The sequence below is a fragment of the Camellia sinensis genome, chromosome 13 (assembly GCF_055761805.1).
Source record: "Camellia sinensis isolate YWXY chromosome 13, ASM5576180v1, whole genome shotgun sequence".
NCBI lineage: Eukaryota > Viridiplantae > Streptophyta > Magnoliopsida > Ericales > Theaceae > Camellia > Camellia sinensis.
The window spans coordinates 104,196,989-104,269,077 of NC_138973.1; the positions used below are offsets into that span (position 1 = coordinate 104,196,989).

At 43.2% G+C, this 72,089-nt stretch overlaps 1 pseudogene; it reads left to right on the top strand.

Moving 5' to 3' along the window:
- Positions 1-10,368: 10,368 nt before the first annotated feature.
- On the top strand, positions 10,369-59,921 carry LOC145805600 (protein NRT1/ PTR FAMILY 1.1-like; annotated as a pseudogene).
- The last annotated feature ends 12,168 nt before the right edge of the window (positions 59,922-72,089 follow it).

The window sequence follows — 72,089 nt, forward strand, 5'->3', positions numbered from 1 at the left end:
TGTGGGAAACAAGGGCACATAGCCCGAGAGTGCAATCAGAACGGTGGGAAACTGGAAGCTAGTTCAACTGCATCGGTTCCAAAGCCGGGAAATGCTGTGAGATCCACTGTTACCAGGGACATAGTGAGACAGGGGAGAGTTTTTGCGCTTGTTCCGGGTGACACCCGGAACGCCAATGCCGTTGTCTCAGGTACTATCTCAATATGTAATCAGGATGCTTTTGTGTTAATTGATTCTGGATCAACGAACTCATTTGTGACATATGCATTTGCATCTAGACTGAAAAGACCCCTAGAATTGTTGCCGTATTTGTTATGTGTGTCTGCTCCATCGGGGGAATCTGTGCTATGTGACTATATATATCGGTTTTGTGACATGCATATTGAGGATGCTACCCTATATGTAGATTTGTTGCCCTTAAACTTTAGACACTTCGATGTAATTTTGGGCATGGATTGGTTGACCAAATATTGTGCCACTATAGATTGTGTGACAAAGAGGGTTGTGTTTAAACCACCAGAACAGAAAGAGATTGTGTTTGTGGGTAATGGGGCAGTGCCTCCACCATATTTGATATCTGCAATGAAAGCATGTAAATTGATCAGGAAGGGATGCCAGGGTTATTTGTGCTATGTGTTGTCTGAACAATCTGAGAATGTTGAATTGAATAATATTCCTATTGTTAGAGAATTTCCAGATGTGTTTCCGAATGAATTACCAGGGGAATTGGTAGACAGTGAGATCGAGTTTACCATTGAAACTGTGCCAGGCACCCAACCTATTTCTAAAACTCCCTACAGAATGGCTACCGCCGAAATGAAAGAACTAAAGGAACAGTTGCAGGACCTTCTTGATAAAGGGTTTATCCGGCCTAGCACTTCACCTTGGGGTGCACCAGTGTTGTTTGTAAAGAAGAAAGATGGTACTTTGTGCCTGTGCATCGATTATCGGGACTTGAACAAGGTAACAGTGAAGAACAAATACCCCCTACCCCGTATTGATGACTTATTTGACCAGTTGCAGGGATCACAGGTGTTTTCTAAGATTGATTTGAGATCCGGGTATCATCAGCTGAAGGTTAAAGCAGAGGATGTTGAGAAAACCGCATTCAGAACGAGGTATGGTCATTTTGAGTTTCTTGTTATGCCATTTGGAGTGACTAATGCTCCGGCAGCATTTATGGACCTAATGAATAGAATTTTTAAAACCTACCTTGATGAGTTTGTTGTATTCTTCATCGATGATATTTTGATTTACTCTAAAGATAGACTTGAACATGAACATCATTTGAGGACTGTTTTACAAATACTTCGGGAAAGAAAACTATTTGCTAAGTTAAAGAAATGTGAGTTTTGGTTGGATGAGGTTATTTTCTTAGGGCAAACAAGAAAGGAATTTCAGTGGACCCGCAGAAAATAGAAGCAATTGTGAATTGGCCTACACCAACTAATGTGACAGAAGTTCGCAGTTTCATGGGCTTGGCTGGGTACTACAGGAGGTTTGTAAAGGACTTTTCGAAATTAGCTGTCCCTCTTACCCAATTGACACGTAAGGGACAACCATTTGAGTGGAATAGTGAAAGAGAATCAGCCTTTCATGAATTGAAGACAAGATTGACCACTGCACCAATTTTGACATTACCTTAAGGTACGGAAAATTTTGTGATTTTCAGTGACGCATCTTATAAGGGTTTGGGTTGTGTGTTAATGCAGAACGGAAGGGTTATTGCTTACGCCTCCCGACAGTTGAGGCCACATGAGAAGAATTATCCAACACATGACCTAGAATTGGCCGCAGTTGTTTTTGCTTTGAAAATCTGGCGGCATTACTTGTATGGGGCAAAGTGTGAAGTCTACACGGATCATAAGAGCCTGAAATACTTCTTCACGCAGAAAGAGTTGAATATGCGTCAGAGAAGATGGCTAGAACTGATAAAAGACTACGACCTAGAGATTCAGTACCATCCCGGGAAAGCTAATACAGTGGCTGATGCCTTGAGCAGAAAATCAACAGGGAGTATGGCTTGTTTGCTTACTGAACAAAGGGAGATTTTGCGAGACTTTGAAAAGTCTGAAGTTGAAGTGGTGGTATGTGAACAGGACGGACTGATAGCCGCCATTACAGCCGAACCGGCAATTGTTGATGAAATCAAGCAGAAACAGAAAGAAGATGAGTTCCTCAGAAAGGTAATTGATGAATTTGAAGTAAGCCCAAAAGCGGAGTTCCGTGTCGAGAATGGAATGTTGAAATTTCGAAACCGAATATGTGTCCCAGATATTCCGGAGCTAAGGAAGAGGGTTTTAGATGAAGCCCACAGATCTGTATTTGCTATGCATCCGGGTAACAATAAAATGTATCGGGATTTGAAACAAACCTATTGGTGGCCTAAAATGAAGAAAGAGATTGCAGAATATGTGTCCAAGTGCCTTCAGTGTCAGCAAGTTAAGGCTGAACATCAGAAACCAGGCGGTCTACTTCAACCTCTCCCTATTCCTGAATGGAAGTGGGAACATGTGACTATAGATTTCGTTGTTGGCCTACCTCGGACTTCCCGAGGTATGAATTCTGTTTGGGTTGTAGTTGATAGACTGACTAAATCTGCACATTTTCTGCCTGTCAAAACTACATTTACTGCTTACAGGTTGGCTACTATTTACGTTGATGAAATTGTCCGTTTACACAGAGTTCTGGTGTCCATTGTGTCGGATAGGGATCCGAAATTTGTATCTAGATTGTGGAAGAGTTTGCAGGAAGCTATGGGAACAGAACTAAGGTTCAGTATTGCATTCCACCCACAGACAGATGGCCAGTCAGAACGAACGATACAAACTTTGGAAGATATGTTTCGCATGTGTGCTTTGGATTTTCAGGGGAGTTGGGAAGACTATTTGCCGCTTGCAGAGTTTGCTTATAATAACAGCTTCCACTCCAGCATCGGTATGGCACCATACGAGGCTTTGTATGGTAGGAGGTGTAGATCACCTATTTGTTGGACGGAGGTCGGGGACAGAGCTTTGCTTGGGCCTGAAATTGTACAAGACACCTCTGAAAAGATCAAAACTATTCGGCAAAGGCTCAAAACAGCTCAAGACCGACAGAAGAGTTATGCAGACGTCCGGAGAAGACCTCTTGAGTATGAGGTCGACGACCATGTGTTCATCCGTGTTTCTCCAATGAAAGGCCAAGTCAGGTTTGGGAAAAAGGGCAAGTTGTCGCCCCGCTACATTGGGCCGTTCCAGATTTTGGAAAGGCTTGGTCCAGTTGCCTATAGGGTCGCTTTGCCACCGGGATTTGAGCAAATCCACAATGTGTTTCATGTGTCAATGTTGAGGGGTTACCTCCGAGACCCGTTGCATGTGATTGATTATCACCGGGTTACTATTGATGAAAATATGCAATATACTGAATGGCCGGAAAGAATTGTTGACCGACAAGTGAAAGAGTTGAGAAACAAATCCATTCCAATGGTGAAAGTGGAATGGAAGGAACACTATGGGACAGATGCTACATGGGAAAAAGAGGAGGAAATGCGTCTACGCTATCCACATTTGTTTCCCGACGAAGGTAACCTAAGTTTGGAGGACCAAACTTCCTAAAGGGGGGAAGACTGTGATACCCCTGTTCTGTGTTATGCTAATTGGCCATTAATTTGTTTATAGGATTATGTGTTTATCATGATTTTATGTGCCATTATGTGAATATATGTGATTTTGAAGTTTTATCTGTTCACCGTAGGAATACCTGTTTGACTAATCAACTTTGGAAATTTAACCGAGGGCCTTATCGGCCACAGAACCCGAAATTGATTACGCCATTGTGATTGGCATAATTTTTAGAGCCTACGGTGAAATTTAATTGAAAAATTGATCTGGACCAGATTAAGTTGGTAAAATGGGTGCCCAATTACTCTCTACTATTATATTGTGACTTAGTGGGGCTTGTTGTATATGAGCACTACTCAATTAAACTCCCTCTCTAATTCTCACTTGGCTGATATACACTCTAAGGAGAGGAGAGGGCCGGCCATTAGAGAGAGAGAGAAGAGAGAAAAATCTGTGTTTGATCTTGAGGGCTTGGAATCTTGAAGTCCAACTCAAATCGGACCATAGATTGAAGAATTGGACTTCTAGCTAAGCCATTGACTCTTGAAATTATGAATTGAACTTGTAATCTTGTGAGTTCAAGAGTTGTTTGTGATCAAGAGCATGTAATAAGTTGATTCTTGTTGAGTTTGAAGTCTTAGAACTCATGCATGTGAGAAATTACTTTGAATTTGCATGTTTGAGCTTGAAACACATGATTCATGTAGAGTTTTAGTTGAAATTCATGTTTTGATCACCATTTGTGGTATCTAAGTTGAGAATGTGGCTAATTCATCACATGCATGTGCAAATTGAGAAGATATGAGCTTGAATGCATGAATTTGTTATATTGATGTTGAGTTTGACATATTTTGGGACATGCATACGGATAAATCAAGAAATTGAGCTTCATAATGTTATAATCTTGCATTGGTGCCATGTTAGTATGATTATATTGAGATTTGAGCCATTGCATGCAAGTAATGTAGCTGGAAAACCGATTTGGAGCTCAAGAACACATTCTGGGAAACCCAGAATTTTGATGTCCACTCGAGCGGGGTAACGGCCGCTCGAGCGGGAAAATCGTGCTCCCAGCACTTTTGCAGAGTTGGATGTCCGCTAGAGCAGGATACCTCACGCTCGAGCGTGGAGTTTTGTAGACGGGCCTTCAGCTCGAGCGCTCTATTCCACGCTCGTGCGCATTTTTCATGCAACCAGTACTTTTGCAGGCCTTAAGTTGACGCTCGAGCGGCTAAGTTGACGCTCGAGCGGGGACCCTGTTTTCTGGAATTTTGTTCATGCGTTCTGTGTTTCGTTTTCCGTTCTCTTTCACTTGTAAGCACTCTTAGGCATATGTTAAGCATTGTCAATGAGTTAATGAGATAGGAATAAGGCCTAAAGAGGAATATGTGAATTAAAGAACGGATTGAATTATTAATGACCCTTCCGTGTTCGTGGAATGTGTAGGGTCAAGCTCCAGGGCGAATCCACAAACCGTTCACTGTGAGTAATCTCAATATCTGTAAGCTTGTCAATGCCCAATTGTTTATTCCCTTATAAACTTTACGAGCTGTTAATTGGGATTGTGGACAAAAGCCTGACAGGAATAAATGAATGAATGGACCAAAGGTCGTTTTGATATAAATGAGTAGGCCGAAGGTCGTTTTGACATGAACGAGTAGGCCAAAGGTCGTTTTGACATGAATGAGTAGGCCGAAGGTCGTTTTGACATGAACGAGTAGGCCAAAGGCCGTTTTGACATGAATGAGTAGGCCGAAGGTCGTTTTGACATGAACGAGTAGACCAAAGGCCGTTTTGACGTGAATGAGTAGACCGAAGGTCGTTTTGACATGAATGAGTAGACCGAAGGTCGTTTTGACATGAATGAGTAGGCCGAAGGTCGTTTTGACATGAACGAGTAGGCCAAAGGCCGTTTTGACATGAATGAGTAGGCCGAAGGTCGTTTTGACATGAACGAGTGGGCCAAAGGCCGTTTTGACATAAATGAATGGGCCGAAGGCCATTTTGACATAAATGAATGGGCCGAAGGCCGTTTCGACATAAGTGAATGGGCCGAAGGCCGTTTGGCCATGAATAGAAGTATGAATTGGGCCCAAGGCCGTTTGGAACATGTTGTTCTACATTGTTGTGTAATTTCTGCATTTGATATTATTCACTGGGCTATCGCTCACGCTCATTCATGTGTTTGTAGGTGAGCCAAGGGAAGTCCAAACCCAGCCCCAGTGAAGTCCGCTAGGAAAAATCCGAGTTTTGAGGAAGTCAGCCTTGCGTCTCACTCTTGAGACCTACCCTTGCCTTTTTGCTATGTAATTATGTTTTGTCTTGCCGGCAAGGACTTTATGTATATCTGTAAATAGTCTGTCATAGGTTGACTCGTTTTGGTTGATCCGGTCTGTAATGAATTTTGTGAAACCGTACTTTTGATGTGGGTTATTAACGTAACTGAATATGGTCTGTTGTTGTGCATGTAAGCACGGCTCTATGGACAAAGTTTTTATTTATTGCTTCCGTTTGGCCCCTTTACTCTGACAAGTTATGTCTGTTTTGGTCTGAGGCCGTAGGTAATCTCAAGATTGCCGGCCGGTTATGTCCTTAACCCATAGGGGCGGGTTCGGGTCATGACATGTGAGTAAAGGTTTTTGTTAGTGATCCTAATGGTCACTAGAAGTGGTGTGAAGTGTCTAATTCTCATATAGGAATAAAGGTTATTAGGAGTTGATTGGGAGGGGAGGTTGGGTGGTATAATCTCAAGAAAGAAATAAACAGAGAGGGTAGTCATGTTGTATGTCGGTGTTGAACCCCATGTAGGGGTAATCCGTGTTGGGAACTCATTGGTGTTTGAGTGCTAAGTGTCGAGGGTTAATAGTTTCAGTTGTCTTGTATTGGAAAGAGGTTGACAAGTTGTCACCTTGTAAGTTGTTTTCGTTTTGAGCAAGAAATTGTATAGTTAAGAAATGTTTGGGAACACACTTAAAGTGTCAAAACTTGATTGTATGGATGCGGTATTTAGTATGTGTATGTGTGAAAATCCTTTTATTCAGATAGGAGATGAGATTTTGGGAATGTGAAGTGTGACGTGATAACTTGTGATTGTTAATTGGTGAAAATGAATGTTATGAGAGGAAATTACAAACTTGTGCATTATTGTCTTGTAATATTTTTTTGCTTGTATGAACTGTTGTTTTGATTGATATTAAGATTAATTGTTGAAATCACATGAGTTGTGATTGGTGGTCTTGGGTGACGGTTGGGAATCACTAGTAGTGATGTTAGAAAGGGGAATGGAAATGAACTTTTCCAATATTATGGCTTCGGTTGGCATTGGAATTGAGAACATGGTTGTGGTAATTTCACTTTTGGTTCTTAAAAAATGTTTAATAAAATAGTAAACTTTATAAAACTGGATATGAAAAACTTTTTATTTTTATTTTTATGAATTACTGTGTGGATTGAAAAATTTTGTTTTATTTATTTATTTTTATTTATTAACCTACTTAATTTAAATGCACTATGTAGTGCTCAAGGAAGTGTTTTCAAAACAAAGGTATAGCTTTATTATGAGGTGTAATTAAATTCTTTAATCATGTAGATTTGGCTTGAGTAATGAATTGAGCACAGATTGATACTGGGTGATTGAACGTATTGTTTTGATGGGCTAGTATTGTTTAAACATGTGTTGTGGTACAGTTTGTGGGTCAAGTTTCCAGGGCAAATTTCTTTCCATTGGAAGAATTGAATAAGAGTTTTGTTGTGACTATAAATCTAGCTTTGAGTTTTAAAGTGTCAATTATCTAGAATGTTTTGTGCTTTGTTTTGAGTGGGTTAACATTGTTAAATCTGTTGAACCGGGTTTTCCTTAATGAACTCTATTTTTTTTTTTGGGAGAGCTTCTAAGTTATAGTGCATTATTGTTCTTGAACTCCGGGGTGTTATTTGTCCAGTGATTATTAGATATGGAGTATGTTGTTGAAGTGGGGGTGACGTGTCTTACGGGTATGGACATTCTTCTGTTAGGTTTTAGTTCTATGAATCTTGGTAAGCTATCTGGTTTGTGGAGGTGGTCATAACCTTTGTTAGATTTGAGATTCCTAAAGTTGTGTATTGTGGGGGATTCTGTTTTTGTTTGACCAATTGCTTATTTCTCATAGTCGGTGAGTCGAGAATGACTCATTTTCCTTAATTTCTAATCTATTCACTCTGGGTTAAGAGGGTACCGTGGTGTTGGTTTGGGAATCCGGGAAGGCGGTTCGAGAATGGATTTACACCTTGATTATAGGTGTGTAGACACCCTATTTTCACCAGCCATAAGACTTGGGTGCTTTCTTTTGATTACCCGATAATGAAAACAAGAATGTGTTTCTTACAAAATCCTCAATAAGAAATTTGGAATTTGTACTTCATTCCCAACCCTAAGCCTGTTTTGGCAAAGTGTTTTTTAAGTCTTGGTCAAAACTCTATTTCAAAGCCTTCTTGCCGCACTTTGACCTGAATATTTTTGTAGTGTTTCGAGACACACTTTTAAACTTCAAAATGAAAACTTTTTTGAGGAAATCGGGCAAAGAACAATGTGGAAACAAGAGAAAAAGTTGATAATTTTGTCGAAACATCCTATTTCATGCAAAATAGCCAGCCACGACCAACTTTTTTGGCCGGCTAGCCAATTAGTTGGTCGGCCAGCCAATGGTTAGTTGTTAATTAAAGAGTATGATGTATGATCATTAGTAATACATGGTTAATAGACCTAAGATTCTTATAAAATGTTAAAATGGGATTTTTAAGAAAATTGGTTGAAATTATACAAGAAGGGTAATAAGATAAAAGAATGAGTTTTCTTTGAAAAATCAGTGAAATTCTCATAAGGAAGGTATTACTTATGTGCACTTTATTTTGAGTATAAAAGGCATATTATTTATTTATGTATCACCCGTTTAACATTCATGAGCACATATATCTATTGATCTTATTGTCATGAATCATTTTAGATCCCTATTGGACCTATGTTCATCCCATATTGTTTAACCATTTTACAGGAACAAGGTCAGGTGCAACAGTTGAATATCAAGAATTTATTTGTTTGTTAGGAGTCCATGTGGTATATAGCGTGAATGAGGGATTGAAAGACTAAAATGAGAGGTGTTTCTTTTTATGTAACTGTGTATAATTGAAACTCTCAATGTAAGCCCTTGGGGCATGTATTATTAATTGTGTTTAGTATTTCACCTCTTTTGTTCAATTTAGCTTGTGGTGTTACTATAACTATTATTGGAAAATAGATTATTTATAAGGAATTTGGTAATGTAAGCAAGTAACAAAATCTAGGGCGTGATACATGCTATAGATTCCGTCATTAGGAGTCATTAATGTGTAATGCATGTGATTACTTTTGTAAGTCTATAATAATGAAATGAAATATATGGATAGAGATTCATTTTAATGGTGATGATTGTAGGAAATCGGGATACTTTGGGCTTCCACAAGCTTCACTATATTGATTCAGAATAAGAAAGGTGAATATAGGTTTATTTTATGCTAATCGGATCCTATAAAAATTGGGGCATTACAGAGTTGGGAGGGGTGACTGCCACCTAGAGTTTTATAAAAGCCCCTTAAATATAGTAGTACAAATTAGTAGTATGTTTTAATTATATAGGTTCACTTAGGATATTTTTGAGAAATTTAATACTTCTATCTCTAAGATATTCTCATAGTTGTAGGCAAAACCATGATTAGCTTTGTAAGTGTATTTTTTGTCTTTTTACAAAAAGATGTGCAGAAAAGTAGAGAAGTGATGTGATGAAAAAAAAATAAAAAGATAAAAAGATGAATTATTTTGTAGTAGCCAAACTTAGCCTAAGATACGTGTGCCACTAGAAAGATTTATCATTACATGGTTTCAAATGGTTTTTTTTTTTGGTAGATTGTGATCATTGAGATAAATCTAAACACGGAATATTAGTAAAAGACAACAGTGTGTTTGGTTTGAGTTTTCTGAATTAAATTTTTTGAAAACTGAGTTTTTTGATTTTCGTGTTTTTTTGTTTTTAGTGAATATTTTTAAATTTTTAAACATTTTTAGATGCATCTTACTTAGATGCATCTAAAAAGTAAAAAAATTGTGAAAAAATATTTTAAAAAGTTAATAAATACATAGAAATACAAAAAATATACTGAATTTTTGTATTTTTTTTATTTTTGGTATTTAGTGAATTTTTAAAAGTTTTTTTTTTTACAATTTTTTTACTTTTTAGGTGTATTTATGTTAGGTGTGTCTAAAAAGTAAAAAAAATTATTTAAAATATTAAAAAAATTCAGTAAAAATAAAAAAAAATGAAAAATAAGAAAGTAGAATTTTCTGAAAAGTGTTTTTGAAAAAATAGAACCAAGCAAATAGGATTCTGATTTTTGTCACTCCAAGCCAAAACTTTAGTTGAGGTTATGTGGTGGTGTTGTGAGAAAATCATAATCTTGAGAAGTAACACATTTGATGATATAATCGAAGCGTTACTGATAACTGACAGATGCGTAGCTCATGGCATGAGAGCAGCCTGGGCTTGTTGTTTTGTCAAGTATCTATCACAAAGAGTATAAATGAGCCATTTAGCAATGTGAAAACCAACGTGATATAGGACGAGGAAATCTCACACTCTCCTCGTTTTCTCCATTTATGTCTTGAATCACTAAGCCCTCTCTCTTTCTATATTTCTCTCTATCTCTGTCTCTCTTGAACCTCATAGTCTGAGAAACATTGTTGTGATCAAAAGGAAGGATGGAGGAAAGGTATGCAGATCCAGTGAAGACGACCAGTCAACCGGTCTTGCGAAGGAAAGGAGGCCTGACGACTATGCCTTTTGTCATAGGTGATATATTGTTCGAAAAACAGAGTTTTTTAGTTTAGACACACCAAATATTCTAACAAGTTCATTGTAAATTTTGTATTTGAATTGAACACAACATGGATAGATAGAATTAAACACAAATAGGTACGGTATTTTTTATGGAGGTTATGTCTTTTTTTTTGGTTCATTATGTTTTTTAGACACAATAAATTGTTTTTCGACAACATTTTTTTACCCTTTTATAGTACAATTTACACTGCCAAATATTCTAAAAAGTGTTTCGTAAATCATGATTTTGTATGAGAATTGAATGCAATGTGGAAGGATAGAATTGAACCCAACTAGGTAGGTATTTTTTATGGAGGTCATCTCATATGTTTTTTGTCCATACTGATTTTTAGACACACCAAGTTGTTTTTCTGCAACACTTTTTTACCTTTTATATAGTACAATTTAGGCTGACAAATATTCTAACAATTATTTCGTAAATTATGATTTCGTATTTGAATTGAACACAACATGGAAGGACAGAATTATCTCATTTTTTTTTTTTTTTTGTTTCATACTGATCTTTTGTGCAGCAAATGAGGCACTTGAGAAGGTAGCAAGTGTGGGGCTTCATGCAAATATGATTTTGTACCTGAAAAATGAGTATCACTTGTCTATTGTGACCGGAACTAGCATTTTGTTCCTGTGGAATGCAGTATCAAATTCTTGCCTACCTTTGGGGCCTTTCTTTCGGATTCTTACTTGGGTCGGTTCTGCGTGGCTGGACTCGGATCAATTGTTACTATACTTGTACGAACATATTTCCATGAAATTTCTCTGTTATATATTTTTTATTTGTGAATTGCATGCACATATATATGCACAAAAAAGACTACTAGTCTGTTTGTTTCGTTTTCATTTTTGATATCTTCGTTTTTCATCCTTTTGGAAACAAAAACAATCAAAAGTTTTAAAACCACCCATTGTTTTTATTATTTCATGTCATTTTTCTTTATTTCTTTGCAAAAATAAATTTGAAAATTCACTAGAAGAAAAAAACACTTAAGGGTGTGTTTGGTAACGTTTACGTTTTCAGTTTATATTTACAAAAATTTTATAAACTGGTTTTTGTTTATTTTTAGAAAAACATAAACTACAAACGTGTTTGGTAATTGACAAAATGTTTAAAAAAAATTTAAAATATAAAAAAGAGTGAGAAATGGCGAGTGGTGGCAAGTGGCGGTGGAAGACGGTGGTGGAAAGTGGTGACGGTGGGTGGTGGGTGGTGGTGGTGGTGGTGGGTGGGTGGGTGGGTGATGGTGACGGGTAGTAGCGAGTGGGTGATGGTAGTGGTGGTGGCGGGTGGTGGTAGCGGGTAGGTGGCGGGTGGTGGTGGTGAGTGGATGGGTAACGGTGGCGGGTGGTGGGTGGTAGCAAGTGGGTGGTGGTGGCAGGTGGGCGGCGGATGGCAGGTGGTGGTAGGTGGTGGCGAGTGGTGATGGTGGGTGGATGGGTGGGTGACGGCGGCGGGTGGTGGGTGGTAACGAGTGGGTGGTGGTGGTGATGGTGGCGGGTGGTGATGGTGGGTGTGTGGGTAACGGTGGTGGGTGGTGGTGGCGGCGGGTGGTGGGTGGTGGTGGCAGGTGGGTGGCGGGTGGTGGTGGTGGTGGTGGTGGTGGTGGTGGGTGGGTGGGTGGGTGGGTGGGTGGCGGTGGCGGGTGATAGGTAGTAACGAGTGGGTGGTGGTGGTAGGTGGGTGGCAGGTGAGTGATGGATGATGGTGGTGGTGGGTGGTGGTGGTGGCAGGTGAGTGGCAGGTGGTGGTGGTGGGTGGCTAGTGGTGGCAGGTGGTGGATGGTGGTGGTGGTAAGTGGTGGTGGCGGGCGGTGGATGGTAATGGCAAGTGGTGGGTGGTGGCGGTTGGATGGCAGGTGGGTGGTGGGTGGTGGGTGGTGGGTAGTGGTAGTGGTGGTGGCGGTGGAGGCGGGTGGCGGAGGCGGAGGCAGAAGACGGTGGTAGAAAATGGTGGCGGGTGGTGGCTAGTGTTGGGTGGTAAAAAAAAAAAAAACTGAAAACTCAAAATGGAAACACATTTTTTGTGTTTTCATTTTTTGGCCAAATTTATAAACTGAGACCACTGATTTATAAATCAAAAATTTTACCAAACAAGTTTTTATTTGAGTTTTTTAAATTTTTGTAAATATAAACAGAAAACTGAAAACGTAAGTGTTACCAAACAGCACCTAAGTGTTCTTAAAAAAAGGGTCGTTTTCAAAAAATTTCCTGCAAAACACGGTTTTCTGAACTATTTTTTTTTTGTATCAATTTTTGAGAATAGATAACTGAATTTCAAACATGATACAAAACAGTCTACATATTTGGAGTTCATTTTGAAATTCAAAGGCTTTATTTTGTGATTGGAATCAACTACAAGAAAAGATCCCTAGCCTGCAATTCTACAAGCCCAAGTAACGTAACCTCTATAACCGGGTTTTAGTATATCCGCCTGTGGGGATATATTTCTGAGTACCAACACGTGGCAAGGTGACGCCGATGTGTCAGCCGAGGTGCCACGTGTCCTGGTCATTATGCCGAGGTTATCCCGACGTTGCCGAGGTTATCCCCGAAGATATCGGAATCCAAGATAAACGGATAAGGGACAAGAGTCCTAGAATAAAGAGGAGATTTAGCCAAGATAAGGATAAATCTCTTGGAGAGTTTATCTTTATCTCTTTAAGAGTCCAAGGTAAGTACTGAATTGGAGTCCACAGGAGTCAAGCTTCTAGTGGGACTAGGATTAAGGTAACTATAAAAGAGAGGCACCCCGTGGGTCTAAGGTACGCAATTTATGCTTTGAGTTTAACACTTGATTATCTTTGAGAGATATACTGACTTGATCGTCGGAGTGGCCCCGGGTGGAAGAGCCACCGCCGGAGCCTTTTCTTTATGTTACAGGTTAACTGAAGCCATCTATTCTGCTGGTGCTCTCTAGCTAATTAATAAACGGGCAGTGTGGTCAAGAAAATTACTCACACAATTTGGCGCCGTATGTCAGAAATTAGAAGAATAGATGGCCAATAACGGACAGAAGGAAAAGATTGGGGACGACACTCCTGCTGGGAGTGGCAGACCTATCGACCTTGATATTGAAGGAGACAACAACAATCCAGAAACTCGTGACCAGGGCCACGAAGAGAAAGACGTCGGCCAGGAGGGCGACACTTCAAAGAAGACAGACCAAAACAAGTACTATACCGAAGATAACCTCCAGGTATGGACGGATAGGTGCATGCGGAGGGATGAAGAAGTAAAAGAATTGGCAAATAAGTCGGCAGACCTGCAGTCGGTCGTCAACTTCATGATGCAAAACAATGTCATGCAGTCACCGTACCCGCTGCACGACATGCCGATTCCAGCAACTAATACCCAGAAGGGAAGAAGGAAAACAATGCCTGTAACAAGTCCGCGGGGGACCTCGCTACAGTTCGGACTCGATTTGTGTTACGGTTCTAAGTCTGAACCAAAGAGTCCAAATCCGGCAAATCGTTTTGAGAAAACAGATTTTTGAAAGAAGTGCCAAACATGGACTGCTTTGCCAGATACAGAGTCGCCACCTAAATATTTTGTTTTGGGAAATTTAGGAAACCCTGACTCGGTGCCAAAGGCCACGTGTCCGTCATCACCAAAGTTGTCTCGGCTCGGGAACTTGGGTACGATTGGGGAAGGTCACTTCGTGAGCACCCCCGCTCGCCCGATCAAAGATCGGCCTCTACTAACCATGATATCTATTTTTGAAAAATTTGTGTGTTCTTATTCCGGTTATTAGCCTAGGTTACTATGTGATGTACACAGCATATAAGTATAGACTGGGTCGCCCGAATTGGAACAAAACATTTCATGTTTAATTTTGAAAGATGGTTTGCTACTCGTAAGTAGGCTTAAAATGCAGATTTTGCCACCCTCAGGTGGGCTTAGAAGAGATGGTTTTGAAACTATCTAGTGGGCTTAAAACAAACAGTTGATGATTTATTCCAATCCAAGTAACCCAACCTTCACCCACAGGCACTCAGGCAGATATATCACATAAGCATTTAGCCTCATGGTAAGCATGCTATTCATGGCAGTCACTCGCATGCATGCAAGGATGTTAAAGCATAAAACTTACCGAGTACTCCAAGCCAAAACAGAAGTTTACATTAGAAATCATGCATGATCCTAAGTATACAGAAATGCCCAATGCAACACATGCAAAATGCAACTATAGCAGGCTCGGCTATTCTAAACATGGCGTATGGAATGCTACAACTAACATGTATTCAATTTGGAATTGAAAGTACAATGCAGTTAGTATGATGCGCCGAGCCCGGTGCATGCAATACAGATGAATGATGCAAACATGCTGTCATACTGTATGCTAATTTAAACATGCCCTAATCTAAACATCATAAGCGGATAAATAAAAGGGAGAAAGACATGGGGTTGGAAGACATACAACACACACACGCACACTTATTACAGTTGTGCCCTCGCGCAGAGGGTCCGAATAAATAATACAGTCCCAAATGAAAGAATAGTACAGTCCAAATATTACAGTCCGAATAATATACAAATTCCTAATTAATTAACAAATTAAATAAGAAAACTGTAAAACTGGCGTGCAAGCCAGGGACTGCCTTGCTCCTGATGAATGATGCATGTCTGGGCTGCCTTCGCGGAAATCCACTGGGATGCCCCAATTAGCCTCTGTTTTGTGATTTTTCTTGGAAAGCGCGCCAAACTCCGGAAGTTTGCTGATTCTTCATTTTGCTGCAACAGAGAGCAGGAAAGGGGCATAGCAATGTATTTTCACAAATATATGCATGCCTCGATCCTCGTGCCACCAATCACGCATACCGAGGCATGATGGCCGAAGAGTCGAATTGCACAACTCAATATAGAATGAATGCACATGAAAACACAACAAGACCTAACTCCATCATGGATGATCCGGAGTGTCGGTGACTGGGGAATTGAGACACATTCCGTCACTCGGAGTACGAAATGCACCTCGTTTCCCGTGCCCGGGCTAACTCCTATTCTGAACACGATGCAATATGCATGATATGCATGAAATGCAACTAAGATACAACCTAGCATGCACTATGCTGTAAAAAGAGATGTCTCGAAATGCGTGCACGCAGACACGCAAACCGAGGAAATGCATGAATGCGATCTAAGATACAGCCTAGCATGCACTATGCTGTAAAAAGGAGATGCCTCGAAATACGTGCACACGGGCACGCAAACTGAGGAAATGACATACACAATGCAAATGACATGGAAATATGATATAGGCTTATACTAACATGAGAGAGCCTCAACCATGCTCACAAAAGAGGCCAGTAGATGAAAATGAAGTGCCTCGAAATGCGTGCACACGGGCACGCAAACCGAGGCAATGGCATACGCAATGCAAATGCATGGAATGGCATATAGAATGCAACATGGACTTATACTAACATGAGAGAGCCTCAGCCACACTCACATAAGAGGCCGATAGATGAAAATGAAGTGCCTCGAAATGCGTGCACACGGGCACGCAAACCGAGGCAATGACATACGCAATGCAAATGCATGAAAATGGCATATAGAATGCAACATGGACTTATACTAACATGAGAGAGCCTTAGCCACACTCACATAAGAGGCCGATGGATGAAAATGAAGTGCCTCGAAATGCGTGCACACGGGCACGCAAACCGAGGCAATGGCATACGCAATGCAATGGCATGAAAATGGCATATAGAATGCAACATGGAATCTAAGCATTGAAATGTGGGGGAAAACAGCCCCGAAACGAGGCGAAAACACACCCGATGGATGGAATAGTCCCGAAATATGAATTTTGGCACCCGAAATGGCCTATAGCTATACCAAACATGCACAATATGGACATGCAATGAAAATACAGAAGCAAGACAATCCCAAGATAAGCATTTTTCCAGTTCAAAACATGGCCAAACAGCAAGCAAAGATAGGGCAACAATGGCATGCAAAAATGGCCCTAAACATGAGATTATGAAGCAACTCATAGCTTCTAACTCCAAATAGGTTAGGGCCCTTCAACAAAATTGAAGAGGGGCCCAAAATATGATGTTTTCCAGAACTGTAAAAACCCCAAAAACAAACACAGGTATGGCTGCACTCCCATGCAAGAAAAAGGGCCAAAAGGTGGCCAAAGAGGCAAGTGGTATATGAAAAGCCCAAAATGAAAAATTCCCTTCTACAAAATTGAAGAGGGACAAAAAATATGACTATTTACAGAACTGTAAAAACTCCAAAACAGTATACAAACATGCTAGAAATGCAATGCAAAATGAGGCTCAAAAGTGGCTATAACACAAAGTATGCAAAATATTCATCAAACAGCCAAAGATCCTTAATTAAACATGAAGAATAGGCCAAAATAATACTATTTATAGGCCTGTAAAAAGACCAAAAACAGAAGCATGATAGGCTGCCAAAGCATGCAAAAATGGGGATTAAAAGAGAGATATAACATGAAGTGTATAAAATATGCCTCAAACCATGAAAGGCCCTTAATGAAACATGAAGAATGGGCTAAAATAAGAGCTTTTATAGCTCTGTAAAATGACCAAAAATGGAACCAAGATAGGCTGCCAAGTCATACAAGAATAGGGGACCAAAGAAGGATACAAAGACAAGTGGTACATGGAGGTCCCAAACAAAGATGAGCCCTTCTTCAATGTTGAAGAGGGGCTCAAAATAAGCCTACTTATAGTTCATGAGAAACTCCAAAATAGATCACACGTAGGTTAGAAAAAGCATGCAAAATATTGACATTCAAAGAGGGTATTGAAGCAAGTGCAAGATGGAGGGCTCAAACAGGATTGAGCCCTTAATGAGACATGAAAATGAGCTCAAAAAAATGACCTTTTCAGTTTTGGTCGGAGCTCAAAACAATAAGCATGTATGGCTTGCAAAAGATACAAGAAATGGGCCAAAAAGGGGAAATTGCAACTCACCCTTGAAGACCAATTCTTTTGTTGCTTCTTGGGCCAAATTTGTTGCCTCTTAGCTGCTGGAATTCCTCCCCTTGCTGTTGGATTGGAGTGGTGGTGGTAGAGCTTGGTGGTGTAGAAGAAATGGTAGTGTAGAACTTGAAGGTTTTCAAGGAAATGAGGGAGATGGAGAGGGAGTTATGTCTCAAGGCTTGAAGACAATTTTTTCTAACCCTTGTATGCAATGTTGCCAGCTGATTATATGGACAAGAAAGGGGGAGTAAAGGAGGGGCAAAAGGTGGGGGGAAATAGGCAAGTTTTCCCCCACAAAATATCCCCCGGATTGGGATATTTTATGGGGGATAAAGCTATATAGCTGTAAAGTGAACAGTGTGAGGATCATGGCCGGCCAGGTATTTTTGTTTCAGGTGGCCGGCCGGCCACACCCCCTAGCCGGCCGGCTAGGGGTCAAAAGGGTCAAGTTGGTTTAGTGGCCGGCCACCACATAATGGTGTCCTCCCATGTGCCCTCAACACAACCCTGTGGTTAAAAGTCCAAGAAAGTGGCTCAAGGGTGTTCAACATTGGCTCGGAAGGAGGGGTTCAAAAGGGTCAAGCAACATTAGTGGCCGGCCACCAACTTTTAGGGTCCTCCCAAGTGTGTACATCACAAGTATGTGGTTCAAAGTTCAAGAAAGTGGCCCCAAGGTGTTCAACATTAGCCCGGAAGGAGGGGTTCAAAAGGGTCAAGTAACATTAGTGGCCGGCCACCAACTTTTAGGGTCCTCCCAAGTGTGTACATCACAAGTATGTGGTTCAAAGTTCAAGAAAGTGGGCCCAAGGTGTTCAACATTAGCCCGGAAGTGTGAAAAACGAGCATCGGAGGGCGTCGGGGGATATATAACTGGTTGCTGCAACAATTACTGGCCTCCCATCCTTCTACGGCCTTCCCAGTGATAAAACAGAGGTACCTGCCAAAAATGAACGAAAATCGTTGCAAAACGAAAGTTCCGGGGCCAAAACGCGCAGTTCGGGGTCCCGAAAATGGGTTGTTAAGCACCAAAAGTGGTGTTCGACCACGAAGTGGGTCTCTCAGGCCCCAGTGTCCCTCAAAAGGGAGTAGAAAGGAAGTATGCCAAAAATCAGAACAAACGGAGATGGTTAGGCGGTCCCGAATCGAGGCACACGGCCTGACGGCTCCGAAAACCGGGAACCGGGCCCCGAAATGGGCAAAATGGCCTACGGCCACCAAATGTAGCCCATGGCCACTAAGAGATGGTCTACAGGACCTCTCCCTCCCCTCAGGAAAAGAAACAGAGAAAACCGAGTCTGGTTCGCAAACCGAGGCAAGGCACAAAAGAGTCCGGAAGTCCGGAGGCAGGGCTCACGGCCAAGACTCTGAAACTTCTGAACGAGCACATTATGCAATATCACCGAGCGCTCAATCGGTGATGTCTGAGTCTTAAGGTCGGTCAAAAATGGGGTGTCTACAGTTGCCCCTCTTTGACAGAACTCAAAAGTCACAAGTGACGGGAGTGAATGTCAAAGCCCAGAGACGACCCATTTTTGACAAGGCCGAAGACTTAGACAAACGTACAAAGTAAACAGAGATGTGCCCGCAGGCAGGGGGGGCAAAATGCAAAGCGATATGCAAGAAGCCGAACATAACTCAATGATCATGCAAATGCAGCAAGCTGTAATGAAGCAAGTATTCGCAAATAGATGCAACAGTTTTAAGCAAGAATGCAAAGCAACAACTACATTTCATGCAGTTAAGAATGCGGAGAATTATTCAATCCTCGCCACGTCTCACACGGAGAAGATACGATACCTGCGCGATCCGTCTGGTCGCACCAGCCTCAAATGAACCGTACATACAATATCGTGGCTGCAAAAGAGAGAAATTGCAACAAGTATAATATGCTACCAACATATATTCAATGTGACTCTGGAAGTTTGACACACGCAGTGCCGGTGAGTGAATGCATCGTGATGCGAGAGTGGGACATGCGTGACAACGCATGCTCAAGCATAGAGGTATGCCAATATCAAGAAATGTGCATAAAAATGTAGGTATGCTCATGAGAATGTAAGTTATGTGCATGATAGTGCAAAACGAGCATAAATCAGGGTGCCCGTTTGTCATGAAATAACGAGCACGGAAATGCGTGTTTCGGCGAAGGCAACTCGATCACGGCCTCCGATCCGCTTCCCGGAAAGGCTACAATTCATTCAAAAAGGATACACTTTGATTTTGATGAATGATGATGAGACACATGCCATATCTTGAAGCTGAAGTTCCGGCGGAGCAATTTCGCGACCGGAAGTGTACTTTTCTTGAACTTTTTTCAGGTCCCGGGAACTCCAATCTTCCTCAAAATTTGCAGAGAGCTAGGTGGGCATGTGGGGGACACCACCAGCCGTTTATCTTCCCAAGGGGATGCCACCGGCCACTTTTGCAAAAAGGAATTGGCTGGCCGGCTGGAAAAGGTGGCCGGCCGGCCATTTTCCAAAATCCGGGGCATTTTGGTCTTTTTCACCTCCTTTCTTCATGCTCCTTCATCCCAAGACCTTGAGCCTATAAATGCAGCCGAGAAATGCTCTCTTCTTGTCTCCTACACCATTTTCTTCTTCAGATCTGAGTTCCATACGCGTTTTCCAACGCCCCTCGCAAGTTGTTTTCGCGAAAATAGTCAGTTTCAAGCACTTTGAACTGATTAAATTTTGGTTTCGGAGCTTCTTTTCTCATTTTCGCCACTTGAGGTGAGTTTGTCTCAACATTTGGAAGATTTTCTCGGGGGTTGACTTTTGTTGACTTTTTCATTTCCCGAGAGTTGACTTTTGTTGACTTTCTCCAATCTTGGCTCATTTTCGCTCATTTTTGCTCCTTTTGCAGATCTTCTGAAAATGGCGGGTAATTCTCCTCATGGTGGAGGCTTTCCGGGTGCCGGAGACGATTTTGATCCCATGACTCTACCCCTGAGGGTCCGGCCTTTTATTCCCGGGAGGTACGCTCCGCCGGCACATGTCCTTCTTCGTGCCATTTTTCGTCATTTCACTGACTTTGACGAGCGAGCACCTGGGGATCTGCTTCTCCGAGAGCCAGAGCATCACCTCTCTCATGAGGCCCGAGAGGTATTTACTTAATTTTCTGCATTTTGCGTACATTTCGCACCTTTGCCATGCTTGAACACGCAGTTTAGCTTATGACATAGTACTTTGCTTGCATCCTGAACATGTAGTTTAAACACTCGAATTTCTGAACACTCGGCTCATTAATTAATTGCGAACGCACAGTACACATTAGTTAAGAGGTGAACACACGGCTCAAACACTGATTTGTCGAACACACAGCCCGAATTCAAAAGTGAACACACAGCCCACACTTTAAATTTTCTGAACACACAGCCTAGATTAGAATAGTGAACACGCAGCCCACACTGATTGAAAGTTGAACACGCAGCCCAAACTTCAAATTTTCTGAACACACAGCCCAGACTAAAATAGTGAACACGCAGCCCACACTGATTGAAAGTTGAACACGCAGCCCAAACTTCAAATTTTCTGAACACGCAGCCCAGATTAGAATAGTGAACACGCAGCCCACACTGATTGAAAGTTGAACACGCAGCCCAAACTTCAAATTTTCTGAACACGCAGCCCAGATTAAAATAGTGAACACGCAGCCCACACTGATTGAAAGTTGAACACGCAGCCCAAACTTCAAATTTCTGAACACGCAGTCCAGATTAAAATAGTGAACACGCAGCCCACACTGATTGAAAGTTGAACACGCAGCCCAAACTTCAAATTTTCTGAACACGCAGCCCAGATTAAAATAGTGAACACGCAGCCCAAACTTCAAATTTTCTGAACACGCAGCCCAGATTGATAGTGAACACGCAGCCCACACTGATTGAAAGTTGAACACGCAGCCCAAACTTCAATTTTCTGAACACGCAGCCCAGATTAGAATAGTGAACACGCAGCCCACACTAGTTGAAAGTTGAACACGCAGCCCAAGCTTAAATTTTCTGAACACGCAGCCCAGATTAAAATAGTGAACACGCAACCCACACTGATTGAAAGTTGAACACGCAGCCCAAGCTTAAATTTTCTGAACACGCAGTCCAGATTAGAATAGTGAACACGCAGCCCACACTGATTGAAAGTTGAACACGCAGCCCAAGCTTAAATTTTCTGAACACGCAGCCCAGATTAGAATAGTGAACACGTAGCCCACACTGATTGAAAGTTGAACACGCAGCCCAAGCTTAAATTTTCTGAACACGCAGCCCAGATTAGAATAGTGAACACACAGCCCACACTGATTGAAAGTTGAGCACGCAGCCCAAGCTTAAATTTTCTGAACACGCAGCCCAGATTAGAATAGTGAACACGCAACCCACACTGATTGAAAGTTGAACACGCAGCCCAAGCTTAAATTTTCTGAACACGCAGCCCAGATTAGAATAGTGAACACGCAGCCCACACTGATTGAAAGTTGAACACGCAGCCCAGATTAGAATAGTGAACACGCAGCCCACACTGATTGAAAGTAGCTTATACTGAACACACAGTTCGTACACTTCACTTCTGAACACACGGCTCATTCATTTTATTTGCATGCAGCTTATTTCTCTTCATCGGTACACAGCCCATTTCATTTCATCGGCACACAGCCTAAACTCTCAATTATTAACACATGTATTCATTCTGAATGCAGGTTGGTTCTCGCAGTGTACGGGGGTATGGTTCCACCGCCGCGCGGGACTGGTACGCTGAGCTCCCAGATGGTGTCCGAGATTTAGTAGACTTGGCAGGGTTCGGTTCCTTCTGCATTGGGCTGTCACGTTGTTCTGCCAGGAGGACACTGATGGCGGCCTTGGTAGAGAGATGGTGGGACACCACCAACTCCTTTCATTTCTCTACCACCGGGGACATGACTATGACCCCTCTAGACTTCACTGTGTTGACCGGCCTAGACATAGGAGGTTGGTCCATCCCCTATGACGAGGACATGGGCGAGTGGGAGGCTGCTTGGACATTTCTGCTGGGGGCTCGCCCGCCTGTTGACAGGGTTTCTGGGAGAGTCCGATATACTTGGTTCTCTTCCCACTTCCGGCGGGCGGAGATGGTGCCTGAGAATCCTGAGGAGACGGAGCAGTACGCCCGTGGTTTCCTTATGTTCCTCTTCGGGACTACCCTGTTCGCCGATAGAGGGAACACAGTCGGGTTATATCTACTGACCGCTCTGGTTGACCTATCAAAGGTCAGTCGGTACGACTGGGGTGGCGCCGGCCTAGCTACCCTTTACTTTTATATGAGCGCCACCTCCCGCGGGCGGGGAGACTTACTTGGCGGTTATTGGAGAGCCTGGGAGGTACTTTTCTGTCCCCTTGATTTACATTTCTGCTCTTCATTACTTGTACATTGCACACACAGCGCACTTTACAGTCTGTATTTTGCTCTCAGCACTTTGTACTTACATTCTGCACTGCTTTTCTCAGCTATGGGTCTACGTATACTTCCCAGCATTAGCCCCAGAGTTGGAGGTGTCAGGGCCCCCTGTGACCCCATATTCACTGGTATTCGAGGGCCCGCACCGGCCGAGACCCCGAGAGACTCTTATTTATCTGCGACAGTATTTTGACACTGTGCGCCCATCGGAGGTACTTCAGAACTTTCAGTTCTCTTCATTTTCATCTTTGATTTGCTCTGTGTATTCCCGATTTCTGATTGGCTTATGTATTTGTTATCCGCAGATCACATGGCAGCCTTGGGCACCCTTGGGCGATGGTCTCCGATTTCAGTATCCCGGAGGATCGGGCACCTCCCAGTACAGGTTCCTGCTCGAAGGACCTGTTGGCAGGGCATGGTTTCTAGGGGAACGCTTTCCGCGTCAGGTATGGGGGTATCTTTCTCAGGATCCTCCCGCAGTACCCCCAGTCAGTATGCGGACTGCTGACAGACTCTCTTTCTCGGAGGTAGTCGGCGCCATGCTGGGTAGTGATGCTTTACTATATCTTGAGGAGGGGGACTACGCCACTTACCGTCACACATATTTGATGCCTCCATTGACGGGAGCTCGCACCCCGATGATGAGGTCTGCCGGTATGTCATCCTCGGGCCGGGCCCGGGCTCGGGCTGCTGACGCCCCTTCTACTAGTAGGGCTGGTACATCGAGAGGTGGGGGTAGATCGGTTCCTCCGACTCCTCCGACTTATCCTCATCCTGGATGGCTGGACATGCCGTCCGAGTTGACGGGATGGCGTTTTGGGACTCCTTACCAGGTTCCGCTAGAGCCTCCACTTCCTGACCATAGATATGTCAGGGATCCTGATTCACCACCGGTATGATTTATAGCTTTGATTTATCAGTCGAGTACTTAGACATTCATTCCTTTACTGATAGTTTTGCCTTTGCATCTGCAGCCTCCGGCTGAGTATGTGGACGAGATTCTCGGGGTGATGGCCGCACTTGAGGGCATGGTCCTTCGGAGAGAGACACACTTATCCGTTATGGGTGTGCAGGTACCGTTCATTTTCCTTGCATTTATCACACTCCTGATGACACACTGGTTTTGAGTGTTCTTCTGTATTGTAGAGCACATCCGACACACACCCCACTCACATACTGTACTCGTATCTGATTTTCATATTTGAACTGATGTACTGAACTTTTCATTTTCAGATGCCTCCTGTATATGCTCCGCCGCGGGCCGGGCCACCTGGGCCTCATTGGGGAGCTGGGCCATCTGGGCCTTCTTACGGAGCTGGGCCATCTGGGCCTTCTCAGGGAGCTGGGCCATCTAGGCCTTTCCGAGGAGCTGGGCCATCCAGGCCTTTTCGAGGAGCTCGAGGAGGGTCCTCCCGCAGACGTAGGGCACGCGTTGTGGAGGCGGAGCCCGAGGAGGAGGAGGAGGAGGTTACCGACCGCCAGTCAGAGACATCTGCCGAGGAGGGGGGCTCCGGTCTTGGTTCAGGGAACAGAGGCGAGGCTGAGGGGGATTCTGAGGATGACGGCTCCGACCCGGATGATGATGATGGTGCAGAGGTTGTCCCGCAGAAGAGGTTGAGGAGTGCTTCTCGTTCCCGCTCCCGAGGACATTGATGTTGCTATTTCCTGCTTTATTTCTCTTTTTGCTAGTAGTTTGTAGCACTTTGCACATTGTTAGGTAGTTTTATTTTTTGTAAAACTTGTACCTTTGTTCGTTGTAAAACATGATGGAATAAAACAGCTTTCGAAAAGGTGTTTGTACTTTAACTTTTAGCATCGTATCGCATCATTTTATTTCGCATAAAAATGAAATTGAATGGGAATGCGCATTGTGTAATCACCAAGTCAGGTAGTGAACCGACGCAACAAACTAAGCAACTCAACTTACTAAGATATAACAGAACCTTAGGAAGTTTACAACTCAATAAGCAAAATACAACAGTGTTGACAACGTAAATAAACAAGACTTAGACAAAGATTGTTTAATCAGAGAGCAATGACTCGAAAACGCGAAACACGTCCGCTCGACAAACAACTCGATAAGCAAAACAACAACAACTCGATAATCAAAACAACAACTCGATAAACAAAACTCAGCAATAACAGAGCGTACTTCGGACGATCTGGACACCGGAACGCATCCGAAACAGAGGGAAATGAAGGCCTTTGACTCTCCCGTTGCATGGAAATGCTTGAAACTTTTCCTCGAAGGGTAAAACAGGGCCAAGGAGGTACACTGGAGCATTGCCGGCCACCTTTGGGAGCCGGCCGACCAATTTTGTGGAGAGTGGGAGCCGGCCGGCCAGATTTTGAAAAAGAGAATGGCCGGCCAGCCAGAAAAGGTGGCCGGCCGGCCACTTATTCCTGCAGCCACCTGGTTTTTGACACGTGTCTCCGTGAATAGTGTTTTTCCCTCTATAAAAGCCTCAACTTCGGGAACATTCATTTCATCTTAGTTTTACACAAAGATGGAGGCGTTTCTCGTGGAAAATCTCGCATCTTGGATTTCTTCTCTAGATGGCTCGGAAAAGCTGAACTTCCGGGGTTTCGGCTTGAATGCACTATTCACGCTGAGCCGTACTCCGCTACAGCTCCCTTTTCTCCATGTTGCGGCAAGGTTCTGGAACCCAGTGACGCACGTTTTTAGCTTTGGCGGCGAAGAGATGTGTGCCACTTTCGAAGATTTTCAGGTTTTGATGGAGTCTGAATGCTCTGAAGTGATCTTGCCCCAGCTCCGTTTTGGCCATGCTCAGGCTTTAGGGCGGATGTGTGGGCTCACGGCGCATGACGCTCGATCTCTGATCTGCAGTGGGGAACTGGACATCCTCGGCTTGATCCATCGTTTTTCCGATGCCGGTGACCGCAGCAACCATTATTGGCAGGGTTTCCGGCAGCACGCCCTCTGCTTATGTTTGTTGTCTCACTTTCTGCTTTCCTCGGGCTTCGGCGGAGCTAGCATTTGCCTGATTGAAGTTGCCCAAGGCTTGAGAGAGGGAAAGAGCTGCGTCGCTATGACCTTGGCCGAGACGCTGATGGGTTTAGATTCTGTCTATCGCCGGGAGGCGACTAGGTTTGCTGGGAGTCCACTGCTGCTGCAGGTAATGTTTCCTACCCAACCTTACAGATATATTTTGCTCACATCACTCGACCCTCAGGCTCAGTTTTTCTCACAAAACCCTTGTCTTACTTTTCTCTCATCGTACATCTCTCTTTTCTTTATTCTCTCATTTTCCATCCCTCCTCCAGGTATGGTTAATGGACAAGTTGCAGGTTGTGGACTCTTGCCCGGCCTATTCAGCTCGAGGCTACTTCTTTCGGCAGCGCCTAGTCAATGCTCTTGACGAAAGGTGGTGGTTTGACTGGATGTGCAATTTGTCTGCAGATCGCATTGCTTGGCGTTGTCCTTGGCTCGACCTCCCGGCAATGAGCTATAGTATGTCCCGGCTGATTGGGATCCAATTGATTGGTCTAACCCACTGCGTATTCTATTTTCCGTTCCAGTTCCTGCGTCAGTTTGGTCATGATCAAACCTGCCCACCGGAGGGGATTGAGTACCCAGCTGCTTTCCCGGTCCGGGGTGCACAGCTTGCCCGATATGCCACAGCATGGAGGACTAGAGAGCTCCTGGCCCCTGCTTCTACTTTCAGTTGCACTTTGTCCGATGAATGCTTAGATTGGCTTAACGAGGAGGCACAGGTTGGGCCTAGCTTGGCATCAGATGCTCCGTCCAGCTCTGGGAGGGGACGCAGAGATACTTGATTCAACTATGCCCCAAATTTATTGCTTATTTAGCATTTTCAAGTTTTCTTTATGAATGTACTAAAAAGCAACCTCGATTGTAATGCAAGAGCAGGAGAACTCTGTTTTGAAATCAATGAAATTGAAGGTTGTGGGACTGAAAATTTTTCGCTTTCGGTCCAAAAATGGTCTTAGTCGTAAAAAGATTAATTTGAACAAAGTCGACTTTTATTAAAACTTTTCAAAACTATTTTCGATGTGGATCAGAACTGGACACGCCGAAGATCTGTCACTGAGATGCACAACCCCAGATCCCTGCAACTGGAAAGTTGCCCCTAGTCTGAAGAACAATGCGGCACTGCATGGCAACGGAAAGTTGCCCCTAGTCTGAGTAACTTTGCACCGTCGCGGCAACGGAAAGTTGCCCCTAGTCTGAACAGCACTGTACCGGAGATCGCGATAAATGCTGATGGATAAAGATGACTGAGATGATCAAAATGGACAGAGTTGATCGGGGAAAAGTTTATGGCTGAACTTCAACGTGAAGTTGCCTACGTATCCCAAAGATGGGAATCAAGCCTTACGTAGTTCAGTCCGAGGTTCACTCGAGTATTTTCACTCTCCTTTTGCACTCTAACTTTTGCCAAGGCCGCCCTTTGCGGGTTTTCAACCTTGCGAGCTCAGTTTTTATATTTTCTAATTTTTTGTGCTCTGACTTTTGCCTAGGTCGCCCTTTCGGGTTTTCGGCCTAGCGAGCCTCTCAAGGGTAATATTTCTTCAACTTGTCCATATTGATCGGTTGTGAGAACTCCAAGCCATCTAGATCCATCAGAACCACAGCTTCACCTGACCAGATAGCTTTGATGATGTAAGGACCAGTCCAATTGGGTTTGAACTTGCCTCTTGGGTCGTGGATGGGAGCTCGGTTGTCTTTGAGCACCAAATCTCCTTCTTTCAGATTCCTGGACTTAACCTTCTTGTTGAAAGCCCGGGCAATTCTGCGTTGATAGCCTTGGATGTGGTACAGTGCTTTCAGTCTTCTTTCATCAAAGAGCATGAGTTCTTCGAATCTGCTTTGCTGCCAATCTGCTTCGGCTATTTGGCATTCAGCCAATACTCGTAATGACGGAACCTCAATCTCGATGGGTAGAACAGCCTCCATTCCATAGACCAATGAATATGGAGTTGCTCCAGTAGAAGTTCTGATTGAAGTCCTGTAGCCCCACAGAGCAAATGGCAGCTTGTCTGGCCAATCCCGGTAGGTTCCCACCATCTTCTACAGTATATGCTTGATATTCTTGTTGGCGGCTTCAACCGCTCCGTTGGTTTGCGGCCAGTATGTAGATGACTTATGGAAAGCCACATTGTATTTTTCCAACAAGTCTATCACTTCTTTCTTGAAGTGGGAACCATTATCTGAAATTATCTCGTTTGGCACCCCGTAGCGACAGATGATGTTGTTTCTGATGAACTTTGCGACGTGCGACGCCTTCAACACCGCGTATGATTGGGCCTCGACCCACTTTGTGAAATAATCTATCGCTACTAGGATAAACTCATGCCATTTTGACCCCTTCGGGGTAACAGCTCCGATCACATCAATTCCCCAAACTGAAAAAGGCCATGGTGAAGTCATGTTGTACAGCTTTGACGGCGGGATGTTCATGCGGTTTGCATGAATTTGACACTTGTGGCATCGCCGAACAAAACTAATACAATCCTCCTCCATGGTTGACCAGTAGTAGCCCTGTCTGAGGATCTTTCTGGCCAGCATTACTCCATTCATGTGTGCACCGCACTCCCCCCCATGGATGGCCTCCATCAGGCGTTTCGACTCTTCAGCTTCTACACAGAGCTTATGCATTCCCAGATGACCCCTTTTGTACAGCTTACCCCCGCAGATAATGAACTGAGCAGCCATTCTTCTGATGGCCCTCTTATCCTTGGCATTTGCCCCTAGTGGATATGTCTCCTTTTCCAAGAAGTTCCAGATGTCGTAATACCAGGGGTTGCCGTCTTGAACCTCATCTATGGCGGAAATCGACTCGTATGCTGGCGCAAACTTTTGATCAATAATGACTGGACGCATCCGGACTCCGGACGGGATGTCTATCATAGAAGATAGAGTTGCTAGTGAATCTGCGAACCTGTTGTTCTCCCTTACGAGGTGGGTGAAATTTAGCTTCTCAAACCGAGGAATTAACAAATCCAAGGTTTGGTGGTAAATTATCATCCTTTCCTCCTTGACTTTCCAATCTCCTTTTCCTTGAGATACAACTAGGTTTGAGTCCCCAATGATGTCCAACCGTCTTGCCCCTAGTTCTAGGGCTGCTTCCAGGCCAGCAATACATGCCTCATACTCTGCTTCATTGTTCGAGACTTTGAACCGGAGCTTGAATGCTAAAGGGATACGGGAATCGTCAGGCGCTATCAGCAACACCCCTATCCCATACCCATACTGGTTTGACGCTCCGTCAAAGTACATCGTCCAAGTTTCATTTTCGATGTGCAGAATGGCTTCATTTGGGAATAGGTACTCAACCGCTTCATCCCCCTCAACCGGGTGGTCGGCAAGGAACTCTGCTACCGCTCTTCCTTTTACTGACTTGCGCGTTACATACTTCAAATCAAATTCGGAGAGCAACACCAGCCAACGAGCTAGCCTACCCGTAAGTGCTGGTTTCTCGAAAAGATATTTGATGGGATCCAATCGTGAAACCAACATTACAGAGTGAGCTAATAGGTAGTGCCGCAGCTTCCTGGTTGCCCATACCAAGGCCAAACAAGCCTTCTCCAGCGGTGTATAGCGGGTCTCGTAATCCAGCATCTTTTTGCTCAGATAGTAGATGGCCCTTTCCACTTTGTCTTCTGATTCCTGCGCAAGCATGCAGCCCATGGCAGTCTCAGTTACCGAAAGGTACAATATCAACGGTCTCCCCGGCTCTGGTGGTGACAACACGGGCGGGTTCTGTAGATATCCTTTGATCTGCTCAAAAGCTGCTTGACATCGGCCGTCCCATTGGAATTTCTTTCCTTTTTTCAGGAGACCAAAAAGTGGTTCACAAGTCAAGGTTAATTTAGAAATAAACCGTCTTATGAATTGCACTTTACCCAGAAAGCCTCGCACCTCCTTTTCAGTCCTTGGTGGTGGCATTTCTAAGATGGCCTTGATTTTGGAAGGGTCGACCTCGATGCCCCTTTGTGTAATCAGAAACCCTAGCATCTTCCCTGCTGTAACACCAAACGTGCACTTCTAGGGATTCAATCACAGCTGAAACTCTCTGATCCTTTGAAAGAATTTTTGTAAGGCGGTGTAGTGGCCTTCTCTTTCTTTGGACTTGACAATCATGTCATCCACATACACCTCGACCTCTTTATGGATCATATCATGCAATATTGTAGTTGCTGCCCGTTGATAAGTAGCTCCAACATTCTTCAACCCAAATGGCATTACTCTATAACAATATGTACCCCACGGGGTAGTGAACGCAGTCTTCTCCCGGTCTTCGGGTGCCATTACTATCTGATTATAGCCTGAGAAACCATCCATAAACGAAAGCAAGGCGTGTCCTGCCGTGAAATCCACCAATTCATCAATGTGTGGCAAGGGAAAGTCGTCCTTCGGACTGGCCCTGTTCAAATCTCTAAAGTCTACACAGACCCAAATTCTGCCATCCTTCTTTGGCACCGGAACAATGTTGGCCAACCAAGTTGGGTATTCGGACACCAGCAGGAACCCTGCGTCAATTTGCTTGGTGACCTCTTCCTTAATCTTGAGGGCCCAGTCCGGGCGGATCCTTCTGAGTTTCTATTTGACAGGGCGGGCCTCGGGATCAAGAGGGATCCGGTGCTGTACAATCTCAGGATCGATTCCAGGCATGTCTTCGTAGGACCACGCGAAAACATCTTTGAAATCTTTTAATAAAGCGACTAAGCGCTCGCGCTCCTCCGAAGACAACGTGGACCCGATCTGGACCAGCCGCGGGTCCTTCTCAGTACCAACATTCACAGTAGTGATTTCATCCATTAAAGGTTTAACAAATCTTTCCTGCTCTTGATCAATTAATCGTTGCAAAACTGGAGGAATTTCTTCCTCATTGTTTTCATCAAAATTTTGAAAATCCTGATTTAAGCAATAAATCAAAGGCACAGAAAAATACTCAGAAACCATATCCACATCATTCTCATTAAATATTTCCAAGCCGTCAGATTCCTCTGTTACAACAGACTCAAAAGAAAATGAAAATGACGACCTAGACAGGACTGTGGCATCCGGGTTATCACCCCCAGGAATACCAGACTCAGACTCAGTCGAGCTGGAATCTGATTCCGACGCACAAGATTCGGTGGAATCAGATTCCGGCTCACTACCTGACCCGGAGCTGCTAGATAAAAAGCCTTATTCATATTGCCAGATGAGAGAAGGTGCGATAGATGCATCCAAGATCGGCGCTGGAAAGCCCGCAGCTATTTCACCTCCAATCATGGAAACTGAAGAGTTATCCCCCAAGCACTCTTGGTCGATCGGAGGATCTAAAAGTAGACTCGCCAGTGCTACCCCCATTTCAAGCTCGGTGCTCCCAGAATCTACTGCTTCACACTGATCAACCTCAGTTGGTGGGTCTGTCTGCGCTTCGGCAACGTCATCCCCAGGTAATTGTAAATCGAAGAAGATTTCGAAACCAGGCACGCGCTTCTTCTCCGTGTTCAGCCATGGTTCTGGGAAGTCGAATGTAACAAGCCCGCGGGGGACCTCGCCACAGCTCGGACTCGACTTTTTGTTAGTCACGGTTCTAAGTCTGAACCAAAGAGTCCAAATCCGGCAAATCGTTTTGAGAAAACTGATTTTTGAAAGAAGTGCCAAACATGGACTGCTTTGCCAGATACAGAGTCGCCACCTAAATATTTTATTTTGGGAAATTTAGGAAACCCTGACTCGGTGCCAAAAGGCCACGTGTCCGTTATCACAAAAGTTGCCTCGGCTCGGGAGCTTGGGCACGATTAGGGAAGGTCACTTCGTGAGCACCCCCGCTCGCCCGGTCATAGACCGGCCTCTACTAACAATGATATCAATTTTTGAAAACATTGTGAGTTCTTATTCCGGTTTATTAACCTAAGTTACTATGTGATGCGCACAGCATACAAGTATAGACTGGATCGCCTGAATTGGAACAAAACATTTCATGTTTGTTTTTGAAAATGGTTTGCTACTCGCAAGTAGGTTTTAAAACATTTGATGATTTATTCCAATTTAAGTAACCCAACCTTCACTCACAGGCATTCAGGCAGTTATATCAGATAAGCACATAGCCTCATGGCAAGCATGCTATTCATGGCAGTCACTCACACGCATGCAAGGATGCTAAAGCATAAAGCTTACCGAGTACTCCAAGCCAAAATAGGAATTCATTAGAAATCATGCATGATCCTAACTATACAGAAATGCCTAATGCAACACATGCAAAATGCAATTATAGCAGGCTCGGCTATTCTAAACATGGTATATGAAATGTTACAACTATCATGTATTCAACTTTGAAATTGAAAGTACAATGCAGTTAGTATGATGTGCCGAGCCCGGTGCATGCAATACAGATGAATGAATGCAAACATGCTGTCATACTGTATGCTAATTTAAATATGCCCTAATCTAACCATCATAAGCGGATAAATAAAAGGGAGAAAGACGTGGGGTTGGAAGACATACATCACACTCACGCACACTTATTACAGTTGTGCTCTCGCGCAGAGAGTCCGAATAAATAATACAGTCCCGAATAAAAGAATATTACAGTCCAAAATATTACAAATTCCTAATTAATTAATGAATTAACTAAGAAAGCAAGTAAAACTGGCGTGCAAGCCAGGGACTGCCTTGCTTCTGATGGATGATGCATGTCCGGGTTGCCTTGCGCGAAAATCCACCGGAATGCCCCAATTAGCCTCTGTTTACACCTGTTCTTGAAAAGCGCGCCAAGTCCCGGAAAGTTGCTGATTCCTGATTTTGCTGCAACAGAGAGCAGGAAAGGGGCATAGCAATGTATTTTCACAAATGTATGCATGTCTCGATCCTCGTGCCACCAATCACGCATACCGAGGCATGATGGCCGAGGAATCGAAATGCACAACTCAATATAGGATGAATGCACATGAAACTACAGCTAAAACCTAACTCCATCATGGATAATCCGGAGTGTCGGTACCGGGAATTGAGACACATTCCGTCACTCGGAGTACGAAATGTACCTCGTTTCCCGTGCCTGGGTTAACTCCCATCCCGAACACGATGCAATATGCATGACATGCAACTAAGATGCAATCCTAACATACACCATACTATGAAAATGAGATGCCTCGAAATGCGTGCACACGGGCACGCAAACCGAGAAAATAGCAGAATGCAATGAAAATGATATGCCTCGAAATGCGTGCACACGGGCACGCAAACTGAGAAAATGGCAGAATGCAATCTAAGATACAACCTAGTATGCACAATGCTATGAAAATGATATGCCTCGAAATGCGTGCACACGGGCACGCAAACTGAGAAAATGGCAGAATGCAATGAAAATGATATGGAAACATGATATGGACTTATACCAACATGAGTGAGCCTCAGCCACACTCACATAGGATGCCGGCGGATAAAAAAATGAAGTGCCTCGAAATGCGTGCACATGGGCACGCAAACCGAGGCAATGACGGAATGTGATGTAATGACATGAAAACATGATATGGGCTTATACCAACATGAGTGAGCCTCAGCCACACTCATATAGGATGCCGGCGGATGAAAATGGAGTGCCTCGAAATGCGTGCACACGGGCACGTAAACCGAGGCAATGACGGAATGTGATGTAATGACATGAAAACATGATATGGGCTTATACCAACATGAGTGAGCCTCAGCCACACTCATATAGGATGCCGGCGGATAAAAAATGAAGTGCCTCGAAATGCGTGCACACGGGCACGCAAACCGAGGCAATGGCGGAATGTGATGTAATGACATGGAAATGGTGATGTGGGCTTATGCCAACATGAGTGAGCCTCAGCCACACTCACATAGGATGCCGACGGATAAAAATGAAGTGTCTCGAAATGCATGCACACGGGCACGCAAACAGAGGCATGACAGAATGCGATGTAAATGATATGGAAATGGTGATGTGGGCTTATACCAACATGAGTGAGCCTCAGCCACACTCACATAGGATGCCGGCGGATAAAAATGAAGTGCCTCGAAATGCGTGCACACGGGCACGCAAACCGAGGCATGACAGAATGCGATGCAATGGCATGAAAACATGATATGGGCTTATACCAACATGAGTGAGCCTCAGCCACACTCACATAGGATGCCGGCGGATAAAAATGAAGTGCCTCGAGATGCGTGCACACGGGCACGCAAACCGAGGCAATGGCAAAATGTGATGCAATGGCATGGAAATGGCATACAAGCATGCTAATGGATTTTCAGCAATGGAACATGGGGGAAAACAGCCCCGAAATGAGGCGAAATGACACCAAATGCATGAAATTGTCCCGAAATGCGAATTTAGGCACCCGAAATGGCCTATAGCTATGCCAAACATGCACAATATGGACATGCAATGCAAAGACAGAAGCTAGACAGTCCCAAAAAAGGCACTTTCACAGTTATAAACATGGCCAAACAGCAAGCATAGGTATGGAAAAAATGGCATGCAAGAATAGGGGCCAAAAGAGGGGTAATGAAGCAAGTGATATAAGAAAAATCCAAACTGAAAAATTCCCTTCTACAACACTGAAGAGGGACCAAAAATATGAATATTTACAGTATATGGAAGCCCCGAAATCAGTATACAAACATGATAGAAATGTGATGCAAAATGAGGCTCAAAAGTGGCTATAACATGAGGTATACAAAATAATCACCAAACAGCCAAAGACCCTGAATAAAACATGTAGAATGGGCCAAAATAGGACTATTTCCAGAACTGTAAAATGGCCAAAAACAAAAGCATGATAGGTTAACTAAACATGCAAGAATGGGGAATAAAAGAGAGATATAACATGAAGTGGCATATGGAGGTCCCAAACCATGAAAGGACCTAAATGAAATATGAAGAATGGACCAAAATAAGCACTTTTTAAGAACTGTAAAATGGCCAAAAACAAAAGCATGGTAGGCTGCCATTGCATGCAAGAATGGGGAATAAAAGAGGAGTATAAAGGTAAGTACAACATGGAAGTCCCAAATGGTGTTGAGCCCTTCGTCAATGTTGAAGAGGGGCTCAAAATAAGCCTAATATCAGTTTACAACATGCTCAAAAACAGATTACTCATGGGTCGAAAATAGCATGCAAGATTATGACATATAAGAGGATCAATGAAGCAAGTGCATCATGGAGGGCTCAAACAGGGTTGAGCCCTTAATGAAAAGTGAAAATGAGCTCAAAAGAGGGCCCCTTTCAGTTAGGGCCGGAGCTTGAAACAAAAAGCAAGTGGGGCTTACAAATAGATCAAGAAAAAAGGGTCAAAGAGGAGAAGTGTTACTCACCCTTGAAGATCAAAGCTTTTGTTGCTTCTTGGATCAATTTGCAGCTCCTTTAGCCTTTAAGAAGCCTTCCTTGTTGCTGGAAATGAAGTGGTGATGGTAGAGCTTGGTGGTGTAGAAGAAATGGTGATTAGGGACTTAGGAATTTTCAAGGAAATGAGAGGTATAAAAATGGCTTTGTGTATGGAAGCTTGAAGACCAAATTTTCTAACCCCAACAAATGATATAGCTTGCTTGTTATAAGGGCCAAAAAGGGGGTGTAAAGGTGGGGGAAAAGGAGACAAACTTTCCCCCACAAAATATCCCCCGGATAAAGATCTTTTCTGGGGGATAAAGCTCCACAGCTGTAAAGTGCACAGTGCAAGGAGCTCGGCCGGCCTGTTACTTTTGCTGCAGGTGGCCGGCCGGCCACACCCCCTAGCCGGCCGGCTAGGGGTCAAAAGGGTCAATCAGATTTAGTGGCCGGCCACCAACTGATGGTGTCCTCCTATGTGTGTACAACACAACCCTGTGGTTAAAAGTCCAAGAAAGTGGGTCCAAGGGGTTCAACATTAGCTCGGAAAGAGGGGTTCAAAAGGGTCAGGTGGAATTACTGGCCGGCCACCAACTTTTAGGGTCCTCTCATGTGTGTACATCACAAATATGTGGTTCAAAGTTCGAGAAAATTGGTCCAAGGGGTTCAACATTAGCCCGGAAGGAGGGGGTCAAAAGGGTCAAGTAACATTAATGGCCGGCCACCAACTTTTAGGGTCCTCCCATGTGTGTACATCACAAATATGTGGTTCAAAGTTCGAGAAAATGGGCCCAAGGTGTTCAACATTAGCCCGGAAGTGCGAAAAACAGGCGCCGGAGGGCGTCGGAGCATGTATAACTGGTTGCTGCAACAATTGCTGGCCTCCCACCCTTCAGTGACCTCTCCGGTGATAAAACAGAGGTACCTGCCAAAAATGAACGAAAACCGTTGCAAAACGAATGCTCGGGGACCAAAACGCGCAGTTCGAGGTCCCGAAAATGGGCTGTCAAGCACCGAAAGTGGCGTTCGGCCACGAAGTGGGTTTCTCAGACCCCAGTGTCCCTCAAAAGGGAGCAAATAGGAAGTATGCCAGAAACCGGAGCAATAGGAGATGGTTAAGTGGTCCCGAACAGAGGCATACGGCCTGACGACTCCGAAAACCGAAAATCGGACTCCGAAATGGGAAAAATGGCCTACGGCCACCAAATGTAGCCTACAGACATTGAGAGATGGTCTACGGGACCTCTTCCTTCCCTCAGGGAAAGAAACAAAGAAAACCGAGCCTGGTTCGCAAACCGAGGCAAAGTACAAAAGGGGGTTCGGAAGTCCGGAGGCAGGGCTCACGGCCGTGACTCTGAAACTTCTGAACAAGCACATTATGCAACATCACCAAGCGCTCAATTGGTGACGTCTGATTCTTAAGGTCGGTCAAAAATGGGGTGTCTACACCGCAGAATGGAAAGTCTTCCCCCTCCCGGACGAAGCGTCCGTTTAGGGTACCCCAGATGGGCCTATGCATTAACTCAAATGGCTTCCCAGCCTTCTTTGCTCTGGCCCTTCCGGCCATTTCTTTCCCTTTCCTCACCCAGTCCTCGTTGGTGGGCAGATAACCCAATCCAAAGGTGTGAGGGTTGTGTGGCACTTCGGCCGATCCCGCGACGCCCTTCCGGCCGCTTCTTCCTAATCCCATTCCGGGGATATGTTGTAGCTTGTTCATGAGGTAGACAGATTGAGCACTGACGTACATACCCTCATTCACAGCCATGACATTCTGCACCACTTGAGCCTCGGCCAAAGTGAACCCCGATAAAAACACATCCTCCGTGTCGTGCTCGATCTCCAAGACAGGTGTGGACACTTCCGGCGGCGGATGGATTGATGAATTCCCAAAAACGATCGCTACCCCTTTCCCGTGAGGGTACTTTAGCATCTGATGTAGAGTGGAAGAGACTGCTTTGACCTGGTGCAACCACGGTCGCCCCAAAAGTAGGTTAAAGGTTGCGGGAACGTCCAAGATATGAAATTCGATGCTGTGTTGTCCTGGACCAACCTTGGTTTGAATTTTAACAGTCCCCATCACTTCTCTGCTGGTATTGTCGTATGCTCTGATCACTTGGGTAGTTGGGACGAAGTCCACGGGCTTTAACCCGATTGCATATGCCGTTCTGGTCGGGCAGACATTAATCGCAGACCCGGTATCAACAAGTACCACCGGTATCCACTTATCTCTACACTCCACAGAGATATAGAGAGGTTTGTTATGACTTGTGCCCTCAGGCGGTAGTTCCTTGTCCGAAAAGGTTAATGCCGGGGAACCTCCTCCCGGAAAAACCAGCCCAACCAGCTGTTCAGGCGTGGTGTCTATGGAGAGTTTGGACTTGTCCATAGCAGATAGGACAGCTTCCCTATGTACTCGTGATGCCATTAGCAGTCCCCAGATGGAGATGTCTGCTTGTATCTTTTTTAACTGTTTCAGCACAGCTTTCTCTTCAATCTGCTTCTCCTTCTGTTTCTCCGCTTCTCTATCCTTTCCGGATGCCTCGGGTTGGTCCAGGTGTGGGGGTTTGAAGTACCGCCCACTTCTCGTCATATGGTCAACCTCATCGAGGTACCAAGTGTCATCCGGTTGATTATTTCCCCAGTCTTCATCCGTATGGGCAAGACATAAGTCATCGTCTTCCCACCACATTCCGTCGGCAGCCAACAGACACCTGTCTGGCTCCGGTTTAGTTGCACTCGCAGTACTCCCTGTCCACATGCTCGCAGCATTCTCTATCTTCGTGCACACAGCACTTTCAGTCCCCTCAGGGCCTTTAGCTTTCCTAATTCTCTCAGCCTCCTCAAACTTTTCTCGTTCCAGTTGCATCAGTACAGCTGTTTGTTCAACAATTCCCGTATCCATAATGCCCATGTCTCGAGCGGAATTCTTAGCACCGGCGCTCTCCGGCGATACAACTTGACTTTCGGCCATTCCGGCCACAGCTGATACCTCTGCCCCTGCCGGGCTCTGTTCTGGTAGGGCTTCCCCCACTTCATCTGGTTGATCCTCGAGCCATCCAGTGGCCTCCGCTGATCCCTCATAATCGAACCAGTTGATTGACGCATCCCCCGGTTCCTGGTCATTGAAAAATTGCAAGTTGGCAAAGTCCTCCTCTACGGCTGTCAGATCATCTGCCCCTAGCCCAGATCCATCCCCCCGAATCATGCACAGCTCTCCTGTCTCTGGCAATTCTATACCTAGCCCAATTTGGCTCGTTGATAGGATGTACCCGCTTGGATCATAGGCTACCCCAGCAAAATTCTGTCTAGTCCCAGATTCAACAATCTCATTCTCTCCCAAAATCTGCCCTGCCCTACTTCGACGGTCACCACCGTCGGTTCTGGTTGGGTTTTGGAGATGTCCACCATGCACAAGAAGTCAGTGCAATCAGGGAGGAACACCTCCGACTTGGGTAGGTGGGATGGGGTGATATAGATACTAGGATCGTAAGATGCGACCCCAGTTTGGATAAAATTGATTCTGTTGGGAGGGAGAGCTTGGTTATGTGGTGGGAGAGGGTTGGTTGTGACATTGGGTTTATCAGGAGGCGCGATCACCTGTTTGTCAATAAGATCCTGGATCTCATGACGCAATCTGTAACACCGGTCGGTGTCGTGACCGTGTTGTTGGTGATACGCGCAGTACTTTGCTGGGTCATGAGAGGGAGGGAGTGGATTCGGTAGTGGCTTTGGCTCCAGGGGTTTCAAATGCTTTTTCCTGATTAATACTCCTAGAGCTTTAGATAGGGGCATATATAATGGGGTGAAGGTTCTTTGGCCTCGCGGTTGGAATCTGTTGGTTTGTGTGTTGCTTCCAGACGCGCCGGAGAAGGGTGTGGCAGCCATGGGCCTTGGAGGGGGAGGGGGAGTGGTGGTGACCATACTGACTTCTGAGGCTCTTGTATTTGCAGCGCCACTCGGGCCCGCATTGTTGTTACGGTTGAAAGTCCTCCTCGGTTGTTCCTTGTCGTGGTCAAACAGACCTTGTTTCATTGCATCTTCGATTTGCACCCCCATCTCGTGTAAATCTGCGAAAGTAGGAAAGGGGACTACAATCATTCTCTGCATCAATTTTGGGTGGAGATTGCGCACAATCATCCGGATTTGATCTTTGTTAGTGGGCCTTAAAGTCATCATTGACGCCTTCGCCCTCCATCGGATTACAAAGTCTGAGAAAGTTTCCTTGGGCTCTTGCCTTGTCGTTTCGAGATCACGGGTTGTGATCTCGATCTGAGTGTTGTACGAATATTGCGCGACAAAGGCCTCAGCCATTTCATCCCAATTCCTTTTCACTTCATCTTGTAACTTTGCGTACCAGTGGGCGGCCACACCCGACAGGGTTCGGCCGAATAGTGAAAGCTTCTGTGGTTGTGTTAGGCCCATTGGCCGCAAAATGTCTGCGAACAGTCGGAGATGGACCATGGGGTCGCCAGACCCGTCAAAGCGGTCGATTTGTGGCATTTTGAACCTATCGGGGAGTGTCACGGCCTCCTCGGTATATCCGTCTTCGATATCCGGCATAGCCTTGACCCCTTGGGATTTCTTGAAGAGCTTCTCAAGTTTGCTCAATTTCAGAGCTGTATGATCAACCTCGAACTCGAAGGGAGAGTCGGGGCGATTGGGTGCATGGACCTTAGACAGTTGTGGTGGAAGCGGGGGCGGAGCTGGCCCCGTTGGAAGATTCGTGTCCTCTTGTAAGTTTTGGATATTCGGCAGGGTATTCTGGGCATTTGGTGGGGCGTTCTGAACAGTAGGTGCTTGTTCAGGTAATGGAGCCCCTGTCGGAGGAGGGACTTGATGTGAAGCAGATGCGGCATTCTGCTGTTGCAGTCGGGTAATTAGCTCAGCCTGCTGGGTCATAATCTCAGCCTGTTGCTTGGCGAGTTCATCTCGGTGAACGGCATCCTGCTGCATGGCCCGCATGGTTTCTTGCATTTGGCGCACCATCTCCTCAACTCATGTTGGTGTTGCCATACTGTTTTGATCTATCTGAACTACTGGCAGATCTGTCTCAATGGGGATCTCAATCCGACTGTCCACTGATGGGGGAAACCGCTGTTCTGGTGATCTCTGTTCAGATACACTGCGCTTTTTCTGCTTTCTTCTGGTAACAGGGGGTAGAGAATGGAACACTGGCTGTCCGTCGATTAGATCTTCAGATCGATTGAGTCGACGACCTCGTGTCCAAATTGCTTGGGGAATGCCTGTTGGGTTGGAAGCAATTGTGCTAGAACTGACCTAGCAAAAGATAAATAAAGCGAAAAGGAAATAAATAAACAGATAAACGGACAGCATAACAGCTTAAAATAAAATGCATGACACACAGCCGGGCATAACAACACACAGTCAATAAGCTGAATACACACTGTCCTCAAACACTGATTATTATCCCTGTATCACTGTCCCCTAAAACAGAATCTGATATCCGCAGATAACTAATTCTCAAATACTGGCTGATGCCCGTATGCCTGATACCCATAATACTGAACTGATGCCCGCAGGCCTGATGCCCGCAGGCCTGATGCCCAAACTCATATACTGAACTGATGCCCGCAGGCCTGATACTGACAATACTGAATTGATGCCCGCAGGCCTGATGCCCAAACTCATATACTGATACATGCATTCCTGTAGAGACGCACTCTAAAGCACATAACAGATAAGTGAGAGCCAAAACACCCCTATGTTGGGGTAGGGTTTCCCTGTCCTATTTTGTCAGGAGCTAGGGTTTCACTACGCACAGAGCGGTTTCAAACAACCTATAAACGGGTAAGCAACCTGTCCTAGTTTGGAATAGTCACTATGGATCCGAATATGCACTAGGTCGAATAGTCAAAGAGGGTGCCCCGGTAAAACCGGGGTTTGTGTTCCCATACTGGCAGAGCCCACAACCGGTCAGCCTTATGGTCATGCCTTGACAAGACAAGCCTCCGGCAAACCGTTCAGGAATAGCAGATGGCAAACACGGTGTCCTAGGCACACCAATGCAAATGCAATGCAAACAAAGACACAAGTGTAGTCAAAAACAGATATCATGAGTTCGAGTCAAGTTCTCTAAATCCCCAGCAGAGTCGCCAGAAACTGTAACAAGTCCGCGGGGGACCTCGCTACAGTTCGGACTCGATTTGTGTTACGGTTCTAAGTCTGAACCAAAGAGTCCAAATCCGGCAAATCGTTTTGAGAAAACAGATTTTTGAAAGAAGTGCCAAACATGGACTGCTTTGCCAGATACAGAGTCGCCACCTAAATATTTTGTTTTGGGAAATTTAGGAAACCCTGACTCGGTGCCAAAGGCCACGTGTCCATCATCACCAAAGTTGCCTCGGCTCGGGAACTTGGGTACGATTGGGGAAGGTCACTTCGTGAGCACCCCCGCTCGCCCGATCAAAGATCGGCCTCTACTAACCATGATATCTATTTTTGAAAACTTTGTGTGTTCTTATTCCGGTTATTCGCCTAGGTTACTATGTGATGTACACAGCATATAAGTATAGACTGGGTCACCCGAATTGGAACAAAACATTTCATGTTTATTTTTGAAAGATGGTTTGCTACTCGTAAGTAGGCTTAAAATGCAGATTTTGCCACCCTCAGGTGGGCTTAGAAGAGATGGTTTTGCCACTATCTAGTGGGCTTAAAACAAACAGTTGATGATTTATTCCAATCCAAGTAACCCAACCTTCACCCACAGGCACTCAGGCAGATATATCACATAAGCATTTAGCCTCATGGTAAGCATGCTATTCATGGCAGTCACTCGCATGCATGCAAGGATGCTAAAGCATAAAACTTACCGAGTACTCCAAGCCAAAACAGAAGTTTACATTAGAAATCATGCATGATCCTAAGTATACAGAAATGCCCAATGCAACACATGCAAAATGCAACTATAGCAGGCTCGGCTATTCTAAACATGGCGTATGGAATGCTATAACTAACATGTATTCAATTTGGAATTGAAAGTACAATGCAGTTAGTATGATGCGCCGAGCCCGGTGCATGCAATACAGATGAATGATGCAAACATGCTGTCATACTGTATGCTAATTTAAACATGCCCTAATCTAAACATCATAAGCGGAAAAATAAAAGGGAGAAAGACATGGGGTTGGAAGACATACAACACACACACGCACACTTATTACAATTGTGCCCTCGCGCAGAGGGTTCGAATAAATAATACAGTCCCAAATGAAAGAATAGTACAGTCCAAATATTACAGTCCGAATAATATACAAATTCCTAATTAATTAACAAATTAAATAAGAAAACTGTAAAACTGGCGTGCAAGCCAGGGACTGCCTTGCTCCTGATGAATGATGCATGTCTGGGCTGCCTTCGCGGAAATCCACTGGGATGCCCCAATTAGCCTCTGTTTTGTGATTTTTCTTGGAAAGCGCGCCAAACTCCGGAAGTTTGCTGATTCTTCATTTTGCTGCAACAGAGAGCAGGAAAGGGGCATAGCAATGTATTTTCACAAATATATGCATGCCTCGATCCTCGTGCCACCAATCATGCATACCGAGGCATGATGGCCAAGGAGTCGAATTGCACAACTCAATATAGAATGAATGCACATGAAAACACAACAAGACCTAACTCCATCATGGATGATCCGGAGTGTCGGTGACTGGGGAATTGAGACACATTCCGTCACTCGGAGTACGAAATGCACCTCGTTTCCCGTGCCCAGGCTAACTCCTATTCCGAACACGATGCAATATGCATGATATGCATGAAATGCAACTAAGATACAACCTAGCATGCACTATGCTGTAAAAAGAGATGTCTCGAAATGCGTGCACACAGGCACGCAAACTGAGAAAATGCATGAATGCGATCTAAGATACAGCCTAGCATGCACTATGCTGTAAAAAGAAGATGCCTTGAAATGCGTGCACACGAGCACGCAAACCGAGGAAATGACATACACAATGCAAATGACATGGAAATATGATATAGGCTTATACTAACATGAGAGAGCCTCAGCCATGCTCACATAAGAGGCCAGTAGATGAAAATAAAGTGTCTCGAAATGCGTGCACATGGGCATGCAAACCGAGGCAATGGCATACGCAATGCAAATGCATGGAAATGGCATATAGAATGCAACATGGACTTATACTAACATGAGAGAGCCTCAGCCACACTCACATAAGAGGCCGATAGATGAAAATGAAGTGCCTCGAAATGCGTGCACACGGGCACGCAAACCGAGGCAATGACATACGCAATGCAAATGCATGGAAATGGCATATAGAATGCAACATGGACTTATACTAACATGAGAGAGCCTCAGCCACACTCACATATGAGGCCGATAGATGAAAATGAAGTGCCTTGAAATGCGTGCACACGGGCACGCAAACCGAGGCAATGACATACGCAATGTAAATGCATGGAAATGGCATATAGAATGCAACATGGACTTATACTAACATGAGAGAGCCTCAGCCACACTCACATAAGAGGCCGATGGATGAAAATGAAGTGCCTCGAAATGCGTGCACACGGGCACGCAAACCGAGGCAATGACATACGCAATGCAAATGCATGGAAATGGCATATAGAATGCAACGTGGACTTATACTAACATGAGAGAGCCTCAGCCACACTCACATAAGAGGCCGATAGATGAAAATGAAGTGCCTCGAAATGCGTGCACACGGGCACGCAAACTGAGGCAATGACATACGCAATGCAAATGCATGGAAATGGGATATAGAATGCAACATGGACTTATACTAACATGAGAGAGCCTCAGCCACACTCACATAAGAGGCCGATGGATGAAAATGAAGTGCCTCAAAATGCGTGCACACGGGCACGCAAACCGAGGCAATGGTATACGCAATGCAATGGCATGGAAATGGCATATAGAATGCAACATGGAATCTAAGCATTGAAATGTGGGGGAAAACAGCCCCGAAACGAGGCGAAAACACACCCGATGCATGGAATAGTCCCGAAATATGAATTTTGGCACCCGAAATGGCCTATAACTATACCAAACATGCACAATATGGACATGAAATGAAAATACAGAAGCAAGGCAATCCCAAGATAAGCATTTTTCCAGTTCAAAACATGGCCAAGCAGCAAGCAAAGATAGGGAAACAATGGCATGCAAAAATGGCCCTAAACATGAGATTATGAAGCAACTCATAGCTTCTAACTCCAAATAGGTTAGGGCCCTTCAACAAAATTGAAGAGGGGCCCAAAATATGATGTTTTCCAGAACTGTAAAAACCCCAAAAACAAACACAGGTATGGCTGCACTCCCATGCAAGAAAAAGGGCCAAAAGGTGGCCAAAGAGGCAAGTGGTATATGCAAAGCCCAAACTGAAAAATTACCTTCTACAACATTGAAGAGGGACCAAAAATATGACTATTTACAGAACTGTAAAAACTCCAAAACAGTATACAAACATGCTAGAAATGCAATGCAAAATGAGGCTCAAAAGTGGCTATAACACAAAGTATGCAAAATATTCATCAAACAGCCAAAGATCCTTAATTAAACATGAAGAATAGGCCAAAATAAGACTATTTCTAGGGCTGTAAAAAGACCAAAAACAGAAGCATGATAGGCTGCCAAAGCATGCAAAAATGGGGATTAAAAGAGAGATATAACATGAAGTGTATAAAATATGCCTCAAACCATGAAAGGCCCTTAATGAAACATGAAGAATGGGCCAAAATAAGAAATTTTCTAGCTCTGTAAAATGACCAAAAATGGAACCAAGATAGGCTGCCAAGTCATACAAGAATAGGGGACCAAAGATGGATATAAAGACAAGTGGTACATGGAGGTCCCAAACAAAGATGAGCCATTCTTCAATGTTGAAGAGGGGCTCAAAATAAGCCTAAAATCAGTTCATGAGAAACTCCAAAATGGATCACACGTAGGCTAGAAAAAGCATGCAAAAAATTGACATTCAAAGAGGGTATTGAAGCAAGTGCAAGTGCAAGATGGAGGGCTCAAACAGGGTTGAGCCCTTAATGAAACATGAAAATGAGCTCAAAAAAATGACCTTTTCAGTTTTGGTCGGAGCTCAAAACAATAAGCATGTGTGGCTTGCAAAAGATACAAGAAATGGGCAAAAAAAGGGAAATTGCAACTCACCCTTGAAGATCAATTCTTTTGTTGCTTCTTGGACCAAATTTTTTGCCTCTTAGCTGCTGGAATTCCTCCCCTTGCTGCTGGATTGGAGTGGTGGTGGTAGAGCTTGGTGGTGTAGAGGAAATGGTAGTGTAGAACTTGAAGGTTTTCAAGGAAATGAGGGAGATGGAGAGGGAGTTATGTCTCAAGGCTTGAAGACAATTTTTTCTAACCCTTGTATGCAATGTTGCCAGCTGATTATATGGACAAGAAAGGGGGAGTAAAGGAGGGGCAAAAGGTGGGGGAAAATAGGCAAGTTTTCCCCCACAAAATATCCCCCGGATTGGGATATTTTCTGGGGGATAAAGCTATACAGTTGTATCCCCCAGCTGTATAGCTTTTTTTTTTTTTTTTTTTCACCCAAAAAAAAAAAAAGCTATACAGCTGTAAAGTGAACAGTGTGAGGATCATGGCCGGCCAGGTATTTTTGTTTCAGGTGGCCGGCCGGCCACACCCCCTAGCCGGCCGGCTAGGGGTCAAAAGGGTCAAGTTGGTTTAGTGGCCGGCCACCACATAATGGTGTCCTCCCATGTGCCCTCAACACAACCCTGTGGTTAAAAGTCCAAGAAAGTGGCTCAAGGGTGTTCAACATTGGCTCGGAAGGAGGGGTTCAAAAGGGTCAAGTAACATTAGTGGCCGGCCACCAACTTTTAGGGTCCTCCCAAGTGTGTACATCACAAGTATGTGGTTCAAAGTTCAAGAAAATGGCCCCAAGGTGTTCAACATTAGCCCGGAAGGAGCGGTTCAAAAGGGTCAAGTAACATTAGTGGCCAGCCACCAACTTTTAGGGTCCTCCCAAGTGTGTACATCATAAGTATGTGGTTCAAAGTTCAAGAAAGTGGGCCCAAGGTGTTCAACATTAGCCCGGAAGTGTGAAAAACGGGCATCGGAGGGCGTCGGGGGATATATAACTGGTTGCTGCAACAATTACTGGCCTCCCACCCTTCTATGGCCTTCCCAGTGATAAAACAGAGGTACCTGCCAAAAATGAACGAAAACCGTTGCAAAACGAAAGTTCGGGGGCCAAAACGCGCAGTTCGGGGTCCCGAAAATGGGTTGTTAAGCACCGAAAGTGGTGTTCGACCACGAAGTCGGTCTCTCAGGCCCCAGTGTCCCTCAAAAGGGAGTAGAAAGGAAGTATGCCAAAAATCAGAACAAACGGAGATGGTTAGGCGGTCCCGAATCGAGGCACACGGCCTGACGGCTCCGAAAACCGGGAACCGGGCCCCGAAATGGGCAAAATGGCCTACGGCCACCAAATGTAGCCCATGGCCACTAAGAGATGGTCTACAGGACCTCTCCCTCCCCTCAGGAAAAGAAACAGAGAAAACCGAGTCTGGTTCGCAAACCGAGGCAAGGCACAAAAGAGTCCGGAAGTCCGGAGGCAGGGCTCACGGCCAAGACTCTGAAACTTCTGAACGAGCACATTATGCAATATCACCGAGCGCTCAATCGGTGACGTCTGAGTCTTAAGGTCGGTCAAAAATGGGGTGTCTACAATCCCCGAAGCCCCTCAGCACACCAGGAGCGGAAGACACTCTCATTGACCTTCCAGGGAAATCGGACGAGAGGAGCCGAGACAAGAGGAGTCCCGCAGGACGTATCACACGAAGGACCTAGAGCCCAAAGAACATCGGCATGTTCAAGGGCAGGCTCTCTGCTTTGACACAACCCAAGGAGAAAGATCAAAACGGGCCCACCACGAGGCCGAAAATAGTGTGCCGAAAAGATTAAAGTCCAAAGATAGCCGAGCTCCAAGGAGGAGTAAAGAAGACTTGAAAGATTACCTCAAGAGGAAGCAACAGAATGCTGAAGCCGAGGTAACTTTCCCAGTTAAGCCAAAGACACCATTCTCGGTGGAACTAGATAAATTTGAAGCACCAAAGAGATTCAGTATGCCGAGGTTCCAAATATATAATGGTAAGTCAGATCCCAACTTTCATGTTGGACTATACCTGAATTCAATGGCGTTATATAGTGGGAACGAGCCGTTGCTCTGCAAAGTATTCCCCTCATCCTTCGGGGAGATTGCATCAGATTGGTTCCATAAACTACCAAAAGGAAGCGTAAAGACTTGGGAAGGCCTGGCCGAGATGTTTGTGGCCAGGTTTGTGACGAACAAACTACAGCCCTTGAGGGTCGACGCACTGATGGCTTTAAAAATCACCAAGGATGAAGGCCTTAGGGCCTACGCAAAAAGGTACTACGAGGTGTTCAATCGAAGACCCGAATGCAACCAAGAGGTGACAGTCATGTCTTTCAAGAATGACCTGAAAGATGACTGCCCACTACGGAAGTCTTTGGCAAAAACATTGCCAAAAAGCATGGAAGAACTCATGGCGAGAATCGAGAAGTACGCCAGAGCTGAGGAGGATGCGTCGGGAAACAAAGAGACAAAGCAAGAAAAAGGAAACGGCTCACCGAAGCGAAGCCGAGGTAACAATGGATCGATCAAACAAGAAACGGAATTGAGGGCTAAACAGGTAGTGATGACTATGTTCCGAATCTCGGTCCACAGTCCTGGATCAAATACGGAACCAACCCTATTTCAGAGCACCAACAAGAACACTAGGGGAATTTATGGGAAGAAACATCGGTAGGCGTTGTGCTTACCACAATGAAGAAGGGCACCCAACTCAGGATTGTAGAGCCTTAAGAGCACACTTAGAAGACTTGGTAAGGCAAGGCCATCTAAGGGACCTTGTCGATGAAGCCAGGACAAGGGAAGAACAGGCAAGATTGCCTTAAGCACCAGCAGCTCCATCTCCCCCAGCTCAACAACCAGAGGTAAGAGGACCACGGGTGGTTAATGTAATTCACTCAAAAGAGAACGAAAGCGACATACAAGGGGAGACCCAGAAGGTAAAACACCTACAACACATAAACCAGGTTGAACATAAAAGACCTCGGCCTGAAGAATGCCAGGGACCGACGATAGCCTTTACTGAAGTCGACCTAGAGATAGTCCAACATCCACATAATGATGCCTTGGTTGTATCCCTCCAGGTTGGGGAGTGCCAAGTGAAACGCATCCTAGTTGATCAAGGTAACTCTTGCGACATCATGTATGTTAGATGTTATAGAGAGCTGGGCTTTCATCCTGATGACTTAGAGTAATCCAATGGCCCGATGGTCGGCTTCAATGGAATACCGACGTGGCCACTGGGCACAACAAGCTTGGAAGTGCAAGCTGGCACTAAGAAGATCAAGACAGAATTCATGGTGATTGACACACCCTCCCCTTACAACATCATCTTGGGAAGGCCATGGTTGCATGCAATGGGGGCAGTCCCCTCAACATTGCATCAACTACTGCAATTCCCAACAGAGCATGGGATAGAGGAAGTTAGAGGCGATCAGCTACAGGCGAAGAATTGCTCCATGGTAGCAATGAAATCTACCTGCAGCGTGCGAGAGCCAGAGAAGGCAGAAATTGAAGATGAGGACGTGGAAGTCCTAGAAGACGTCGGCAAAGAACCAGCCGAGAAGAGCGGAGAGGCACTAAAGAAAATCCTCATCCAGGATGGGGATGAAGAGCGCTTTTTTCTTCTCGGCTCGGGCTTAGCCAAAGAAGAGGAAAAAGAGTTGGAAACTTTTTTAAGAGCAAATATTGAGGTGTTCACTTGGACACCTTACGAAATGCCTGGCATTGACCCCAAGGTCACTTGCCACAAAACGGAATGTTGACAGGTCGGCCAAACCTGTAATTCAGCGAGCCAGAAGACCAACGTTGATACACGTTGAAGTAGTAGAAGAAGAAGTAGACAGACTTCTGGAGGCTAGGGCCATTAGAGAAGTACACTACCCAACATGGCTATCCAATACAGTGGTGGTAAAGAAGAAGAACGGTAAATGGAGGGTCTGCGTAGACTTTACTAGCCTCAACAAAGCCTGTCCCAAAGACAGCTTTCCCCTGCCCAAAATTGATCAGCTAGTAGATGCCACTTCAGGGCATGAAATAATGAGTTTTCTAGACGCCTACAGGGGGTACCACCAGATTGCCATGTACCCCCCAAACGAAGAAAAAACCGCATTCATCACCCCAAAAGGCCTGTACTGTTACAGAATAATGCCTTTCGGGTTGAAAAACACAGGAGCAACTTACCAAAAGCTGGTAACCAAAATGTTCAAACACCTGATTGGCCGAACAATAGAGGTCTACATCGATGACATGGTCGTAAAGACCAAGGAACCTAAGGGTCATCTTGCCGACCTAAAAGAGGTCTTTGATATACTCAAAACATACTGGCTCCGACTCAACGCATCAAAGTGCGCATTTGGAGTTGGATCAGGTAAGTTTTTGGGGTACCTGGTAACAAGAAAGGGCATTGAGGCCAGCCCAGATCAAATCAAGGCCATCCTAGAGTTGAAGAGCCCGACGTCAGCAAAACAGGTGCAAATGCTAACTAGAAGGGCCGCAGCCCTAAACAGATTCATCAGCAGAAGCTCAGACAAATGTAAACCTTTCTTCAACCTGGTGAAGAAGGCTACGGACTTCCTATGGACTGAGGAATGTGAGGCCGCTTTGGCCGACCTAAAAAAGTATCTGACCACGGCTCCAGTCCTCTCAACACCTGAACCTGGAGAAGAACTATTTTTGTATTTGGCAGTTTCAGAAAACGCAATAAGTGTAGTGCTAATCCGAGAGGAAAAGGGGGAGCAAAAGACTGTTTATTATGTAAGCAAAACCTTGGACGATGCAGAAACAAGGTACCTACCACTAGAGAAATTAATGTTGGCCTTAGTAATGACTTCAAAGAAGCTGAACCATTACTTTCAAGCGCACAAGATTATAGTGCTAACAGAGCACCCACTGAAGTCCTTGTTACAATAAGGAGTCTTAACTAGAAGAATAGCAAGATGGGCAGTGGCCTTGGGCCAGTACAACCTGGAATTCAGGCCGAGAACAGCAATTAAAGGCCAAGTTTTGGCCGACTTCGTGGCCAAATTCACGCCAGAATCCATCGAACATCGGGCTCCGTTGAGCCAAGATGAACAATGTCCAAGCAAACAAGAAGAAGCCCAGCCATAGGCAAAAGAACAAGGAAAGAAAAAACTCAGACCCTGCAGCATTTACATCGGCAACTCCTTTCGCCTGTTTGTCGATGAGAGCTCAAACCGACAAGGAGCGAGGGCAGGAGTAGTGTTAATATCTCTTGATGGGGAAATATTGGAATAGTCTATTCGATTAGGGTTCAAGGCCTTGAACAATGAGGTAGAATACAAAGCATTGATTATAGGACTAAAGTTGGCGGTGGCAGCAGAAGCAGATGAGGTAATAATTTTTTGTGATTCACAACTTATAGTAAATCAGACAACAGGAGAGTTTGCAACCCGAGATGAGAGGATGTCAGCATATGCAAAGGAAGTCATCAGACTGGCAGCCTTGTTTCGCAGCTGCCGACTTCTGCAAGTTTGCCGAGATGATAACAGCCACGCCGACGCATTGGCCAACTTGGCAAGTTCAATACAAACTGGAAAAACAAGGACAATAATGGTTGAATATTTGTCAAACCCGAGCATAGAACCACCGATCACAGAACAAGAAGCAATGTGCGTGGACTTGGGACCAAGCTGGATGGATGCGATTGTTGTATTCCTAAAAGAGGGAAAGCTGCCAGAAGACTATAAAGAAGCACACAAGGTCAGATTGAAGTCGGCAAGATTCAATTTGACAGCGGACGGACATCTCTACAGAAAGTCCTTCACTGGACCCCTTCTAAGGTGCATACACCCTTTGCAGGTTGAAGATTTTCTATATGAAATTCATGAAGGGATTTGTGGAAGCCACGCTGGGGCAGATCATTAGCTCACAGGGCCATTACCCAAGGGTATTGGTGGCCCTACATGCAAAAAAATACAGAAGCCTACGTGAAGAAGTGTGAACAATGCCAAAGGTTCGCACCTTTGATACACCAGCCAGCTGCTGACCTGAACCCTGTATTCAGTCTATGGCCATTTGCCCAATGGGGCATGGATCTCATTGGGCAGTTGCCCCAAGCAACTGGGCAAAGGAAGTACTTGCTGGTAGTAACAGATTACTTCACGAAGTGGATAGAAGTAGAACCTCTTGCCAAAATCTGAGATGTGTACGTTAAGAACTTCATATGGAGAAACATCATCACCAGATTTGCATTCCAAGAGCAATAGTTGCCGACAACGGAACGCAGTTTGACAGCAAACTCATCAAGAACTTCTATGCGAAATTCAAGATAAAGAATTACTTTTCAACACCAAGTTTTCCCCAAAGTAATGGGCAAGCAGAAGCTTCCAACGAAGTAATTTTGGATGGGATAAAGAAGAGGCTGCAGGCAGCAAAAGAAAAGTGGGTAGACGAGTTGCCCAATGTACTCTGGGCATATCGGACTACACCGAGAAGATCAACAGGGGAAACCCCCTTTGCCATGGCCTACGGCACAGAAGCAGTCATCCCAGTGGAGATCGGCATCCCAGGGATCAGAACCTAGGGAGTAGAGAATGGGACTAATGACATACTTCTAGCCCGAGATCTGGATCTCTTAGAAGAAAGAAGGGAGAAAGCTGCAATTCAGCTCGCAGTGTACCAGCAGCAGCTTGCTAGAGCTTACAATAAGAAGGTTAATCCAAGGGATTTTTAGGTCGGCGACCTAGTCCTAAGAAAAGTTGTTGGCAACAAGAAGGATCCCAGAGAGGGCAAGCTTGGCCTAAACTGGGAAGGACCCTACAGAATTACTTCGGTATTAGGCAATGGAGCATATCGGCTTGAAGATAATGAGGGCAAAGCATTGCCAAGACCCTGAAACACACGTAATTTGAAATTTTTCTATCATTAGATGTTCCTTGTTATTTTTTTCTTTTTGCCGACGTCATCAATAAAATCTTAGCAGAATTTTCCAAGACTTGTGAGTTGATAAAAGATGCATAATGTTGTTTTTGAATAATGAGAACCCAAGTGGAACTTAAGTTCACATTGGGGGCAGAGAAAAGATAAAATACTTAACGCTTATTGAAATTTGTAGCAATTTACAAGTTGAAGTTAAGACAAGATTATTGTTTATCTTCACTTGTTGAAATTTGTAGCAATTTACAAGTTGAAGTTAAGCTGAGATTATTGTTTATCTTCACTTGTTGAAATTTGTAACAGTTTACAAGTTCAAGTTAAACCGAAGTAATGCTTAACGCTTGTTAAAATTTGTAGCAATTTACAAGTTGAAGTTAAGCCGAGATTATTGTTTATCTTTACTTGTTGAAATTTGTAGCAATTTACAAGTTGAAGTTAAGCCGAGATTATTGTTTATCTTCACTTGTTGAAATTTGTAGCAATTTACAAGTCGAAGTTAAACCGAAGTAATGCTTAATGCTTGTTAAAATTTGTAGCAATTTACAAGTTGAAGTTAAGCCAAGATTATTGTTTATCTTCACTTGTTGAAATTGATGGACAATTTACAAGTTGAAGTTAAGCCGAAATCATTACCTAACACTTGTTGAAATTTGTGGACAATTTACAAGTTAAGTTAAACCAGTATGATGTTCAATATCTGTTAAAAGTTTACAAGAAATTTGTCTATCCGAGGTGTGTCACCCCGAGAAGATTGCACAAAGAAAGAAGAGTACATAAGACATGCAAAATATTCTAAGTATATAATCATGCAAGAGCAGTTAGAAGAAGACAAAGATACAAGCATTCACTGAAGGACAGTTGTGTTAAGCATTCAGTTGAAACAGGGGCACATCGGCCATATGAAAAAGCTTACATTGTCTAAGGAAACAAAACAGTACAAAAGACAAGACAGGAAAAACATGAAAATTAAGCTTCATCAGCATCAACAGCAACTTGGGTTTGGACCTCGGAAGGTTCTAAAAGAGCTACCTTGGCCGCCTTCTCCTCCGCGATCTCGACATCAATCTGGGCAAGGGTTTCATCAATGTTTTTGTCAGCTACAGGAACGTCAGAGGATGCCTGCTTCGGGGTAGTTTCCTTGACAACTCCATCGCCCTCTTCATCTTGAGTCAAGTCCAGGACTTGCTCATTTTGAAGAAGGGACTTGGCCCCATCGACATCTTTGGGTTTTCTCACTAAAGCCTCATCCTCTTCCTTGTCACCATCCTCAGGCTCACATTTGCCGACGTCTTGACTTGGAGGTTGAGCTGGAGGGAATGGAAGAGGGATGGCATCGGCTTTCCTCAATGGTGAGTCCTCAGGAACGTTGAGTTTCTTCAGAAGGGACATCCAACCAAGGGTGAAACCCTTGTTGCATGCCTGCTTCACTTGAAGTTCATAGGCCTCAGTAACATCGGCCATACCTTGAGTATACGCCTTTTCATCAGCTTCTTTGATTTCGGCGTCCTTGGTGGCCAGGGCCTTCTGAAGCTCCTTTTCGGCCTGGGCCATTTTTTCCTCAGCTTCTCTCTTCTGAGACTCAGCCACTTTCCTGATGGCTTCAGCAGCCTCAGCCTTCTCTTTGGCATTGGTTTGAGCTTTTATTGCGGCCTCGGCTTGGTCCTCCAGTTTTTTCATCTTTGATTGAAGACCTTTGTTGGTCTTTTGGAGGGAAGAGAACTCCCTCTTCATCTCGACAAGCCTCTCCCGATTCTCAAAAGACTGCATTGAGAAAGAGTGGGTATGCTGGATGGCCTGAAAGAAAACAGAGGTATTAGAGAATGTTCAAAGTACAAAATAAAGAGAAAGAAAGAAGAAAATTACCAAAAAGAAGACATTTACCTGAACGGAGTGCTGAAGCATTAGAGCATAGTTCTCGTACTCACTGTACAGGGCGTTTCGCTCCAGATCGCCTGGAAGAAGCAGAGCGGTACTGAGTGCGACGCCGATGTTGATATCATCGACACTATCACTTGCCATGACAAGCTTGTCTTCCAAAGTAATTGTAGGGGCCCAGGGGGCATCAGGTTTTTTTGATCCCGAGGTTGTGGCAGAGGAAGACCTCGGCTTTTTTGGGTTTTGGGATTCTGGTGGTTGAGACTCAGAGCGCCTCTTCCCAGCAGAAGGCTGAGATTTATCACTCTCAGCCAACTTTGAAATAGGCAGAGTGTCTTCAGATTCAACCTGAGCTATCTTAGCCTTTGGTTGAGCCTTCTTTATTCTTTTCGGCTTCGGTGGAGGTTGGTTTTGTGTTGGCTGCTCATCAACAGATGATGGAATACTGGCCAGAAGATCTTTTGCAACAGGTTTAGGGCAACCCATCTTGGCAGTAAGGACAAGTCGTCGCCGGCGTTTTCGTCCTGATATTGGGACCAGGTATAGAGCCGAAGTTGTTGGCTGATCAGCTGGATCAGATGTTGATCCTTGATCTGTTCGTTATGTGGATGCAGTCAACGGCGTTGTAGCAGAGGGTGGAGAAAGGCTTTGTTTCTTCCTTTTGGGAACGTCGGGCAAAGTTGACTTATATGATGGAATAAAATTGAGAAGCACAGGCGCTTTCCTTTTATGGACTGGTAAGTCCAGAAGTTTCTTCAAATCCTTGCTAGGAACAAAGGAGTGGCGAAAATTTTTCGGTGGCTGACGAACAACTGCAAGAAGAACAGACGTCAGAAATCGACAAAGTATTTAAGACTTTGAAAGAAAACAGGCAAAGCTGAATACTGGGCTCTTACCCTTGCCCTCTAAAACTGATCGATGAAGAGGGTAAAGATGGATGTCCTCGTCTGGAGCAAACTCCCAATTTCCCGAGGTAATGAGATAGTCATCTCCAGCCCCCTTGTTGGAGTCTGGGAGGTCGGCTACCATTTTGAATTCTGTAGACCTCGGCTTAAGGTAATAAATGTAGCATTTTTCTTTCGAATTAAGGGCACACATGGTATAACAATACTAGATATCGGCTAGGGTGATCCTAGCATTTTCCTGTTTAGCTAAGGCTATGATGCCATTGATCACTCGGTAGGAATTGATTGCCAGTTGCATGGGGTTCAACTTATAATAGTGAAGAATTTCACAAAAAAGGATGTTGAGTGGGAGCCGGAGTCCGCACTCAGTGAAAGCTACAATGGGAAAAGGCGTCGAATCATCTGTGGGCATGATGGAGTCGTTATCTCCAGCCAGCCTCAGATGGACATTGGCAGGGATAGAGAATTCTTGCCTCAAATACTCAAGTTTGGTCGGAGTATCTACCCTATGTCTCCATATACCCATGATATCGGCCTGAATTAGAAGGGTTGGATTTTAGAGAAAAAATGTCACGAGAGGGTTAATAAAACCTCAGCAAAAATTTAGGTAAAGTACTAGTTTCAGTTTCTCCTAAATCATGGGTTCTACACAACAAATCCCAAACTTAGATCTATGAAAGCAAGGGTCAAAGGCCCGGATCTAGAAGACAGAAAAGCAAAGATGTGCTTTAGAATCAAGAACATTGATGGGCTATCAAGAGCATAAAGAATACGAGAAATAAATGGTCAAGAATAATAACAAGAGTGCAAGAAAGTGGTGAACAGTATGTATTCAAGATATGGGCAAAATCAAAACCATTTGAATATATATGATCAGATATGTGATTCGCAAGATTTGAAACAATAATGGCAACAAGAAATGAAGAATATCAACAGAATTGAAAACAAAAGGAACACTGGCTTACTAGAAAAAGTGAAGCCGATATGAAGATTACCGAAGTCAGACGACAGTAACGGATGCAACGAGAACGACAAAAGCTTCACAGGAAGGGAGAACGGAAGGCAGTTGCAGAGCTTGAAGACTGAAACAATGGCGTATCCAAGAGCTAGAAGAGAAAAAACGAAGAGAAATCGAATGCAAAAGTGGAAAAATGAAGAAAGGGGGAAAGGTTTTGTCAAAAATGAAAACGGCGGCAAAAAATAATCAATACGCCTAGAAGAACGTATGCGTCAGACGACGCACATGAGAGAGAGATAGCTTGCAAGCGCGTCATCAACACGGTCCAATAAGGTGGAGATGCATGAATGAAACGGTTGAGCAAATGATACGTGACAGCTCACACACGTAAAAAAATTCACTGGAATTCTTGTTTGCTGAAGAAAACATGTCGGCCATAAAATGATCTCGGCTGAGGAGTTCTTGAGCCGATATATAGGAGGAAGTACCGATATAGGTTCCATCACCTCAGAATGCTGAGGTAATAGAACCTAGGGGGCAGTTGTGGGGATATATTTCTGAATACCAACACGTGGCAAGGTGACGCCGATGTGTCAGCCAAGGTGCCACGTGTCCTGGTCATTATGCCGAGGTTATCTCGGCGTTGCCGAGGTTATCTCCGAAGATATCGGAATCCGAGATAAACGAATAAGGGACAAAAGTCCTAGAATAAAGAGGAGATTTAGCCAAGATAAGGATAAAGCTCTTGGAGAGTTTATCTTTATCTCTTGAAGTGTCCAAGGTAAGTACTGAATTGGAGTCCACAGGAGTCGGGCTTCTAGTGGGACTAGGATTAAGGTAACTATAAAAGAGAGGCACCCCCGTGGGTCTAAGGTACGCAATTTATGCTTTGAGCAGTGAGTTTAACACTTGATTATCTTTGAGAGATATACTGACTTGATCGTCAGAGTGCTCCCGGATGGAAGAGCCACCGCCGAACCCTTTTCTTTCTGTTACAGGTTAATTGAAATCATCTATTCTGCTGGTGCTCTTTAGCTGATTACTAAACGAACAGTGTGATCAAGAAAATTATTCACACACCGCCAATATATGACCTTATCACCGATACTAATACGTGTCCCACACCATTATTTAAAACAATTCTCTATACGTTGAAAAAGAGGCTGGACTTTTTTATTTCTTAACATTGGTATCATTCTTGGGAACATCATAATTCATTATTCCTTGAAGTTGATTCCATTTTACACTTTATACATACATTATTGAACACAGCATTCATCGTATTAGAATTTGCATCTTCAACAATTTTTATGTGCCCCACAAAACAACAAAATAAAAAATAAAAAAAATTGATTTTTCCAGTGTTTTTTAAGCAATATCATTTTTGTTTTATTGGAAAACGGAGTTTCTGAAAAAAAGCCGGTAAAGCTGATAATTTGCAAAGTGTTTTTGTAAATGATGAAAATAAAATGTTAACGGTGACCTCCCGACATCATTCACAATAACGACGTCATTATACTTCTAAATTTGCGGAGTTTTTTGCAAAATGCTAAGAATGATAATATAAACTATTGAGTATGTCAAGAACACTAGGAATAATAATTTATTGGTGGAGTTTTGTTAATAAGGCCATGAAAAAATGCCAGAAAAGTATTTTTCGCTGTAGTTCCCTCATAATCTGTACAGAAACCTTACCCTGAGTCTAAACTGGACTATATTCTTGTCACAGGGACTAGTTGTGCTGTGGTTCACAGCCATATTTAAACATGCGAGGCCACCCCATTGTGACCACCCGAATGCAGATCATTGTGCATCACCAAAGCCTTCGCAACTTGCCCTGCTCTTCTCATCATTTGTCCTCATGGCCATTGGAGCCGGTGGCATTAGGCCTTGTTCTTTGGCCTTTGGCGCCGATCAATTTAACAAGCCAGACAATCCCAAAAACACAAGGGTCTTGCAGACCTTCTTCAATTGGTACTATGTTTCCTTGGGGATTTCTATCATGATTTCAGCGACGGTTATAATTTATATTCAAACTGCAAAAGATTGGACAGTCGGATTTGGAGTCCCCGTGGTGCTTATGTTTTTCTCTACTGTCATGTTTTTCTTGGGATCGCCACTTTACATTAAGGTAAAGGCGAACAAGAGCTTGCTCACTGGTTTTGCTCAAGTCATGGCCGTGTCTTGGAAGAACAAACACCTTGATTTCCCACCAAAGGATTCGGAGGGGCAGTATCATCACAAGAAGGGCTCAAAGCTTCTTGCACCAGCAGAAAAACTAAGGTACATGCAAAATGTGAAATCATTTGTTTATATTAACATTTCAACTCATAATAATTCTATACTAGAATTTGGCACCATTTTGATGGTCCTTTTAATTGTTATAACCTATGTATATCGATATAACCGCCACTGATCTTTCTCTATCCCAATCCCAATCTCAATATTTTTTATTAAATATTTATTATTAAAAAAAAAAGTCCACCACACTGGAATGTCGTATCATGTCAAAACCTAGTCTTTTTGCTGACAAACCCGATTGCCTGCATACGACTCGGGAACTCAAATGAAGTGTCAAAACCCCATATTCTATATTAAATTCTATGCAAAATCTGGTATTTTGTTTGTTTGTTTTCTATATATTAAACTGGCTTATTTATGCTAGTTTGTGCATTCCTAAGAGGTTCCATAAACTTTGTTTCCCTTTAAGTCATTTTTTTTTTATTTTTTTTACCGAATAAGGAAATGGATCTATCTACCCAATTCCAAAGGCTTGTTGGGTTGAGTCAAGTTTTGAGTTAATGAACCGGACAACAATTTTTTTTTTTTGCAGAAGACAAGGGAAGCTCATTACCAAGCTTAATCAGAAAATAAAACTTACATACATGACAGGGAAGACAAAAATAAGGATTACGTAGTTCAGTATAGGCACATATAGTATATGCAAAAACCAAATAATCATTGCTAGAACTCATCATACTTGGTTATGATAATTAGTTGACCGGAAATGCAATATTTTTTTTTCTTCTTCTCAGGTTTTTGAATAAAGCTTGCATCATAAAAAACCCAGAGAAAGACTTAAACCCGATGGCACAGCCTTAGATCCATGGACTCTATGCACAGTTCAACAAGTGGAAGAGCTAAAAGCACTGATCAAAGTCCTCCCCATATGGTCTGCTGGGATCATAATCGCGGTGACAATCAGCCAACAAGCATTCCCAGTTCTCCAAGCCTATACAATGGACAGACACTTCAACAAAAATTCCAAAATGCCACCGGGCTCCTATGGCGTCTTCTCAATCCTCACTTTAACCATTTGGGTAGCAATCTATGACCGACTAATCGTGCCTTGGCTATCAAAGTACACCAAACGCCCACGCGGGCTTAGCCTAAAACAACGCATGGGGATCGGGCTTTTTCTCTCCTGCATCGCCACTGCAGTGGCAGCACTGATAGAGAGGACTTGACGTGCCAGAGCAATCAATGAAGGGCTGGCAGACCAGCCAGATGCAGGGGTGAACATGTCAGCAATGTGGTTAGTGCCACAACACTGCTTGGTTGGGATATCTGAAGCTTTCAATGCAATTGGGCAGATACAGTTTTACTATTCTTAGTTTCCCAAGAGCATGTCAAGCATTGGAATAGCTCTTTTCACACTTGGAATGGGGGTTGGGAACTTGTTGGGAAGTCTCATTGTGAGCATTTTGGCTCATGCGACCAAAAGGGGTGGCAATGTGAGTTGGGTATCAAATAACCTCAACAGGGGTCACTATGGCTACTACTATTGGATCCTAACTTGTTTGAGTGTGGCTAATTTCTTCTACTTTCTTCTTTGTGGTTGGGCTTATGGCTCTGAGGAACAAAATGTTTGGGATGATGATTGGGAAGACAAGAAAGATGAAGACATGGTCATGTCAAAGGATTCCCCCATAGTATTGTCAGTATGATTTATGTTACTTGCAGTAGTTAAAATTCAGCCTATCAATCTTGAGATTTGCGGGTTTGAATCTGGACGCAACCACTTTATGAAAATAATGCCAAGAGCATATGAGAAGTGAGTAAAATGTTAAATACTTCTAGCATTGTTGATTATTTGTATCCAATCAACCCATCCATACCTCATCCAATAGGACTAAGTGTAATTTTTTGTCATTGCTTAAGTAGTTTTTTATGGGGGATTTGGTGATAGCCCCCTCACTATCTAATTTGTCTTTCAAAAGGACAAGAATTATATAAGTACTTTCAAAACTCCCTAATATTTTAAAACTTGTTTCTTTTACTATATTAGCCTCATATCTATCAGCTCTCCTATTAAGCCATCTTCACTGTGTATTTCAGAGTAAAATTTTACTCTGTATGAAAGTAAAATTTTACTCTGTATAGTAAAATTTTATACTCTGAAACTAAAAGTAAAATTTTACTCTGTATAAAAGTAAAATTTTACTCTAAAAAACAAGTAAACTGTGAGACTCTGAAGCTAAAAGTAAAATTTTACTCTATATAAAATTTTACTCTGTATAAAAGTAAAATTTTACTATGAATGAGAGTAAAATTTTACACTCTGAAACTAAAAGTAAAATTTTACGCTGTATAAAAGTAAAATTTTACTCTGAAAAATAAGTAAATTGTAAGACTCTGAAGCTAAAAGTAAAATTTTACTCTGATTCTGTCAAATGAAAAAAACAGAGCAATAGAACCAGTGTAAAATTTTACTCTGGTTCTATCAAATGAAATTTGATGTTTACTCTGAAAAATCGATGGAACTTTGAGCTTTGAGCTTTGAATCAGGCCTATAATCCTTGAATCAATCGATGTTTACTTTGAAAAATATTGAATCATGCCTATAATCCTTGAATCAGGCCTATAATCTGAAAATTTTAGAGAAATCTCAATTTTTCATACCCCAGTTCTTCAGATTTTACAGATTTTTCAGATTTTTAAAACTTTGAGCTTTCAAAAATCTATATATTCGAATTCAAATCTCAAAACACACAAACGCACACATATATATAAATATATATATATATAAAATTTTACTTTGAATCAGAGTAAAGTTTATTATGATTTAAAATAAAATTTTATATTGTTAAGCAAATCAACATGTTTTTAACCAGAGTAAGACTTTACTCTGAAAGTAAAATTTTACTCTGAAAGTACAATTTTACTCTGAATCAGAGTAAAATTTACTATGATTCAAAGTAAAATTTTATATCGTTAAGCAAATCAACATGATTTTAACCAGAGTAAAATTTTACTTTGAATCATAGTAAACTTTACTCTGATTTAGAGTAAAATTTTACTCTGAAAGTATAATTTTACTATGATCTAAGGAGAGTATCCAATTTGAATCACATTAAGTGTCATATATTAATAACCTTGTGTGTTTGGTTGCTGAGAAAATCACTGAAACATAACAAGAAAACCAAATATAGTTTGGTTGCTGAGAAAATCAACATGTTTTTTAACCAAAGTAAAAATTCAGAGTAAAGTTTTACTTTGAATCATAGTAAACTTTACTTACTCTGAATCAGAGTAAAGTTTACTATGATTCAAAGTAAAATTTTATATTTTTAAGCAAATCAACATTTTTTAACCAGAGTAAAATTTTACTCTAATTCAGAGTAAACTTTACTCTGATTAGTAAAATTTATGTGTGAGATTCTTATCAGAGAGAGAGAAAGAGAGAGAGAAATTGAATAGATCATCCATTTTAATAGATCGATCATCCATTGAACAAGCTGAGTATGAACGGATCAATTCAAAAACTAGTAAAAATACAAATCTATATTACAAGGATATATAACCACAAAACACACAGATAAAAAACTAAATAAAAACATCCAAATATCAACATAATCATAATCTGATTGAGGTGGCCATTTCAGAGAACACATTCAAATATCTCTCTATCTTTTGATTTCAAAGAATATATGTGTTCATCAACACTCATACACACAAACATATATATATATATATATATATATATTCAAAACTCTGATCTGTGTTTAAAAAAATATCGCGTAATATACATACATACACTCACTTACCGATATATACATATACACATGTATGTATGAGTCATATACACATGTATATATACATATATATATATATATATAAATACATACATATATATATACATAGGAAGAGCAAATCAGTAGAGATGTGGCGGAGCTTGGCGTGTTCGTCGGAGGGAGTGGCGGAAGAGGATCGGACGCCGGCGGCGTTGTCGAGGTCAACGTAGGAGTTCCAGAGACAGTAGCTGAGCTTCCAGATCTGAAGCTTGAAGGAGTTAGACAAGGGAGAGAGGGAGGTGAGAGACAGAGAAGGTAGGGAGAGAGTGAGTGGATAAGGTGGAAAAATTTAGTTGAGGGTATAATAGTCTAATAAAATATTTAAATAATAAATTTTGTCCTTTATGCAAGATTTTATAATTATGAGGGGGTTTAAAAAGTATAATTTTTTTCTTAATCCTTTTAACGATAAAAGGAATGTAAAGGGGGTTTATAGCCAAATTTCTTTTTTAAAGGAATATAATATAAGGAATAAAGATATCACATGGGTGTGTTGTTGAAAGGTGATCTCACCCAACAAGAGGTTTGGGTTGATGATGGGGAAGCCAAGATGAAGATATATATTTGTGCGTCTATTATCAATTAAAGTGTTCAATTAGATACGAAATGTCATATAAATAGATGAATAAAACTTGTTCAAAATCAGCTACAAAATATAGTTCATTATTTTTTTCTCTTACTTCAAAATAAAACACCCATTATTTTACCTTGTGATTTCATTATTTTACATGAATGTCTATGTGTAACATTGCATTAATGAAAAAAATAAAGAAAAAAAAAACTTTGATTCAACTTGATGACCAGTGCAACGGATGCATGTAGACTCTTTTAATTAGTGTTATCCAAAGAATGGACCTAGAAAGGAGAAGAGAGGATTTACGACTTTCAAAACTCTTTACGATAAAAGTATTAATTATTAATTATTTCTAAATTATACAACTATGTGTCCTCTAATTTTTTTTTTTTTAAATTTAAATGATCGCTCCTCTAGATTTTTATTTTGAAAAAAAAAAAATTTGTGTCCATAAAACATGGGGATCAAATTATAAAATTAGACAAAATTAGACAAAATAAATATAAAAGAAAAAAAGAAAGACAAGTAATTAATTTCTCATAATTGATTACAAGCCCTAGTGTACAAAGAAGAAGAATGTGGAGGAGAAATCAACAAGATGCCTAATCCCGTTCATGAAGAAAGACATTATTTGGGGTTTTAATAACGATTCTACTATAGATGTTTTAATGACATGAGAAAAAAAACGTGGAACATAAATTAAAATGTTTCAATTTAGTATATAGATTGTATACATTTGTTATGTGTTGTAACTCAATTTGAATACAAAAAAAATGCACTTATTTATAATTCTTTTCATTTTTTTTGATATTTTTTTTAATACTTTTATACTTATGGAAATTGATGTTGTACTTCATACTTTCATTTTAAGATTTTTGTTATTATATATATTTTGCCTCTTGTGTTAGAATTAGGGATGAGGTTGTACTGTCCCGGGTCATAGACCTGATTTGAATCTACATGTTTGGACTTACCACAATGATTTTGAACCCTTAGTGTGATATTATATGTTCGGCGAGTGTGATTAGGATCGTGTTAATTCCTATTTGGCCCCTAATGTATTTAATTCTTATTTGTTTTAATATTGTTAGTGTTACTATTTTGTATCCCACGCATAATGTTTTGAACTTTTGACCCTTGGAGTGTGCCTTGGTACGTTTGGAGAGGAATGTTCACTACAAGAAATTAGAGATTTTACGGCGTTTAATTAACGACGTTTTATGAAACGTCACTTTTTTGAATAATTAACGGCATTTTTTAAACGTCGCTTTTGTTGTTAATCAAAACGACCCCGTTTTATGAATAGAAGACGCTTGGAAGTGCCTCCAAATGACAAACCCTATTTTGTCTCTCCATGCCTTTATTTTGAAAACCCACCGCCGTCAAGTTCGAAGCTATCACTCACTCAAATCTCTCACTCTCTTGCTCTCTCTCAATTCTTCTTCAGAGCGATTGCGATTTCGAAGTTTCTCAGGCCCAACCTATCTGCAGCCGTATGGCTTCAATCTCATAGTTTCTCAGAGCGATTGCAAGTTTGAAGTTCGATTTTGAGCACCGCTGTCTACAATCTCAGAAAAACCAATCGAATCCTTCAAAATCTGCTTTAGCTCCGTGATTTCGAAGTTCGATTTGGAACTCTTCGTCTTCTTCAATCAGAGGTTAGTGCTTTCGGTCCTTTGTTTTAAAATCTCAAAGCTCTACAATCTCAGAACTCTAGATTGTGCTTTCGATCCTTTGTTTGGTTGCTGAGAAAACTTCTCACTACCTCTGAAATAACATCATATATTTGAAAAAAATCTTAGTTGTTCTCTGCTTTTGACTTCTCATTTTCTTCCCATGCTTTGATTAGGGATAACCTTTTTTACCAGTTATGGACGAGTAAATTTATTCATTTTCTAAGTTTATTCAGCTCTAAACAGTGCAATTCTCATAGGCATTATGTAGTTCATAAGCATTCGTAAACAGTGCAATGCTTTGATCCAGGTATTCGTAAGTCTGTATTCTTTTGATTCGATTATGTCTTCTCTGCATTTCCTCAATTCATTGCTCTTCTTTCTTCTCCTTTCTCACATGTTCATAATTTTCCTACTTTTTAACTCTTTTTTTTTCTTTTTTCTTTTTTGAGTTTCGGTTGAGAGTTTCTAGTTTTAATCTCGGTTCTCGAGAAAGAAGTGAAACTTTAATTGATTTTAATTGTATAGATCGATCGCAGAAAAACACTACACTTTCGATGCAGAGTTGAGTCAGAAAAATGAAATAAGGCCTACTTCATATGGATACAACTTAGAAGTGAATATATATATATATATATTGAGTGCAATGGTGACACTGCCAATAGAAGATCTCAAATAAGATCAGATAGACATTTATTGAGTGCAATGGTGACACTGTCAAGTGTCATTTGTGAGGTGTGACTGGTGTTTTCATTGATTTACAGATGATAGCATGGCAATCTTTATGGCATTCCAAAGTCCACAGTTGGAGGTTTTAGGCTTAACCACAATATTTGGTAATGTTACTACAGAAGATGCCACTCGCAATGTATTGCTTCTGGTATGTGTTTAGTTTATTCTATTTTCCAACACAGTAATTCATGCTTTGGCATAATTTCAGGTCTTTCATATTTTTGGAGCATGTTCATGACCGATAACTATTTTTAATGTTCAAAAAGACTGTGTGAGATTGTTGAATGTCCAGGTCTTCCTATGGCAAAGGGTACTGTAACAGCGCCCGCGGAGGAGGCCTCGTGCTACAGTTCGGACTCGATTTGTGTCACGGTTCTTAATCTGAACCAAAGAGTCCAAATCTGGCAAATCGTTTTGAGAAACAGATTTTTGAAAAAGTAGTGCCAAACATGGACTGCTTTGCCAGATACAGAGTCGCCACCTAAATATTTTTTTTTATGGGAGAATTTAGGAAACCCTGACTCGGTGCCGAAGGCCACATGTCCGTCATCACCGGAGTTGTCTCGGCTCGGGAGCTTGGGTACGATCGGGGAAGGTCAGCTATGAGCACCCCCTTTCGCCCGGTCCGAAGACCGGCCTCTACTAACCGTGATATCCGTTTTTGAAAACTTTATGTGTTCTTATTCCATTTATTAGCCTAGAATTACTATGTTATGCGCACAGCAAACAAGTATAGACTAGATTGCCTAATTTGGAAATAAACATTGCATATCCGTTTGGTTTGAAAATGCTTTGGAATTTGCTACTCGCAAGTAGGCTAAAATACGGATTTCAACGAGTTTTTCCAACTCAAACAATCCGGCCTTCACCCACAGGCATTCAAAACAGTTTAACACATAAGCATCTAGCCACATGTTAAGCATGCTGTCATGGTAACATTCACACTCATGCGATATGCTAAAGCGGAAATACTTACATAGTACTCCGTGCCAAAACAAAGAACTTGTTAGCAAACATGCATGATCCAAGTCCATGTGAAGTGCCTAATGCATCGCATACAAAATGTCGCTAAGATAGGCTCGGCTAATCCTAGACATGTCATGTGAAAATGCACAATTATCACATATTCAATTTTTGAATTAAAGTACTGATGCAGTTAGCGTGATGTGCCGAGCCTAATGCATGTAATACAAATGCATGGATGCACACATGCATAGCATAAGGTATGCTAAATTAAACGTGCCCTAATACTAACCATCAAAGCGGGTAAGTAAAAGGGAAGAAAGAAGTGAGGTTGGAAGACATACACACCACCCACACACACTTATTACAGATTTGCCCTCGCTCGGAGGGACCGAATAAATATTACAAATTAATTAACTACGCAAGCTAATTAAATATTACAAATTAATTAATTAACAAATTAACTAATTTAGGAAAACAGTAAAACGTCTCGAGAAGCGCGCCGCCATGCGCAAGCTGCCTCTGTTTTCCTCCCTTTCCTCCTCTGGAGGTTGTCAAAACCTCAGGACTACATCCTTGGACAGAGGGGATCATCACCGGCTAGATGAAATTTCCACCGGCAGTGTTGTATGGCCATCGGCACAAAGTTGAAGCTATCGGCAGAGAAAATGGTGCCGGTCGGCACATTACACTGCCGGTCGGCAGAGTATTCCTGCAGAACCTGCAACTCACAGCAACAGAGGGCAAAACAAGGCATGGCAGCACAATTCAAAGCATGTATGCACCAACCATGTCTCTTATCATTGTAATGACTCAAAGGGACATGTGCCTCGGTTCTCGGACCACCAATCACGCATTTCCATGCATGATGGCCCAAGGAACCAAGTATGCAACTTTGATTTCAAATGCATGCAAACCAATCAAACGAATTAGGCCCTATTCCCATCACCAATTCAAGGAACAAGGCATGCATGCAAAATGCAATGCAACCTAGGCATACAAGCTAGGAATGCAACATGACATGGCAAGGCACTTATGCAATCATGTAAGCATGCATATGGCAATACAAATGGATGGCAAGATGGACTTATACATGAATTAGGCAGCTCTAATAAGGCCTAAAACAGTGGCCATTGTGCTAAAAGGGTGAGAGCTAAATGGCATGCACACACACATGCACACAAGGACCAACACTTAAGCACAAAACAAGCAACATTCAAGCACACTTGAAAGGAGGAATCATGGACTAATTAGCATGCAACATGAGCCCTAAAATTATGTTATAAAATGATGCCAAATCAAGTTATAAATCAAGCCAAAACATGCAAAGAGTAGTCCAAGTGTTCAAGGCAAATCAATAATGCATTGAACTACACTTATCATGACCAAACATGGCATGCATTAAACAACTAAAAACAGATTTTTGGGGCATCAACACAAGGCCCAAGGACCACTTAGATGGCATCTAAATGACTCCAAAACAAAGGCATGCACAAACACCAAAACATGGAGCATTGCTACACAAGCTTTCAAAGCATTAAAGAGGCATGCAAGGCAATCAAACAAGCATGGAAATGGGACTGAAATGGCATATAGAATGATCCCAAATCACCAAAACAGTGCAAAGATGGCATGCTACACATGCACATACTCAAGGCCAACAAGCCCAAATACAAATGAGCTATATAATGCATGCAAAGATCAACCCAAACGACTATGGACAGAGCTAAAACATGGCAAAATAAGCACATAAACTTCACAAATGCAAGCCTAAAACATGCTCCAACAAAGGCTAACAACCTAGAACATGTTAAGGCACAAATAGGGTATTACATGGCAACTATGCTAAACATGCATGAAGTTCCAAAACCAACTTGAAATCATGTTATATCATGGATATATAAGCATGAAAAACAAACCAAATATGCTCAACACACACTCAAGCATAGGCTTCCTTAAGAGGCCAAAATATGCCCTTTTCAAGGACAACAAGGAGAGGGGGTGGCCCTCTCCTTCTTAGGACTTCAAAGCATCATCTTCACCACTGAAATCCCTCAAGATTTCAGTGGTGAAGAGACCTCAACACCAAGATCCCGGAGCTAACACAAAATGGCTCAAAATGAGGCCTTTTGAGGCCTAAGGGTGGTCAACACCCCTCAAACAACAAAACACTCTTAATAAACAATAAAGAGGGCTTAAAAATAGAACTTTTTTATGTTATACAATAATCACAAAAACAGCTCTAAGACTAGTAGAAAATTGATGCAAGAATGGGGAAAAAAAGGACTAGAATCTCACCCTTGATGCCTTCTTCAACAAAGATGCTCCAATGGCCTCCTTGAGCTTGAATCCAAGACAAAAACTTCAAAACACACTCTTTAGAACCTCAGCTCCAAGAGGAAGGTGAAACACTAGGTGTTTGTGTGCAATAGTGAGACACAAAACACTTAGTATGCAAAATGAGAGGAAAAGAGAGATAGGTTGTGTATGTCTAACCCTAACCCTAGAAAACCAGAGCTCTCCTCTGTATTTTCTCTCTCAAAAATGTCTAAAAGCTCTCCTTATGCCTTAGAGAGAGCTTCTCTCTATATGCCTCTTGTAAAGCTTACAAGACAAGCTTTGCAAGAGGGAGATCCCTCCATACACGTGTATGGAGGGGAGCAAAAGCTATACAGCTGTCCAAAAATATCTGCAAAAGCAGATGAACAGCAATCGGCCGGCAAAAAATGCCATCTTGGCCAAACAAAGTGCCGACCGGCACAAAATAGTGCTGACCGGCAACAAAGAGTGCCGGCCGGCAAACTATATTGCCGGTGGCAGCAAAAACCAGCCGGTGGCATCTAGCCACTGCCGGTGATGGGTGGGGATGGTCTACAAGCCCCACCTTGCCTCTCAAGGGCAAGATGCAAGTGTTTGGTGCAAAACCAGACACTAAACGGTCGAGTTCGGGGATCCTGAGGCAAGGTGCGCGAGCCGAGACCTCCGGGAACTCCAAACGAACACAAACATGGAAGATCACCGTGTGTTCAAACAGTGACGTCCAAGTCTTGAGGACGGTCAAAAATGGGGTGTCTACAGTTGCCCCTCTTTGACAGAACTCGAAAGTCATAACAATGACGGGAGTGAATGTCAAAGCCCAGAGACGACCCATTTTTGACAAGGCCGAAGACTCAGACAAACATACAAGACAAATAAGATATGCGCCCGAAGGCAGGGGCAAAATGCAAGACCATGCACGAAGCCGAGCATAACTTATGATCATGCAAAGAAAAGCTGTAATGAAGCAAACATGCGACAATTTTAAGCTAGCATACCAAACTACACTACAATGCAGAAAGGATGTAAGAGAATTATGGAATTCTCAATACGTCTCACTCGGGAGATACAATACCTGTGCGGCCCGTCTGGTTGCACCAGCTTCAAATGAACCGTACATACAATATCGTGCCTGCAAAGAAAACAAACTTAACAGGTACAAAAATCGTTAGCAACATGCATGACAATGCAAAAGTGGATGCAAAACGAAATGCAATATATACAAAACAATGTATAAACAATGCAAATGAAGATGCAATGTAATTGAAACAATGCAAGCTACATGCAAAGCATTTGAATCGTGATCCAATCACGAACGGTTCGAAACCACACCTATGTCAAATAGATTGATGGAGGTAACAAGTCTGTCTACCATAGAACGGTCAACTGAACTATGAGTATTGTAGACAGACGCAAGAACAAGTATTGGGTGGAATCGACATAAGTGGGGAGACATCCCGCTGGAGAAAGGACAATGATCCTAATGCCGGATGCAAAAATTACACTACAATGTAATACATGAATATGGCACGCAGGCCAAACCAAATCTTGCCTAGGAAAGGCATGTACACATACAAGCCATGTGTAACACAGAAAAGGTGCCGCAACCCTCAACCAACATATCAACGTGGAATCGGTGCGATACACATACAGAACTGTGTTTTAACATGAAAAGTAAGGGCACATACCGGACCAAGCTCAACCTGGAAAGGCGCAAGCCATGGGTGGAAGGCGATGCAATGAATGCATGCAATCTACAATGCAATATCTACAAATATGCAATGGAATGGATATGGATACAATGGATATGGCACGCAAGCCAAACCAAATCTTGCCTAGGAAAGGCATGCACACGTACGAGCCATGTGTAACACAGAAAAGGTGCCGCAACCCTCAACCAACATATCAACGTGGAATCGGCGCGATACACATACAGAACTGTGTTTTAACATGAAAAGTAAGGGCACATACCGGACCAAGCTCAACCTGGAAAGGCACAAGCCATGGGCGGAAGGCGATGCAATGAATGCATGCAAACTACAATGCAAATGCATGACAATGCACTATAATGCAATGACTATGATTGCAACTTTCCCTATCTTACCAACAGGGTGATATACTAGGTTGGTTCAGTATCCAGAACTGAGGCGTAGACATGCCGCCTCAACCTATGGGGCTTCCATACAGATTTCAAGCCGAGGGTAAACCCCTGGGTATTTAAACCAGACTTTAGTCTCGGAACTCCCGAACCTTTGCGTTCTAGGCATAAGCCGTTCGAACTCTAGTTTCCACCGTCCCAGTTGGTCTTCTAGGAACTCATCGCAAGCACAGACAGGTGGCTTTACCAGACCACCGAAAAGTCGTTCGGGCACGACAAATACCGAAGGAATTGCACCTTCAGAGGATTTTAAGGTCTCCTAGACCGGGATGCAAAATGGTATGCATGACAATGCATGTTTTTTTTGAAATGCAAATGATGCAAGTGATGCATGTTGCATGGAATGCGCGACAACACGCGGCTCTCGAAGTGTACGACAATGCGAACACTAAAGGTCTTACACCTTCCAAGGATTTAAGGTCTCCTAGACCGTACGTGTTTAAGGTCTCGCCGGACCATGCGTGTTTAAGGTCTCGCCAGACCGTGCGTGTTTAAGGTCTCGCCAGACCATGCGTGTTTAAGGTCTCGCCAGACCGTGCGTGTTTAAGGTCTCACCAGACCGTCGTATTGCACGACGGTATGATGCGCAAAATAGCGCAATGCGTTAGGCAACGCGAGTGCACAGGACAGTGCGATGGAATGCATGCAAAATGCAATGAGATGCGCAAAACAGCGCGAAATTGAAATGCACAAAACAGTGCGATGCGCAGAACAGCGCGAGGTTTGAAATGCACAAAACAGTGCGATGCGCAGAACAGCGCGAGGTTTGAAATGCACAAAACAGTGCGATGGTTTGAAATGCACAAAACAGTGCGATGCTAAGTGTGACACGCAGGCCACACAGAGTGTAAATGGGCTTGAATGCGCAACAACGCACGTATTCCAGAATGCATGACAATGCATGGAATGGAAATGCAATGCTGATGCATGAGAAATGTGCACGACAATGCAAAGGGGTGCGTGTTGCAACGCATGTAACACGTGCATAACAATGTAAATGTGTGGCGCATGACAGCGCAATGTAATGCACCGAAGTAGTGTGATGAACTCGTGCAACACACATGGGGCAACTTTTGAATTTAAAAGGATACAAAAAGGATACACCTTGTACGAATTCGAGTGCCACGCACTGGAGACACGGCCCGCGGTCAAAACGGAGGCCGGTTGAATGTCGGAGATGCACTTTCTTGCACTTTCTTGAGCTATGAAGACCACGAACTTCTCATATGGCCTAAACAAGGCTGTGGGAACCCCACCGGCCGAAAGATGAGGCCACCGGCTGGCCATCGGCACAAAAACAATTCCATCGGCACAAAAAAGTGCCGACCGGCACAAACAAGTGCCGACCGACAAACAGTTGCTGGTGCGGGGCAGTTTTGTCTTTTCACCTCGGGTGTTATAAAATAGGGCTTCATGCCCTATTTTCTCACTTCTCCACCGCCGAAATCCCTTCCTCTTTCTCTCTAGAGCTTTTTCTCTTCCCCGTTTCTCCGTTTCTTCGCGTTCTACGCCCGTTTCGTCGTCGGATTCGCGTTTCTCTTCGCGTTTCGGACGTTTTCGACCGATCACATTCTCGTTTCGGTGCCTCGTTTGGCGTTCTCGCCTTTTCGGGGTTTGTTCCCCTC